This window comes from Temnothorax nylanderi, unplaced genomic scaffold (assembly GCF_030848795.1).
Source record: "Temnothorax nylanderi isolate EJ_2023f unplaced genomic scaffold, tnyl_v1.0 TNYL_tig0451_pilon, whole genome shotgun sequence".
NCBI classification, from domain to species: domain Eukaryota; kingdom Metazoa; phylum Arthropoda; class Insecta; order Hymenoptera; family Formicidae; genus Temnothorax; species Temnothorax nylanderi.
This window is the reverse complement of record NW_027249513.1, coordinates 76,259-148,347: the sequence shown is the minus strand read 5'-3', so window position 1 is coordinate 148,347 and position 72,089 is coordinate 76,259. Positions and strand designations below refer to the sequence as shown.

The 72,089-nt window shown below is 40.7% G+C and overlaps 2 protein-coding genes, 4 long non-coding RNA genes and 2 pseudogenes across 8 annotated transcripts; 5 read left to right on the top strand and 3 right to left on the bottom strand.

Annotated features, from left to right (window-relative positions):
- The first annotated feature begins 4,531 nt into the window (after nt 1–4,531).
- LOC139782922 (uncharacterized) lies at nt 4,532–5,363 on the top strand. The gene is made up of 3 exons (XR_011721058.1): nt 4,532–4,828; nt 5,020–5,185; nt 5,269–5,363. It is a non-coding gene; the product is annotated as an uncharacterized lncRNA (long non-coding RNA).
- A 4,989-nt stretch (nt 5,364–10,352) lies between these two features.
- On the top strand, nt 10,353–10,870 carry LOC139782923 (uncharacterized). The gene is made up of 3 exons (XR_011721059.1): nt 10,353–10,453; nt 10,522–10,648; nt 10,816–10,870. It is a non-coding gene; the product is annotated as an uncharacterized lncRNA (long non-coding RNA).
- A 293-nt stretch (nt 10,871–11,163) lies between these two features.
- Nucleotides 11,164–11,972, top strand: LOC139782924 (uncharacterized). Its single transcript, XR_011721060.1, has 3 exons — nt 11,164–11,263; nt 11,349–11,583; nt 11,930–11,972. It is a non-coding gene; the product is annotated as an uncharacterized lncRNA (long non-coding RNA).
- Nucleotides 11,973–16,509: 4,537 nt separating this feature from the next.
- LOC139782920 (transformation/transcription domain-associated protein-like) lies at nt 16,510–19,001 on the bottom strand. 3 transcript variants are annotated; one of them, XR_011721056.1, is made up of 3 exons: nt 18,423–18,994; nt 17,219–18,233; nt 16,510–17,129 (listed from the first exon to the last, which is right to left on the bottom strand). XR_011721056.1 is itself a non-coding variant. In XM_071722006.1 (3 exons), the coding sequence occupies exons 2-3, from the start codon at nt 18,565–18,567 to the stop codon at nt 17,893–17,895; spliced, it is 486 nt and encodes a 161-aa protein (XP_071578107.1). In that variant the 5' UTR covers nt 18,568–18,636; nt 18,886–19,001; the 3' UTR covers nt 16,510–17,892. The 3 variants fall into 3 exon arrangements, 2 of the variants coding, with proteins under 2 accessions (XP_071578107.1, XP_071578106.1); XM_071722006.1 differs by having other exon boundaries at nt 16,510–18,233; nt 18,423–18,636; nt 18,886–19,001; XM_071722005.1 differs by having other exon boundaries at nt 16,510–18,233.
- Nucleotides 19,002–19,205: 204 nt separating this feature from the next.
- Nucleotides 19,206–21,334, top strand: LOC139782921 (uncharacterized). The gene is made up of 2 exons (XR_011721057.1): nt 19,206–19,887; nt 20,135–21,334. It is a non-coding gene; the product is annotated as an uncharacterized lncRNA (long non-coding RNA).
- Nucleotides 21,335–22,877: 1,543 nt separating this feature from the next.
- On the bottom strand, nt 22,878–30,480 carry LOC139782918 (uncharacterized; annotated as a pseudogene).
- An 8,296-nt stretch (nt 30,481–38,776) lies between these two features.
- Nucleotides 38,777–40,271, top strand: LOC139782919 (uncharacterized). The gene is made up of 3 exons (XM_071722004.1): nt 38,777–38,907; nt 38,993–39,189; nt 39,277–40,271. Exons 1-3 carry the CDS (start codon nt 38,777–38,779, stop codon nt 40,269–40,271), a joined length of 1,323 nt encoding a protein of 440 aa, XP_071578105.1.
- Nucleotides 40,272–40,335: 64 nt separating this feature from the next.
- Nucleotides 40,336–42,827, bottom strand: LOC139782917 (uncharacterized; annotated as a pseudogene).
- Between the last annotated feature and the right edge of the window lie 29,262 nt (nt 42,828–72,089).

Sequence of the window (72,089 nt, the reverse complement as noted above, 5' to 3'; positions counted from 1 at the left end):
CTGATGACAGCACGATCAGTTTATTGAAACAAGTTACTGATAAAAGAAACAGTTATACTAGTTACTGATTAAAAAAACTGGGCACTAACTGGTGGATAACTGATTATTGTAACTGATGACAGCACGATCAGTATATTGAAACAAGTTACTGATAAAAGGAACAGTTGTACCAGTTACTGTTAAAAGAACTGGTCAATATTGGTCCAGTTTTATTCAGTTTTATATTGATCAGTAACTGATAGAACTTCCATGTTGTTCGGTTGATCAATTGAATCAATTGAACTTTCACCAGTTCTATAAACTTGCCTGAAGAACATAATCAGTATCTGACAAACCGTTAAAAAAAACTGAGGACCAGTCATTAGTTACTGATGGCAACACTCAGTGTCTAACCAGTTTTTTAGATTAATATAGAAACTGATTATTAAAACTGGGCGTCAACTGAAGAACATAATCAGCATCTGACAAACCGTTAAAAAAACTGAGGACCAGTCATCAGTTACTAATGGCAACACTCAGTGTCTAACCAGTTTTTAGAGTAATGTAGAAACTGATTATTAAAACTGGGTGTCAACTGAAGAATATAATCAGTATCTGACAAACCGTTAAAAAAAACTGAGGTCCAGTCATCAGTTACTGATGACAACACTCAGTGTCTAACCAGTATTGTAGAAACTGATTATTAAAACTGGACGTCAACTGAAAAGCATTACCAGTAACTGACTCTCGTATTCAGTCACTGATAGAACATCACAAGTTACTGATTCAACTTCATCAGTTACTGGTGCAACTGCTCAGTTCTTTTTCTTAAGGGTGAAACAGTTCAACGGCAAATACGGATGTTCGTATTGCTATAATAAAGGAAAGGTAGTTAAGACAAGAAGCGGGGGTTTCAAACGCGTTTATTGTGGAGATCTTTATGCTTTGCGTCAAAAACATCAACACAACAAACATGTTAAAAAAAGTATCTCAAAAAATCATTCAGTAAAAGGAGCCAAGGGTCCTTCAATAACACAACTTATACCGCTCTTTGACATAATTAAGTCTTTACCGCCAGATTATATGCACAGTGTTGCGGAAGGCGTGATTAAACAATTTGTTATGGCGTGGTTCGATTCCAGCAATCATGATAAAGAGTGGTATTTAGGGAAGTATCAACAAGTTTTTGATAATAAATTGACAAGTATACTACCTCCATCAGAAATAACACGAATACCACGATCGATAGTTCTAAGAAAATTGTTTAAGGCATCAGAGTGGAAAAATGTTTTACTTTACTATTCGTTGCCTTGTTTAACTGGATTAATGCCACAGAAATTCATTAAACATTGGCTACTTTTTGTATTTAGTATAAATATTTTTCTACAAACACACATTTCTGATAACAAATTTATCGCTGCTGAACAAGCATTACGAACATTTGTATTGCAAATAGAAGAATTGTATGGAGATGATTTCATGAATTACAATATTCATTTGTTATTGCACATACCTGAATCAGTGAAAAATTACGGTGCTCTCTGGGCTTGGTCAACTTTTCATTTTGAAGGCTTCAATCGAACATTAAAAACTTTATTCAATGGTTCACAATGCATAGCGCAACAAATATCTAAAGTTTATTCTAGATTAAGGTTTATTAACAATAACAGGTCGACTTTTACTGGCGAAAATTGTAGTTCGAAAGGCAAAGCTATTTTTGATTCGTTAATGAAAGTGTGTCATATTAAAAGATGCACAGAATACGAAAATTCTTTAAAAGCATTTGGAATAAAAAAAGAAATAGTGTTAACTGCCATACAAAAACTTGTTGTAGAAGAATTAATAGGGGAACCTGTCGAAAGCACGGCTTTCACTTTTGATCGATTTATTTTTAGAAATATTCTTTACCATACTTCAAATTATCCTAGATTATTAAAAAGATATAATAGTACAATATTAACAGAGAACGGATTGATATTGGATATATTACATTTATGTATTGTGACAAAAGCAAATGGTGGAACTGAAACTAATTTATTATTATGCAAAGAATATTGTATTTTACCGGAAGAAGTATGCAGAAATAATCGGATATCTTCCATGAATTTTAGTTTTATTACAAAAGAAACTGATAACATTAGAGGTTGCCTATTGGATATGATTAAAAGTAAATGCGTTCTTATACCATATTCCAATGGGCATAAGCAATTTATCATGCCTGTCGTTAATACAATTGAAACCGATTGATTTCTAGAGACATAGCGAGCAAGAGATACGGGTGAACAATGCGTAAACTTTTTGGATGAATGTATGTACAATATTATATTATTATTAAGTCAGTCTATATAGTTATAATGTAAATTAATGTATTTTGTAGTAAATAAAATAATATATATTAAGCAGATATGTCAGATTCTTACGTATTTATATTGCCCAATATATATATTATTGAAATTATTATTTGATCATGTAAAAATAATGTATAATAATAATTACACTATGCATGCATATCTGTATATATTTTTTAATTTTAGAAATATTTTACTGTTTTATGATGTCAAAATGGCGAATACCCTGTATACACACTGACACTTCATATTTTTTTATATTTATTTACTTATAAAACATAAAATTAAAAAATAATAAAATGTGGTTAAAAAGTGATACATTAAATCTAATAAATTTCAAACAATATTTATAGAAATAATTTATATACAGCTGCATTGAAGTAAAAGTATACTATATATATGATAATAAGACTCGCTATTTCACATGGATTACTGGTAGCATTATGTTTAATACACGCGTGTAGTAGTGTATTACACATTTTGTAGATTACATGTGTAGTCTACTACACAAGTCATTTACCATACGTGTAGTATATTACACATATAGTGGATTACACGTGTAGTCTACTACACAAGTCACTTACCACACGTGTAGTATATTACACATATAGTGGATTACACGTGTAGTGGATTACACGTGTAGTGGATTACACGTGTAGTGGATTACACGTGTAGTGGATTACACGTGTAGTGGATTTCACACTTCATGATTAGACGTGTATTCCATATTACAGGGATTTCACGCACTAAAATAATTACAGCGTGTAATAACTACAGATTATTGTGTTCCTTTCTGTGATAACTACAGGGGGTCCTGTAGTAACTACAGAAGTGTAATATTTACTGGCTGTAGTTTCTTTCCGTAAGGGAGCTGCTATACTTCGATGCGACAATAAAGCGGCAACTATTTGTGCACAGACTAGTGGCGGAAATAGATTGAGACACATGACAGACATACACCAGGACTATGTAAAAGAATGTGTTAAATACGACCGTATTGTTATTGAATGGGTTTCAACGAAAAATCAATGGGCTGACATAATGACGAAACCTTTGTGTTCTGAAATCCATGATCAATTACGAAATAAAATCTTAAATTACGATTGTTTTGAATAGACTGATTAATTATAAATTATGATTGTTCGATCAGATGAATTAAATATATGACTGTATAAATACTAAAGAAAAGGATGATATAATAACGACTGGTATTTGTAATTTTTGAAATTTTAGGAAGCCGATAAATCAAAGGTAACGACGGAATGAACGAGAAGAAGACAGTATGAACAAAGTAGTTTATAACAGCAAAATGACTGGAAATTTAAGGATAACGATAAAGTTCTAAGAAAAAGCGTAGTTTAAGTTTACTCGAATGAAACAAGTTGATATCACATTATATAATTTTATATGTTAACGCCAAAGATTATATTGTTCTGTAACCTAGATTAAGAGTTTACATATTGATATATATATCTATATAGTTTTGTAGTAAAAGACGTTATGAGACCAAGTTTGAGTTATAAAGAACATACCAGAGTCAAACTCGGGAGGGAGTGTTGGAATATTTGAATTTTACGCCATTTATTATAAGCTCGCTTGACTCCAGTATTCTTCCTCCTTCTTCTTCTTCCGCTTTCTCTGCGGGGTATCCTTCAGTTGTCTGATGGCTGACGAGGTGTACAGATCGAAGTGTGTGATCAATAAATCGAAACCTTTTCCGAAGACGAAATACCGAGTTTTGGATTTTCTACTCCTTCATCAAACAATAATGTCAACACAATCAGTTATTACTTTAAGTAATTAATAATTAATTATAAAATATATTTTGTAGCTACATCTTGTGTACATATGGCTTATTCGCGTGTATAGATTTCCTTTGTTTAATATTAATCTTACTTAATTAAAGCATTTTGATTTTTGTATTACTACTAAAGACGTCAAATTATGATTCAGGTATTGAAAATAACTCCGAGGAAATAGAAATAAAAGTAAATTGGTCTTTATATCGGAAAAGTAAAATTGGAGAAATATTAATATATTTTTCCGCTTACACAAATACCGGAAAAATATTTAGCACAAAGTTAGACGCCAGCACAATACCCGTTATTCACGGCTTAAAATTGCTAAGCATGTGTTCGATAATCATGTTCCATAGTGTATATTATACATTTAATTCTCTCGGTAAGTAATTTATAATAAATCTCTAGAATAGACATTTTTAGCTCTTTTGTTTTTTTACTCTTTACGCATAACGAAAATTGCTTTGTATTGACAGACAATAAAGTATGGCTGTGGAAGTTCATTGACAGTTATAAATACATGGGATTCATAGCAGTTGACATGGGATTCATAGCAGTTGATATATTTTTTTTTTCAAGCGCATGTTTAATGACATTGAATTATATGTATTTACAAGTTAAAAGGAACGAAGTACCAAAGCCGATTGGTTGCGGAGAAAAATTAATTGAATTCTTTGTTCACGTAATAAAAAGATATATTCGGTAAGTTTTTATTATATGATGATATGTTTGAAGAACACAAAAAACAATACAAACAATATAATAAAATTATTGTAGTAATAATTAAAATAAGAGAATATGTTACAAAGAAATTTGAATATTGATTTCAATGTAAGCTAAATACTAACTCTCTTTTTTTCACACGCGTCTGTAATAAAATTTTTCTTTTTAAGGCTGACACCGACTTACGTGACGGTGATAGGAATAGCGGATTTAAGCTCGGCTTGGTTTAATAAAACATCGCAATCTTACATGTACGAAAGGTCGCACGAAACTTGTGCGAAATATTGGTGGAGAAATCTTTTGTACATACATAATTTCTTTGGAATGGATGAAATGGTACGAACACGTTTGATTAAGATCAATTTGAAATTATACTTGGAGACGCATAAAACTTTTCTAAAATTTTTATTGCATTACAGTGCATGAGTTGGAGTTGGTATCTATCCAATGATATGCAATTCTATGTAATCGCTATGGCGTTGTTTTTCATTTTCTCGACTATAAGGTATGTTAATTAACCAACTATTATAGTTAATGTCTTCTTCGAGTGTTAGAGATTGAACAATTCGCGCCCTCGTTACTCTCTATAAACCTTTTACCAATGGCTAACAGTAGCGCTGCTGGATTGTGGTGGCGCTATCGTCTTTTTCTCTAGTTACTTTAGATGACGCTGTCTTCTACAGCGTTCCAAAAACTTTCACTTCACTTTTGTTCGTTGCTATGTGTGTACGTTAGCTTCTTCTTCTTCCGTCTCGAACATTCTTGAGTGTACACGCGTTATAATAAAAGATCCAGTTCATTAATCCTAACCGGTTAATTCTCGTCATCCCTGACCTGCCTATCCTAACAGGTTATGGGCCCAGCGGTTTCGCGAACGACGAAAATCGAACGAAGGACTTTTTCTGTGTACGCCTTTATCGGAAGTGCTTGATCGCGTACGCGCGAAACGAACTACGACGCGAAATAGTTGAGCCACGAATAGCTATCAAACATGAGTACGTTTAATTCGACGCGCATCGAACTCTTAACGAAGCACAATTACGATACGTGGTTAATCCAAGTTGAGGCGCTTTTGATAAAAAACGACTCGTGGCCGTACGTTAATGGCGACATTCCGAGGCCCGCCGTGACCGGCGAAGGCGAAGCACTCGCCGCGGCACAAACTGCGCTGAACAACTGGACCATCCAGGATCGCAAAGCGAAGAGTGATCTAGTCTTGTCCGTTAGTCCGACGGAACTTAAGCATATTCGGAACTGCAACACGTCCAAAGAGGTATGGGACAGGCTAAAATCTGTTTACGCTTCCCAGGGACCTATGAGAAAAGCCGCGCTCTTGGAACAATTACTATTGAAGAAAATGCGCGAGGACGAAGACGCGAGGGATTACTTATCCCGATACATGGATACGGTGGATAAATTGCATAATATGGATATCGAGATCAACGGCGATTTACTGTCTATAATGCTGCTTCACAGCTTGCCAAACAGTTTTGACAACTTTTGCTGCGCAATCAAATCTCGCGACAATCTGCCGGACATAGACGCATTGATGATCAAGATCATCGAAGAGCGCGATAGCAAGGTTCATAAAAACGCCGAGGCGGACACGAACGCCATGTTCTCGAAGCAACAGTCGAAGACACCGACGGATGGCGCCACCGGCCGTCAACAAGGCGGTAAGAACTCCTCGAACGAAGCAAGATACAAGTGTCACTATTGCAAGAAGAAGGGCCACAAGGCCGCGGACTGCTTCAAGAAGAAGAGGGAAGCCCAAAGTGCGAATACCGCGAGTGACGTTTTTTTACGCAAACGAAATCTCTAATGTCTCCACGAGCGGATCGTCAAATTATGTGACGAGTCAAAGGTGGTGTCTCGACAGCGGATGCACCTCGCATCTCTGTAAGGACGCCAAGTTATTCGCGAAAACGTACAAAGCTGAGAACGGTATAAAGTTAGCAAACCAGGCAACCGCGTGCGCGACGGCCAAGGGTGACGTGAACGTGACAGTCTCGAACGGTAAACGGAACAGGGAGGTTACGCTCGCGAACGCGCTATACGTACCGGACCTTCGAACGAACCTCTTATCGATCGCGAAAATAGTCGATAAAAATCATAAAGTCCTGTTTACCGAAAAACACGCATACGTGAAAGACGCTAACGGTGTTATAAAAATGGTGGCTGATCGTGAGGGTGATCTGTTTTTCTTACGTGAGGGACATGACACGGCATGCATAGCTACGAGTGCCTCGAATAGCGCGACCGAATGGCATTGCCGGCTTGGCCATTTGAACTGGAACGACATGTCTTTCATGCTACGAAACGAGATGGCATCTGGCTTAACCTTCAAGGTCAACGACGTGCTTCCTCCGTGTGATGTATGTGCCACCGGAAAACTCACGAGACTCCCCTTTCCAAAACGTCACGCAAGATCACCTGACTTGCTTGGAATAGTGCACACAGATCTGTGCGGCCCCATGCGAACACAGTCGCGGGGCGGCGCCCGATATTTTCTCACATTTACCGACGACCATAGCCGCTGGACCGTGATTTATTTTCTGAAAAACAAATCCGAGGTGGCATCCAAGTTTCTGGAGTATAAAAATTACGCAGAGACGCAAACCGGTAAGAGAATCAAAGCACTGCAGTCAGATAACGGGAGGGAATTTTGCAACGCAACTATGGATAAAATATTGGCGGAGGCTGGAATTCAACGACGGTTAACGACTCCATATACACCCGCACAAAACGGTGTAGCCGAGCGGAAGAATAGGACACTCGTCGAGTCTGCTCGCTGCATGCTGACGGAATCCGGACTCCCGACATCTTTTTGGGCCGAAGCTGTTGCAACCGCCAATCACGTGAGAAATCGGTGCCCGACAAAAATTCTCGATACGAAGACACCCTTCGAGGTGTGGACGGGCAGGCGCCCCAGCCTTAAATACCTGCAGAAATTTGGAGCCAAGGTGTACATCCTAGACAAATCTCCTGACAAGGGCAAGTTTTCGCCAAGAGGAATTGAAGGAACTCTCGTCGGATATTCCGAAACGTCCAAGGCCTATCGCGTTTGGGTGCCGTCTGAGATGAAGATTCATGTGACGCGAGATGTCAAGTTCTTCAACGAGCTCCAGACCAGGGAGGGCCAGCAAGATCCTGTCCATGGATCCTCGGGCAACCTTTTTTCTGTTTCAGATAATCAGCAGAGCCCAGGGACGATCGGCGAGACTGAAATTGGCGGAAACACACACCCTGATGCGGGGGTTCTACCGAACGATGAGGAGCCAGATCGGGGCGGTCACAATGAGAACCCGCCAATTAACGCTGCGAACGAAGCCGACCAAGGGGAACCGGATCCAGCAGACGATCAATTACGACGTGGTCCCGGTAGACCGCGCAAAATATTGACGGGCAAACCGGGTCGACCCGCCAAAGGATATAACATGGTGCCGGGCGTCGCCGAACCACGGGAAGCAGGAAATCAGGTCGAGTCAAGCGAAGATGAGACGTGGGAAGATGCCGAATTCGCATTCAATGCATGCGAAGTCCCGTTTCGCGAGGCAATATCCGGACCAGATAAGGATGAATGGCTCGACGCGATATATTCGGAAATTAGAAGCCTTGTCATCAACGATACTTTCGACATCGTGTCAAGACCCAAGAACGCGAAAGTCATTAAGTGCCGTACGGTCTTAAGAAATAAATTCGACGCCAACGGAGTCTTAAATCGAAGGAAGGCACGCGTAGTCGCGAAGGGATACGCTCAACGTCCCGGTATCGACTTCCTTGGAACTTACGCTCCGGTCGCCCGCCTAGGTTCGCTTCGACTCCTGATGGCTCTAGCCGCGAAGTTCGATCTGACGGTTTCCCAATTAGATATCGAGACTGCATATCTAAACGGAAAAATCGACACCGACATATACATGGACTTGCCGGACCTATTGCAAGCAACTCTCGAGAGGATGGCCCGTCAGGAGGAGGATCCCAAGATTCTGGAGCGAGTTCGCGCTATGCTGAAAAACATCAAGGGACCGGACAAGGTGTGCATATTACTGAAAGCCCTCTACGGCCTGCGTCAGGCCGGAAGACAGTGGCACGAGGTGCTCGATGAAGCGCTTCGCAGCATGGGATTAACTCCTACCAACGCGGACCCATGCGTTTATGTCGACGAGAAAAAACTCACCTTTGTGCTCGTCTATGTGGACGACATCCTAATCATTTCCAAGGATCGAGATATGGAAAATCGGATCAAGAGTGGGCTTGCTGGATTATTCAAGGTTAAGGACCTCGGCCACGCCAAATACTGCCTAGGCATCGAGATTCGGCGCGATGGAGAGAGGATTCATCTTGGTCAGCGAGGTTACGTCAGGGAGGTTTTGAAGCGTTTCGGCATGGGTGATTGTAAGCCCGTTAGCACCCCCATTGCCTTAGGCGTCAAGCTAACGAAGAACGCGGGCGTTGAAGAGAATAACACCGAAAATTACCCATATCAGGAACTAATTGGTGCACTGATGTATCTTGCCGTGGGAACACGCCCCGACATAGCGCATGCAGTAAGTGCACTTAGTCAGTTCAATACAAGTCACACAAGAGAACATTGGGCTGCTGCCAAACGTGTGCTCCGATACCTTCAGAGGACTTCCGATTATGAGTTAGTCTTCCACAAAAACGATCAATCGTTGCGAGGCTATACGGATGCTGATTGGGGCAATTGCGCTATCGACAGACGTTCCTACACCGGCTACATCTTCACACTCAGCGGAGCCGCCATAACATGGGAATCGCGCAAACAGAGAACGGTTGCTTTATCATCCACGGAGGCCGAATATATGGCTATCGCCGACGCTACCAAGGAGGCCATGTATCTTACCAGCTTTCTCAAGGAACTCGGACGTGCGGATCTCGCGGACGCTGTAATCTACAACGACAACCGTAGTGCTGGACTGTTGGCTGAAAACCCTGTGTTTCATTCCAGGTCCAAGCACATAGATATTAGACACCACTTCATCCGTCAGGCGATAAATGAACGCGCATTGAAGCTTGTATATCTTCCTACGGAGGAGATGATTGCCGACATCCTCACTAAAGCCTTATCTGGAGTTAGACATTTGAGATGTATATCAGGCCTGGGACTTCAACCCATCGATTGTTCCCGGGCGCAACTTGAGGGAGGGTGTTAGAGATTGAACAATTCGCGCCCTCGTTACTCTCTATAAACCTTTTACCAATGGCTAACAGTAGCGCTGCTGGATTGTGGTGGCGCTATCGTCTTTTTCTCTAGTTACTTTAGATGACGCTGTCTTCTACAGCGTTCCAAAAACTTTCACTTCACTTTTGTTCGTTGCTATGTGTGTACGTTAGCTTCTTCTTCTTCCGTCTCGAACATTCTTGAGTGTACACGCGTTATAATAAAAGATCCAGTTCATTAATCCTAACCGGTTAATTCTCGTCATCCCTGACCTGCCTATCCTAACATCGAGTATACTTGAATAAATATATTATAAATTTCAGATACTTCTATGCCGCTGTTACGATATTGAGTGCACTTTTAATTATAGGCTCGGTTATTCTTAACGGTTATATTTCACACGTTTACGAATATATCGCGACGTAAGTTACTAAAGTATTTTACTTATTGAGAAATCAAGTTAAGAGGATGCTCTTTCTTATTGTTACAGATTTGATGAACAGAACAATCTTGCAGATATCTTTTATATCCCACCATGGATGAGAATGAATCCATTTATTATTGGGATAATTACGGGTTGCATTTTACATTTAAAGAATAATTTTGTTTTGAAAAAGGTAAAGTATATTTTTTTGTTTTATATAACATATTGAAAATAAATAGTCATTAAAATATTTATGGAATATATAAACTTATTCTATAGAAACTAACTAGTTTCATATAAATTAATTATATAGTATCGCATAAATGAAAATGTATTATATTAATTTGACATACATTTCAGAAACATATAATTTTGTGTTGGTGCCTGGCTATTCTTTGCAAAGTATTCGTACTATTTTGTCTTACTATCGATACAGATCCGTTCTAGCTACTTCTATTTATGTAGCACTGAACAGAACACTTTGGGGCACATGTATTGCATGTGTTGTAATAGCATGTTCCACTAAACACGGAGGTTCGTTTATTCATTAATACATAAATACATCTTATAAAAATCGGTATATTTTAATATATTAGTGATATATTTTAAATATTGTCATAGTTTAAAAACATCATTTTTATCATTGTATGCTTGCTTTGTTATAGGCATTGTTAATCAGTTACTCTCATTCAAGGGCGGGATTCCTCTTAGCAGGCTCACATACTGCGCTTATCTTTTAAATCCGATCATCATACAAGCGATTCATTTATATGGTGAAACGTCGATTCATTTTGAATTACTGTCCTTTGTAAGTATACATATATTTGAAATTTCAGCATTAATAGAGGAATATCGTGAAAAATGCATTAATTTTTTTTAACTTATGGTTCCAGATTATTATGACTTTGGGATACATTATAATCACTTACCTTTGTTCCTATGTATTATCTTTGATGTTCGAGATGCCCTACATTTCGTTAATGAAAATGTTTATTAAGTACCGCAATAAGCCATATAGAAAGAAAATGGAATCTTGTATACAAACCACATACCTTTAATGATTTAATGTTATACAATACGTGCCAATAGTTTTAGGACGATTGAATAATATAGACTACAAGATCCGAGGTAAAGTAAAACTGATTATTAAGGATGTATATCGCTTAAGTCAAAATAGAGGGATAAAGGTGAAATTTATAGAGATTGCGCACTTATATATCCCAAAAACCTGTGTTTTTGCGATCGATTGTCTGACCCGTTTAAAAGTTATTAACTTTTAAATTTCGTATGAGTTCTTATGGAGATTGACAGATTATCAAATATATGCATTCAGAATATAAAGAAAAAATAGAGAACTATTCTTGAAAAAATTACTATGTATAGAGGATACATTGGCACAGATTCTCAATAAATTTCACGATGATTCACTGACTAGTTTCTGAGAAAAGAAATAAAAACTGCAGCACTCTCACAGATCTTGGCGTTCGACCCTAAAAACACGGCAACGTCGCACTGCGACGCACAGTGGGAAATTTCGGTGACTTTTTGGACAAAAATCTTGTTAGAGCTCAATTCTTTATGAAACTGAATGAATTTTTTTTTAAATACTCGTAAAGACTTATACTTTAGACAGGAACTGCAATAATTTAGTTATCGTTAACCTACATTTAAAAAAATTATTAATGCGAGTAAAAGTAAAACTCATGTATGTGTATGTGAAGTTGGCATATCAATTGTCAGCATATAAAAAAAAAGTGGAGTTCTCTTTGCATACAACCGAGTTCTATAGTTTCTGATAAATTTTAACAGTAGATCTGGTCATTTAACATTAATAAACGGAAGTTGAGAAATGATATGCTAACTTCCCACGAAGTCAGCATATCATATAATTTTTTCGAAAATTACTCCAATGAATTTTATAGTTTTTGACGAGTTCTATAGTTCTATAACATAGTTCTGACCATTAACTATCTCTAAATAATTATTAACAATTATTATCAGCATATCACTCGTACTACAGTGATATGCTATGCTTCTGCGATAAGTTCTCGGCTCGTTCGAGGTTTTAAACAATAGTTCTAAACCCCCTGACGATAGTTCCGTACAGTTATTACCACTCTCTACCTTTAAATAATTATTAACAATTATTATCAGCATATCACTCGTATTACAATGATATGCTATGCTTCTGCGACAAGTTCTCGGCTCGTTCGAGGTTTTAAACAATAGTTTTAAACCCCCTAACGATATTTCCGTACAGTTCTGACCACTGGCTATATTTAAATAATTATTAACAATTATTATCAGCATATCACTCGTGCTACAGTGATATGCTATGCTTCTGCGATAAGTTCTAGGCTCGTTCGAGATTTTAAACAATAGTTCTAAACTTCCTGACGATAGTTCCGTACAGTTCTTACCACTCCCTACCTTTAAATAATTATTAACAATTATTATCAGCATATCACTCGTATTACAATGATATGCTATGCTTCTGCGACAAGTTCTCGGCTCGTTCGAGGTTTTAAACCTCTGCGAAAACTTGTCGCAGAAGCATAGCATAACACTGTAGTAGGAGTGATATGCTGATAATAATTGTTAATAATTATTATTGAAAGGTAAGGAGTGGTAAGAACTGTACGGAACTATCGTCAGGAAGTTTAGAACTATTGTTTAAAATCTCGAACGAGCCTAGAACTTATCGCAGAAGCATAGCATATCACTGTAGCACGAGTGATATGCTGATAATAATTGTTAATAATTATTTAAATATAGCCAGTGGTCAGAACTGTACGGAACTATCGTCAGGGGGTTTAGAACTATTGTTTAAAACCTCGAACGAGCCGAGAACTTGTCGCAGAAGCATAGCATATCATTGTAATACGAGTGATATTCTGATAATAATTGTTAATAATTATTTAAAGGTAGAGAGTGGTAAGAACTGTACGGAACTATCGTCAGGGAGTTTAGAACTATTGTTTAAAACCTCGAACGAGCCGAGAACTTATCGCAGAAGCACAGCATATCACTGTAGTACGAGTGATATGCTGATAATAATTGTTAATAATTATTTAGAGATAGTTAATGGTCAGAACTATATTATAGAACTATAGAACTCGTCAAAAACTATAAAATTCATTAGTTCTCGCAGAGGTTTAAAACCTCGAACAAGCCGAGAACTTGTCGCAGAAGCATAGCATATCATTGTAATACGAGTGATATGCTGATAATAATTGTTAATAATTATTTAAAGGTAGGGAGTGGTAAGAACTGTACGGAACTATCGTCAGGAAGTTTAGAACTATTGTTTAAAATCTCGAACGAGCCTAGAACTTATCGCAGAAGCATAGCATATCACTGTAGCACGAGTGATATGCTGATAATAATTGTTAATAATTATTTAAATATAGCCAGTGGTCAGAACTGTACGGAACTATCGTCAGGGGTTTTAAAACTATTGTTTAAAATCTCGAACGAGCCGAGAACTTGTCGCAGAAGCATAGCATATCATTGTAATACGAGTGATATGCTGATAATAATTGTTAATAATTATTTAAAGGTAGAGAGTGGTAAGAACTGTACGGAACTATCGTCAGGGGGTTTAGAACTATTGTTTAAAACCTCGAACGAGCCAAGAACTTATCGCAGAAGCATAGCATATCACTGTAGTACGAGTAATATGCTGATAATAATTGTTAATAATTATTTAGAGATAGTTAATGGTCAGAACTATGTTATAGAACTATAGAACTCGTCAAAAACTATAAAATTCATTGGAGTAATTTTCGAAAAAATTATATGATATGCTGACTTCGCGGGAAGTTAGCATATCATTTCCCAACTTCCGTTTATTAATGTTAAATGACCAGAACTATTGTTAAAATTTATCAGGAACTATAGAACTCGGTTGTATGCAAAGAGAACTCCACTTTTTTTTTGATATGCTGACAATTGATATGCCAACTTCACATACACATATACATGAGTTTTACTTTTACTCGCATTTAATAATTTTTTAAAATGTAGGTTTAACGATAACTAAATTATTGCAGTTCCTGTCTAAAGTATAAGTCTTTACGAGTATTTCAAAAAAAAATTCACTCAGTTTCATAAAGAATTGAGCTCTAACAAGATTTTTGTCCGAAAAGTCACCGAAATTTCCCACTGTGCGACGTCTCAGTCGCACGGTGGTGTGGACCACGGTGTGGACGCACGGGGACCACGTCTCAGAGGTGGTGTGGAAAATAGTCAAAAGATGCACTGTCTGTATGTTTGAATAAATGTTATAAATAATATGAATAAATTTTTTAAAAACATTTTTCGAGTTGAAATGAGGCGACGAGTACAACGAATATAACATGTTTTTTTAATTGTTTATAATAATTTTTAAATAAACAATTTGTTAATAAATAAGTAAAAATGAGAGAATGTGTTAAAAAAACGGCTTTGCAATATGGTTCAATAATAATGCGAAAAATTACGTAAATTTTAATAAAAAATAATTATTTTAGTGTAAAACAAGCGTTATCCGACCTTTGCGCAATATTGGATAACTTTGCGCGTCAATAAAAAAATACAAGGGTCCTTTTTTGTTGCAAATTTCGTCCACAACAAGATGCATACGATAAAATTTGTCTCAAATAAATTCTAAGGCCTGAAAACAGCGAAAAACTAAGTCTATTCCAAAAAATCAAAATTTTTTGCTTACATAGCTACAAACTAAAGAAAAAGGATCTAAAAAATCGGTTACACCCTGAAAAGTATTCTTTGTAGTTCTCAGATAATGTATGATTTTTTGGGAATTTTTAATTCCATTTTAAATGACGGAAAAAAATCACCGACGCAACATCAAAAAAACGATGAAATCGAGGGTTTTCGGGATCCGAGTCTCGGACTTTGACGGCGCGTGCAAGCTAAACGACTGACTTGACGATAAATGTTGTTCAGATCATTATTGTAGACAATTTTACGCTCTACAAAAAAGGTACGTATAGTTAGTTACCCTATCTTGCTTAGTTTTCGAGATATTTGAGAAAAAATTAAAAAAGTTACGTTTTTTGTTGATAATATTGTTAATAACTTTTTAATGCGCATTGCGCATGCAAAGCAAAATAAATCCCACTTACAGCACCTCAAATCAAAGCGATTCATGGTGGTTGCAACCTGGGAAGATTAATTGGAAGGTTCGATGTCTAATATGACTGGCCTATTAACAGCTTATACAGAAATATTACTGTATGCGGCAATCTTTTGCGCCATGGTTTACATGTTTGTATGTAATAGCATAAATAAATAATTATGTTCAATAATTATTAAGCTAATCATACTTGATAAGTATTGATTTTATAAAAATACAGAAGAAGAATATTATATTTGACGCATGGCATTTGTTAAAAATTATCTTCTCGATCTAAAAATTACCTATTTCTTTACTACAAATAAAGTTAGAACAAATATTTGAACGTAGTCACTTTGAAAGTATTCTTAGAAAATGCATCTGATATATCTACATTTCAAAGCATTTGAAGAAATATAAGTTTATAAGTTCTACTTTAAACATAAAATTGTGTTTAAAATGGATTAATTATGAATTTATCATTTTCTTCCCATGAACTCTTCATTCAAGACGCCTAGTTGTCAAAGTACGTATAAAATAAATGTCAAACTTACCATATGTGCTAAAAAAAATGATAGAATAAAGTAAATCATAGATACCTAAACGTGATCACTTAAAAACATGATACAGTGTTTCATGATACGCGCATTATGTTTGCGTTTAAAGAACTAAAATTTAAATAAGTTGTATTTTTATAAATAAAGATTATTTATGTGATCATTAAGAGTATATGTTATTTTATAAGAATATAAGCTTCAACCTGATTGAATTTATATAAAATTGAAGAGAATTCTCGTATTCATACGTGAATATACGTTTCCTAGTAGAATTCTCTTGAAAAAAAAAACCTACTTCTCAAATGTATATATGCTTCCGTTTCTTACTTGAGGAAAGTGTTTTACTGTAAAAATTATAGATTTGTTTGAAGTAACAAAACATCATTTTTTTAAGAACCTTATTATTTCATACAATTTTCATATAGATCCTAATGTCCATGTCTTTTACAATAAATAAGTACTATATGTATCTCAGGTCTATATTCCACTTCTTAGCAAGAACTATTCTTACAAATTATCTGCACAAGTTTCTTAAAATATAGCTTACTTACAGCTAGGAACTCGAACTGGAGCTTTACGTTACATTGCAGTGCATTAGCAAATAGTATGTTTATATATAGTGAAAACGAATCTATAAGCAATATAATACATATACAGAGTAAGAGTTAGAGAATAGAATTAAATTCGCAGTTTACAAATAGTTTCGATTTACGCTGTACAAAATTAATGTATATAATGCATATAAACTATGTATATTCATATATCTATATGTATGTATAGATTATAAATAATACTTTTCTAGCGTCTAACTTCTCTTTATCATCTTTCATTTTTCAATAACTTCCTGAAAGCTAGCGTCAGTGTTATAAAATATAAGAACGTATATGGGCAAGAAAATAAAATGAATAATGCGATAATGATTTTTGTATTACACGTGCATGGAAAGTAGCACTTTCCGTGTGTGTTTTCTGTGCGGAAAGTAACGATTTGCCAACATCTACCTACAAAATATTCCACACGTCATATCCAAAGTCATAGTCAACGGAAAAACCGTGCGCTAAGACTCATAGCGCACGGGTTCAAGCCATACCTAACGGGTATCAACGCCATCTCGCAGCGCACACAGAAAACAACTACCGAAAATACCGCCACTTCGCCTCTTCCCAACACACACCTAACCTAACAGCTACTCATATGTCACTCTACTGTACATACTTGTACGCATAACCTTCCCAAACGGTACTAGTACGGGCGCGTTTCGTGTTCTCTTTCGTCAGCGCGGCCGAGTCGCGGAGTCGCCGAGTGCCGAGTCTGAAGCGCGAGTCTCGTATCGCGGACAACCGCGTGCAAACTCGCGCCGCTATTCGTTTTTCTCGCTCGGGCATCAGGGCATCAGGTCCGTGAGGCCCGTCAGCCCGTAGCCATCGCCGCTGCCGCCGCCGTCGTCGACGCGACGACGACGACGACGACGACAACGACGACGACAAGGCCGACCTGGCCGACGAAGGCGATTTCGACAGGTAGTGGATAAACGTGACTGTGCGCTCGCGCTCGCGCTCGCTACGAGCCTACGCGATACGTGCTATTTGCTCCTGTAATAAATGTCGGTTAAAGTATGCGGGGGGAGGGGCTCCGCCTTCGGCTCATGCGCCTACCCGCGCTCGTGACCAACAGCCAACTTTCCGCACTTGTAACACAATATACTATAATCCTTTTCTCGTTCGTTATAGCACAAATGTGTTGTTAGGCCAAACGTTCTGTATCTTACAGCCATGGGTGCCACGAGGGATCCATTCTGCAGAGATTGTCATGGCTATTGGCAGCGGCTACTAGTGTGCTGACCTTACTGTCAATGCCGTCGAAATTCGCGAGAGAATTTAGTCTACCGACAATCGCGTTGACCGCGTGGTTCACCATCTTTATCAGAAGTTCACCCTTCAGATCGGTCGGCGCTTGTGATGTGCCCTCGGCGTCTTCTTGCCGTTTATGGTCCGCAATCACTTCATCCCGCAAAATTGTGCGAAGTATAGCATGCAGCTGGAACGTGGGCTGAACCAAACAGCGCGCTGTGGCGATCGCGCTAGCGGTCAATGGTCCGCAAACTCCTGCAAAAGAATTAACATCGTGAAACCTGAAAGAATTTGGCAACCGTCTGCACAGTAACGAATATCGGATTTACTACAAGTATTTCTATATAACATTTGAATTTATCCAAGCACAAGAGATGTCTATACCAAGATATCTTTTTATTTTCACGTCGACAGACGAGAAGATTGAGATTGTGTCTGACTGACCTATAGTTGTGAGAAATTCGAAGATATTGGGCGTCAAGCGGAAGGGTACCGGTCTCTTTGCGTCTAACTCTCCGGAGATGTCATCGATGTCGAATTTGAAATACGCGATGTTGATTAGACCGGAATCCTGATGCACGTACATCATGTCGGGATTGAGTCGCGTAAAATGAAGTACGTATTCGGCAAAGCATGTCAGCGACAGCTGCAAGGTGAACTAAAAACAGAAAGATAAAGACACGATGAAAATACATATGTTGCATTGTAGTTTTTTACATCAGCAATAAAGAATATTGAGGATTTCATGATTTAACCTGTTTATACTAAACATACACTTTACGTTGGTTTGTGTACGACGGCTTTAATGTGCACTGAATGCGCACCAGCTCTGCCAGTGAAAAACGCTATTAGAAATCAAAGAACGTTCTGCTTAAAACATTAGCATATAGAATTCTACATTAATTACCTTTTAATCTCACTCGGTCTCTCGTTCAAACGATGGCTTGGCGCAAAAAGACAGGAAATACCACCATGTTTCTTGATCTTTTCGCGATTTTCTGCCGATGTTAAGGCCCGTATTCATAGCCAGTTTTATAGATTTTAGCCTTACATTTATAGAAATAAACCTTAAGTCGTAAGCAAATAAACCAATCTTCGATTACTGCAGATGCCAAGGTTGGGTAAGTTAACTTTTTTTTTTAACTAAGTTAAGTTAAAGTTAACAGCCTTGAAAATTTAACTTAGTTAAGATACAAGTTAATCCATAATAAAATTAATTGAATTAAAAGTTAAGTTAATAATAATTAGCAATTAAAAAGTTAAAAGTTAAATTTTTTTGTCGCCACGCTGGACCAGAACCGAAACGAAAACGTGATTATAACTGATCATATCATTCAACATATCGACTGATACATTTGCGACGGAAAAAGATTTCCCTCAGGCACTCAAACGTGCTTTTATACAATATAATACCTCGATACCATCTTCAGCTCATTGTTGAATGTTCAGTGCAGGAGGAAACGAGTCCTCCTGCACTGAACAACCGTTCAACATGAGCTGAAGATGGTATCGAGGTATTATATTGTATAAAAGCACGTTTGAGTGCCTGAGGGAAATCTTTTTCCGTCGCAAATGTATCAGTCGATATGTTGAATGATATGATCAGTTATAATCACGTTTTCGTTTCGGTTCTGGTCCAGCGTGTTATTAAATATAGCGTTTGTTGTAAAGAGGTGGAAGCCAGTGGCCAGATCGACTATACTGCGTTTAGTGCGTTCACGGAGATAAGTAATAGTGCTGCGACTAGCGTATACGAAATGGGGCATTCTGAGCTTTGTGATTGGTCAATTCTTCTAGAAGCATACAACCAATCACACTACACGGAATATGGCCCCCCATATAGGAGTTGCCAGATGTTACAATGAAACCAACGCTTGGCCAATGCTACGGCAGTCAATTGTCGGCCAAGGTTCTATCAGCCAGTGCTGGGCCATCACTGGCAAATAACTGGCTGCCTACCTATATAGAATAATCCGGCATTACAACGAAGACCAACACTTGGCCGATGGTTGGCAGCCGTACGTCGCCCAACATTCTGTCAGACAGTACTGGGCCATCACTGGCAAATAACTGACTGCCTACCTATATAGAATAATCTGGCATTACAATGAAGACCAACGCTTGGCCGATGCTACGGCAGTCAATTGCCGGCCAAGGTTCTATCAGCCACCCGTGTAAAAATTTGTTAGGGATGGCCTTACATAACATAAGGCGCCGATCATTAGTTATTAGGGATGCCATAAGAAAGGTTTCCTTATTTTTGTCTAGTAAGACCCTTGTAAAGATTTGATAAGGATATTTTAACTTCATAAATACTTATTTATTAGGGCTAACCGGATGAGGTCCCGATCATTATTTATTAAGGATGCCATAAGAAAGGTTTTTCTTATTTTTGTGTAATGAGGCCCTTGTAAGGATTTGATAAGGATGTTTTAACTTTATAAATATATTTACGAACACAAAATTTCGTAATAAGCCGGCACTGGTTTCTGACATTCACCCGACATTAAGAAATATTATATCATATATCCAATTCAAAATTTTATTACTCTTTTTAAACTGAATTTGTTTCTTAAGATAATTTTTGAAAAATTATATATTTGCGCTGGTTATGACATATGTAGATTGTATATAACACTTACATCAAATTAAGAAGTAGTCTACCATGTAAGGCAGTTGGCTCACGATCCAGAGGTCCCGAGGTCCCGAGTTCGAATTCCACCAAGGTAAGTGTGTTTTTCAAATACGAGAAAATATTTATAATCATAGACTGCATCTTAAGAAACAAATTTAGTTAAAAAATAGTAATACAATTTCAAAATAAATAATTTTTTTTATGTCGGGTGAATATCGGAAATCAGTGTCGGCTCGATACTGGCTCGATACTGGCACGTAGCATTGTATCAGAAATCTGGCACCTGGCAACCAGTATTGGCGCAGTACTAAACCGATCATAAATCCTGTACTGGGGCAGTACCAGTAGACAACGGCTGGGCCAGTACTGTCTGCCAGTATTGGGCCCAAGTTATCATCCGGTACTGGCGCCAGTACCGCGCCAGTAGTGTTGCCAGTACTACGCCAGTACCCGAACTGCAACAACCAGTACTGGCGCAGTATTGGGCCGTTTCGTATGTAAACAAATTCACAGTTGAGTTCGAGAATCAAGGTCCTATACTATAAATGTAGAGTTGTAGGCAGGCATCTCGCGACGCCTTTATTTATGGCATGGTTTACTTCAAGAAAGTTAAATTAAAAGTTAATAGTTACCGATAAAATGTAACTAAATTAAGTTAAAAGTTAAAAGTCTAAAATGTAACTAAGTTAAGTTAAAAATATTTAACTTTTTAACTTTTTAACTTAACTTTTATCTTTTTAACTAGACACTACCCAACCTTGCTGATAACACATAGAGATTAAGCTTTGTATTCTAGTAGCAGTAGTTTTATGATTTTTTTTATTATAATCCTCTTTAATATTGTAGAATTTATGTAGATATAACATCAAGAGACACGAAAGTGTCTCGCGTCAAGTGTAAGCGCCAGCGGCACGGGCAGCGAGACCGAAAGTGTCTCTATACCTCAAGCATCGAGTTGAGTGGAGACACGATGGTCATATCTAAAAAACGACTAAACAAATAAAATTTTTAATAGGCTTAATCGATTATTTGAGGTCTTATTATATAATAAAAGTGTCATTATTTTTTTTCTACATCGAATATTAATATGTAATTATGTGATTAAAAATAAAAAGAGAAGTGGTATCTGTATAAAAATACCTATTTTAAAAATGTTAAAAAAACGCCAAGTGTTTGCGCCCGTCAACATAGCATTGTGCATTGTGCGAAACAATGTTCTAATCAATTTTTGCTACATTCTATCATACATAAAATTTTTAGAAAAAACTATTGTATACATATATTTTTAATCGGTAATTAGTGCATATTAAGACCCCACCTGCCAATGACCTTGACCTTGACATATGTTGTCAAGGTCACCCTCCTGAGTGACCTTCAGAAGTTTTTAGCCGGCGGTCGTTATTCGTTAAAAAGTTATTAACAAAAAAAGTTTTGAAAATATAGCAGCTATTTTGAGTATTGAGAGGCATAAACGACCAATATTACGTCTTTTTTTTTTAAGTAGAGAATATCTCGTTTCGCGTGAAAGTTGCTGCTTTACCAAAACACAACATTTAAAGCAGTAAATTGTATATTGAATATATGTGAGTATTCGAAGGCATAAATGACTAATATATATGTCGAAATAGTTCACGCATATACTTTCCACGCGAGACGAGTTGTCACATGGGTTCGTGGCGCGCTTTACACAAGCTTGTTTATATATATATATATACATAATGAATTAGACAGTGCTCGTAATTAATTAGTGTTTATTATGTGTATTAATTTTACAGCGGATACATTCTACGCATAATACGAAAGAAAGCACCAATTCTTTCGTTAAAAGTGTTTTTTTTTTTAAACAAATTCCGCCAAGTAGTGAATATAATGTGTTTACACAATGCCAAATCGAGGTATTGCTCCTCGATATATATATTAGTCATTTATGCCTTCCAATACTCACATATATTCAATATACAATTTATCAACAATTTACTGCTTTAAATGTTGTGTTTTGGTAAAGCAGCGACTTTTTCGCGAAATAAAGTATTCTCTGCTTTAACAAAAAGACTTCAATTTATCAACAATTTACTGCTTTAAGGGGGCATATACCTTTCTCGGCCCAAAAAATAGGCATATTTCGTGATTTTTTTTAACATTAAAAAAAATGTTTGAAGGTAAGGGTTTTTTGTACAACAAAGTACATCTATTGTAGTTATAAAAAAAAATTTTCTTTATTATTTGTAATAAATCATCCCCCCTCTTTCGCCTCTTGAAGTACGTCCCGCACAAAATGTTTGAAATTGCGGTACCATGGATATCTCCGCAGGATCATCTGAAACAAAAAAAAGAGTTACAGAATATTAAAGTTTGATAATTTTTCTAGTCCTTGACCCATCCTTTTTTGAAAATTCAAATTTTCAATAAAATGGCAGACTGTCAAAATTTAGGTATCGATTTTCGACAAAAATTTCAATCTTTTTTGTTTTAAAAAAAATATATAAAATCAAAATTTTTCAAAAAGCATGGGTCAAGGACTGGTAAATTTTATGAACTTTTATTTAAAAAAAAAATTAAATAGATCGGTTGACCCATTACCGAGATATTTATGGTACCGACTTGAAAAACATGGTTTCGAGAAAAACGCGTTTAAAGTTTCAGAACAAGTTTACACTATGATAAAACTGTTTTCTCACGACTTACATGTAATCATCTATTCCGGGGCCATACAGGGAATCCTCCAGGGCAAGGTGCTCATCATTTTGATGGTTTTTTTCAAGGCGGCGCTTTAGTCGGGCCTCCCGTGTTGCATGCTGCTCTCGGACGTCTGCTTGATCGCAGCGGCGAGTGTCACTCAACGCAGCAAATTGTACTGCGTTTCGTCCAACTGCTATTCCCATTGTACTCATTACTTTCAAAAGAGCTAAGGTTCCTTCATTAAATAAACAAACAGCGAGAAAAGTCGCAATTTTGACGACTCGAGCGCTACTGTTTGTATTTTTCGGAGCTATCCTCCAGATCAAGTTATTATAACTTTCGTTCGTGTTTTGAGTATATCCGCCGAGGCAACGTTTCAATAACGACTCATTTGAAAGATCTTCGTATATAGGGCGAATTGCATTCAAAACGTCGTCAGGTTAGGTATTGTTTCTTTGCTCGTACTTGTCCAAAGATCCGTTCGCTTTTGCTAGTTGCCACTCACACCATGAATCCGAGCCTTCAGGACAAAGATGATGTTGCGGTTTTATTGTCGTCGAACTATAATGATAAAAAGTAGCCCACACAGCATTCCGCATTCCTTCTACCGAGTCGAAATTGCGCCGAATAGCAAGACCATAATACACGGAGAGTTTGTCTATCATCTTCGCAGTTAATTTATTCTTTCCGCCAATACCTTTGTGATCTTTCTTACATTTCCGGAGTCGAGCGCCCATGCGTTTCTGTACGTGTCCGATGCACTCTTTTTTTTGTATTTCTTTATCTTTGTATGGTTTAGATTCAACGATACCCTTATACGTTTTTGAATCGCCATCACCAATGTAGTGCGTATACTTTACTGTACTGCGTACTGTTCTTCTGATCTATGGAACATTTCTTTGATGGAATCTACTTCCATTTTTCCGGCGGAGCCTTCATGATTCGCTTGGAAATTGCTTTCATGCTCGATTTTCCACTCATTATACTCTTCGGTGTTTTTCTTTTTGTCCCAAACTTCGCATTGTTTACAGTAAGAAGATTTTACATTGACATCGACAACTTTCTTCGAATGTGCACCGATGAGACTGCATACGCCATACAAAGAAGAAAATCCGCGTTTTTGCCAAGTCCCGTCTCCAGAAACACATAAATCCGTAACATTTTCGACTTCTTGCTCCAAACTCATCCTCAGCTGCTCTTCTTGTACCGCGTCCTTCATGCTCATTTCCGCAACGGCCTTGGATGCAATATGAATGTTTTTTTGGATTTCATCGTGAGATTTTTGAGCAACAGGAGGAGGTAAGTCCATCAATCCACAAAATTTTTTCTCACCTGATGCTCCATGTCCTAAACAACGCATAGCAAAACTAAATCGACGGTTTATTTCGTACGATAAACCGATTTTTGGACAAGAAGAAATGTCAGTTGGCCTGCACTCGTCACAAAGTATCAAAATTTTAAAACCAAGGCCTCGAGAACTTTCTGTTTGAAATTTCACGTCGCCTCCGCACGTTTTACATTTCACAACCTGTGAAATTTCGTTGAAAACTGAATTGAAATTTAAAATTCTGTAATTCAAACTGTCATTCTCCGGCACGAGCATACTATTCTCCGATTTCAATTTCTTCGCAGCTTTAGTGGTCGTCTCGATTTCACTTTCTAATGCCCATCTATTGGGCGGCTTCGGACGTTTTGGTATCGAATCCTTGCGAAATTTATTGCTTCGGTGCGATTCCCGAGAACTTTTTGATCTCTTTATTGTAACATGTGCGTACAACAGAACTGACACCAAGCAACTAAATACGTGGACTAAAGATTATTCTAGAAAAAATTTGAAGTGCCATCTATTAAAAGACTTATGTACCTACTACCCAGAAACGAACTTTTATTTAAATTACAATGGGGGGTCAGCTACCAGCGGGGGGTACAAGAGTCAAACGCTGTTACCTGCGCGTTGCTCCGAAACGGCCTAACAGACGCTCGGACGGCGCTCAGTACAAAGTGCTGTAACTTCTTCAATTTTTCGAATTTCTTTAAATGGCTTTGGATTTACATTCCTGAAATGTTGTTCTTTCGAAATATGCAATAAAAAAAAATCGATTTTTTGAAGCCGAGAAAGGTATATGCCCCCTTAAATGTTGTGTTTTGGTAAAGCAGCGACTTTTTCGCGAAATAAAGTATTCTCTGCTTTAACAAAAAGACTTCAATTTATCAACAATTTACTGCTTTAAATGTTGTGTTTTGATAAAACAGCGACTTTCTCGCGAAATAAAATATTCTCTGCTTTAACAAAAAGACTTCAATTTATCAACAATTTACTGCTTTAAATGTTGTGTTTTGGTAAAGCAGCAACTTTCACGCGAAACAAGATATTCTCTACTTAAAAAAAAAAGACGTAATATTGGTCGTTTATGCCTCTCAATACTCAAAATAGCTGCTATATTTTCGAAACTTTTTTTGTTAATAACTTTTTAACGAATAACGACCGCCGGCTAAAAACTTCTGAAGGTCACTCAGAAGAGTGACCTTGACAACATATGTCAAGGTCAAGGTCATTGGCAGGTGGGGTCTTAATATGCATAATTACTTTTTAATCTTTGGAAAATGCTATTGTATATTTTAAATAGTAAATATTTCGATTTATACAGTCAACCCCGATGATCTTGACCTTGACATATGTTGTCAAGGACATGACCCTGAGTAACTTTTCCTTATAATTTAATCGTCGCTCATTGGTTATTTAAAAGTTATAAGCAAAAAAAGTTTGAAAAATATACGAATTTGTGTCAATACATTTTGTACAATAAGGGAAGTAATTTGCTGATATGTAAGCTGATGTGTGTGTGTGTGTGTAGACAGTACACATGTAAGCGGGGGAGGGGCTACCGTCCTTCCCCTGCTGGCAGGGATGGGTAGGGGTAGACCTCGGTTTGCGTGGAAAGTTGAAAACCCGAACCGTACAATAATAGACCTTGTTTCGCCCTATAAGCAGAGGTAGGATGGGGTAGATTGAAGCAAAAGTCACCCTACTCCATCTCGGCCTGCATATAAGGCAAAACAAGGTCTATCATTGTATAGTTCGGGTTTTCAACTTTCCACGCAAACCGAGGTCCACCCCCACCAACCCCTACCTGCAGGGGAGGGACGGTAGCCCCTCCTTCGCTTACATGTGTACTGTCTAGGTACATATATCAGCAAATTCTTTTAGCACTGACACAAATTTGTAAATTTCTCAACCTTTTTTTGTTCATAACTTTTAAATAAGCAATGGTCGATGATTAAGTTATAAGGAAAAGTTACTCAGGATCATGTCCTTGACAATATGTCAAGGCCATGGAAATCACTGAAGTCACCCTTAATCTCATTGTGATATCATAGTGATATATCAGATAACATGCCAAGTGAGCATGAATTTATACATATTATAAAATGTATTTTTTTATTACATAAATAATTTAATTCTTCTATCATACTTAATAGAATAATAAAATATTTAATGTAAAAGAACTTGTTAATAAGCATGAAAAATTGTGTTTACCATAATATTTAATTTTTTTATTATTATGCCTATTAAAATAACAGAATGTTTCGTCCAAAAAACTTGGCGTTGTTAAACAAATATTTATACGAATGTACTTTATAAAATCGACATACGGGATTAATCGAATCATCTTCTTCGGGGTGATTCGGATCATGAAATTTTCCGACATTTTATAGCTATTACAACAAAAGTGTGTTCTTTTTCGATTCCTAGATTGTTTGCACGTACAATCGTAAATCAACTAATGAGTCATGGTCTCAAGAAACAATGAACGAGACTATGCAGAAAGTAAAGTCTAGAAAAATGACTTTGCGTTGATTTGTTGATTGCCATAACGTTTTAAGGACTGGCATTGTATGTATTAGAATGAAAAATTCATCCATCCACCTGTCGAAGGCTCGTATTTATAGTCCGTTTTTATTTTAAGAATAAAATGTATGTATTTTATAACAAATCTAGTTTCTTAATTAATGGTAATTTTGTATAAAATTTTTATTTTTATAATTCTCTTATTAAAACGTCATTAAAAGGCTAAAAAGATTATAAAGGTCACGTTTTTAACGCCTTGAAATTTCGTCATCGGTCTGTGACTTATTCCTATCAAGAGACACGGTAGTGTCTCGTGCCAAGTACACGCGGAGCGAGACCGACCGTGACTCTTTTACGCGACGCGACGGGTTGCGAGTACCCAAGATGTTGAGATCTCGATAACGAGTGAACGGATCAAGTTCTAAGTAGGCTTGATCGATAGCTTGGGGTCGACTTTGGGGGGGTATCTCCTATAATATTTTCCGCTACGTGCCCTACGAGCGGAGATATTGTGACGCAAAGTCCAAATGTGAAAATTTTTAATTAAGATACGTAAGATACGTAAGATACGTCGACCGTCTCTCATCATCTCTCATGTCATTGGCTGGAATCGCGTCACTTTCACTTTTTCGACGCTGGCGGCGCAGGTATCGCCAGTTTCGATATCGCGCGCGTATTTCGATCGATCTAGTAGGTAAATTAAATAAGGTCGATAGACTTATCGGTCAGGAGGAAGATTTCTATTTAGGTAAATTAGGTATATATATAATACATATTGAGTCAATTACTTCATGTTTATCTGGAGAGATTTCGTATCCTTACATCGTATTACCACCGCTGCCGGAAAAGAAGGTTCTCTACGCTTGGCAGAAAGTGCCGCTAGGGAATTTTTAAGTCGATTCTTATGAATCAAGCTTGAATTCGACGTCTAGGTATCCCAGGTTGCCGATGACGAGGTCCAGATAGTGCGCTTCATAGTTTTCGGTGTCCAGGTGTAATAATACGTTGAATTCGATGTCTACGTGTCCCAGGTTGCCGATGACGAGGTCCACATAGTGCGCTTCGTAGTTTTCGGTGTCCAGGTGTAATAATACGTTGAATGCGATGTCTAGGTGTCCCAGGTTGCCGATGACGATGTCTAGATAGTGAGCTCCGTAGTTTTCGGTGTCTACGTGTATTAATACGTTGAATTCGATGTCTAGGTGTCCCAGGTTGCCGATGACGAGGTCCACATAGTGCGCTCCGTAGTTTTCGGTGTCTACGTGTATTAATACCTTGAAATTGATGTCTAGGTGTCCCAGGTTGCTGATGACGAGGTCCAGATAGCGCGCTCCGTAGTTTTCGGTGTCTAGGTGTAATAATACCTCGAATTCAATGTCTACGTGTCCCAGGTTGCCGATGACGAGGTTCACATAGTGTGCTTTGTAGTTTTTGGTGTCTAGGTGTATTAATAACTTTAAATCTGAATGTAGGACACGTAGATATCGAATTCGAGGTATTAATACACGTAGACACCGAAAACTACGGAGCGCACTATGTGGACCTCGTCATCGGCAACGTGAGACACCTAGACATCGAATTCAACGTATTATTACACCTGGACACCGAAAACTATGGAGCGCACTATCTGGAACCCGTCATCGGCAACCTGGAACACGTGGACATTGAATTCAAGGTATTAATACACCTGGACACCGAAAACTATGGAGCGCACTATGTGGACCTCGTTATCGGCAACCTGGGACACCTAGACATCAAATTCAAGCTTGATTTATAAGAATCGACTTAAAAATTCCCTAGCGGCAGAATTAAAATTATGTCATGACATAATAAAAATTCGCTGAATTAAAATTATGTCTAGACATAATAAAAATTGGACGAATAATAGTAACCTTTCGGAAGTAGAGGTTTTAAGCTTGAAATTTAAATTTTATTCATTTTTAAAGATAAATTTAGTGTTCCTTCAATTTTTGTGAGAAATGTATAATTGACTTTTACTTAAATATTATTAATTTTTATGTATTTGTTGGTATTGCTAATTTTGTGAATAATTAAAAAATAAAAAATAAAAATGTTTTGCAGATCCTTGCTTAACACTACAAAATAGGTGATATCATTTTTACGTCATTATTACATGATTATAAAAGGATAATTGACGTAACAATTGACCAAAAACTGACGTGAAAATCACGAGACGCTGCTGCCTGGGAAGTTGCCCTCAAATTGCAATCAATATGCTGTTAATCTTAGATGACAACGAGTTGTCGTCAAGTTGCTGTCACAAATCATCTCTTCACGGATAACAAATCCGTGTGAACATGTTGCTTTCAATTTGCCGTGAATAGAATTAGAATTTATGTGAGTTCAGCCCGACAGACATAATGCTGTCTCACCTTGTCCCAAGTTTGTCAAAATTAGTTGCATCAACGATTGTTGGCAACATGATAGCAAACTCACAGCATTTGGCTATCTGGGTAGTTGTAATAAGCATGCTCTTAATCCTTTACTAGATGCATCCATCTGAATAGTGAATTCTTTGTTAACGTAAAAATTTGTCAACACTGGTGCTTCCGTTATTTTTTTAATTTTATTGAATACTTGTTCATGTATTGTTGCTCATGAAGACTCTATATCTTTTTTCAATAGATTTCTTAACGGTAATTGAACATTCCCAATACTCTCTGTAGCTCTTTCTTATTTTGTAGACTTTTCAGATTCAATACCACTTTTATTTTTTCTTTGTCTGGTTCCATACCTGCTTTCGAAAATCTGTGTCCTAAATAACTTACTTCATTTACTCTAAATTGTACTTTATCTGGATTAAACCTAATACTTCGTTCTCTCGCTCTATTCAACACCTTACCTAAAATTAAATCATGCATTTCTTTTGTTTTCGCAGCAATTAAAACGTCATTGAAACATACCGTAACGCCTTCTATATCTCTAAACTTTTTGTTATTTATTTTCTGAAAAAGTTCTGGAGCCAGAATTAATCCAAACGGTACTCTTGTAAATCTATAATTACCAAAAGGTGAATTAAATGTGCATAATCTACTTGAACTTTTATCCAGTTCCACATGATAAAATCCATCCTTTAAATCTAGAACAGCAAACCACTTTTTGTCTGACAAGGTTGCCCTCACATCATTTAAAATTGGTAATAACCATAATTCCCGCTTAACACTTTTATTAAGGTCTACTAGATCCAAGCAAATTCTTAGTGTTCCATTTGGCTTTTCCACTATAACTAGATTTTTCGCCCATTCAACTAGCCTATCAGTCTTAACAATTATTCCTTTCTGCTCTAGATCATCTAACGTAGCTTTTAACTTATCCATTATAGAATATGGTATGCGTCTTGGTGGACTCACAATTGAACAACAATCTGGTTTCAGAACAATTTTACATTTTCCTTCTTTCCTATTCCTGTGAACAAGTCTTTATTCCTTTTAATAAATTCCTGCTTATCTTCTATAGCTTTAATTGTTTCCACTTTCTTTACTAGTCCTAAATCTATGCAAGACTTTAAACCTAATAAGGGCAATCTTTCATTTCTAACTACAACAAATTTTTGTATTTTTACGCAATCTTTTACTTTACGCTGTAACTTAATCTTACCTGTTGCAAACTTTATCAGGTAGGACTTTGGGCCGCAAAATAAGCACACGTGTCTTTTACCTTATGCTCAAAAGTTTTTATTCAAAAAAGGTCTGTTGCTGCGTTGAGAGTTATCTAGAGACAGAGAGTATATATAGAGAGAAATGTATGTACGCGTGATGAGCCTCTACCACGCGTGCGTGTTGTGAGAAAGGAATCGACAATCGAAATCGATAATCGTTGTACACGCGATATATTCGAATAATCTCAATATTACCTAATGGCTTAAATTTGTGTCGCCTACGCTTCTAATATTACAATTTGTTTTCTCTAGTTGTTTATTCCTTAAGTTATTTAATACTTTTTTTGGCAAAACATTTACCTGCGCACCTGTATCAAGTTTGAATTTAACAATTTTATTATCTATTTCTATAATTTCAAACCGGCCGAAATACACATTTGATGTACCTTTTCTTTGACTATATTTACTGACTCTATTGCTAGACAGTCCTCTTGTTCGCTATCCTCTTCTAGCTCCTGAACTTCTTTCACCCTGCATGCTATCTCGAAATGATTTAGTTTTCCACATCGGTTGCATTTCTTTCCAAATGCTGGGCATTCTCTTGATCCGTGCTTCCTATTGCATCTTGTGCACTGAAATTCCGTTTCAGCTCTTGTTCCTTCTTTCCCTTCCTGTTTTGTCTGGCTATTTTGTTTCTTCCATTTTGTTTTTATTATTGGTTTTCTATCAATTTTTTCAACTACTTTCTCCTCCTGCACCGTCTTGACTCTTTCTTTCAGCATTTCTTTGGCCCTGCATATTTCAAGCGCTTTATCCAGTTTTAAATCTGTTATATTTAACAACTTCTCTTGTACCGTTAAATCAATACCTAGCACCAGCCTGTCACGAATCATATCTTGTTCATCTACAAACTCACAGTTCTGTGCTATTTTTTTGAGCTCCTTTACAAAGTTGTCAACTGGTTCATTTGGTTCTTGAATCCTTTTATTGAATAAAAACCTTTCATTTATTATGTTTTTCTTTGGAAGTAGGTACTCGTCCCTAACTACTAGATCATAGTTCTTCTGATCATCCTCATTGAGTCCAAAATTATTAAATATGTCAATTCCTACTTTACCTATTGTATTTAGGAATATAGAAACTTTAACTTCACTACTCTTCTGATGCAATCCATTTGCCGTCATAAAAATATTGACTCGCTGTTTAAACCTTCTGTAATTTTCTGTAATATTACCGCTGAAGTCAGTGGTGATGGGATTTTTGCCTCCATCCTGGTCTAATATTAAACTTTTTACTCAAGCTGTGCCTATCTTCAGTGAGCCTTCCGTGACTTTCTTCTAACCTCGAATCTCAACGATCACTTCTTGTTCGGTTTTCAAACTGCCATCCACTCTCCATTTCTTCTCTACGACTGCGCCATGTTACGTGGATGCAGGTATGATATTATACGCCATCAAATACTTTATATATATATATATATATATATATATATACATATACATAACAGTTCATCCTAATTATATTGATATACAAATATATATATATATATATATATATATATATATATATATATATATATTGTATATATATTATATATATATATATATACAAATATATATATATATATATATATATATATATATATATGTATATCAATATAATTAGGATGAACTGTTATGTATCGATGTATCTCTGATTCTGCTGAGTAAAGGCCCGCGCTCCTTTACGCTACTTGGCGCCATCTACACCCGGGAAAAAAGGATTAGATCCGACCAGATCAAATTATACCTCAGCAGATCAAATTTTATCGGATCAGATATGCTCAGATATGACTTCTCATGTCTGCGCAGATCTGGTCATATATGTTCATATATAACTATATATAACTATATATGGCGTGTAATCTGATTTTCGACGGCTCAGATCGAACCATATCTGCTCAAATTGGACCATATCTGCTCAGATCGAACCGTATCTGTGATTGAATTTCATCGAAACAGTCTAGATCTGACTGTATCTGTTTAGATATAACCATATCTATATATATAAAGACAAATGTCCTGACTGACTGACTGACTGACTCATCAACGCCCAGCCCGAAACCCTGAACCTAGGAACATGAAATTCGGGTAGTGTATTCCTCTCATGACGTAAGCACCCACTAAGAAGGGATTTTTAGAAATTCGACCCCTAACGGGATGAAAAGTGGTAAAACGTGTTTCACGGGTACCGTAGCGAAGCACGGGTGTATCAAGCTAGTCTATACTAAAATGCGATCCAAAATACATTACATCTGTCCAGATATAAGTCGAACTGATTGTGAGTGATTGTGTTTGACCGAAAACTGTTCAGGTCTGACGATATCTGGCCATGTTTAACTATAATAAATTAAATGTTCGATGATCGATATTCGACTAATGTGATATTTGAATATATAAATATGATTTTATTTATATACATAGCAAATTAAAGATATTCAATTAAATATCTCTGATATAATTATTGTCGTGCCGCGCCGCGAATGGAGGTTCGGGGGCCGGCACAGGGTATCGAGGATCCTCCGGGACGGGGAAATGACACTAACCCTTTATAGATTATGCCCGTGGCGGTGTTTAATAAAAATATTTCAGTACACCTTTGTTTTACTTTTACTTACAATTAGTTACACTGATGAAAATACGCGGTCGACACGTAACCTGCGCGTTGGTCGTAGACTGCCCGCCGCTTCTCGGAAGGGCGGGCTTTTATCATGCCTAGGCTCGTTTCCACGTTGCCGACTCAGCTGTCAGCGCTTTTGCTTCCGCGATTGGGTCAGTAGTGACCTGGTGGTGTCTGGAATGCCAGCTCGGGTGTATTTGGCAATTGTCTGGAATGCCCTCTCAGGTGTATGTGGCAATTATCGGTGCTTGCGCTGACAGCTCGATGTTGCAACTAGGGAACGTTGACTTCCGTTTCACAACATCCCTTCCCCCATGGAAAAAGAAAAACTGAGGTATGAGGTTTTTCGTTAACATTTGTTTTATACAGGGTATTCTTTTCTTTTTCCATAGAGGTCACATTCTTTTATAATCTATTTTCCCAGTTGCATGCGAAAATCGCGTCGCGTTTCCTTATTCGTTTTCCTTCTTACTAGCCATATGATCGTAAGTACGATCCCTATTATAATTACACCTATGGACACGGAGCCCACGGGATATATTACATATTTGTTAGATAGGAGGCTGACTTGGTTGTTTTCTAGTTCGTCGTTTATTTCTTCTAGGTTCAAGCTCAATTTCGTTAGCTCCGCGGGATCATTAATCCAATCGTAGTTCTGTTCCTGGTTTTTCGTTATTTCCAATATTTTTAGTTATTGTTTTGAAGGTTAAGTTAAACTGTGGTAAATGCATTTGTACGTATTTGATGTATTCTCGTTTTTTTGTTTGTAGTGTTAAGTCCGTCGTAGTCAGTCTACAGTTTTCATTTAGCTTAATTTTTCCTGTTCTATGTATTTCGATTTTATTTTCAGTCTGATCATTGCATTGTATGGTTACTTGTTGTTTATACGGGGTAGAAAACAGCCATGTCTGCGGTTCCGCTAGAGTTATCTAAAACGTCACGTTCGAGAGAATGTGACGTCGCTCGCAACTATCTCTTTGTGCTCTTATATAGATCTGCACATCGCATGGTGCGTGCGCTGTTACAAAATACACGGGGTAGTTTACATCGCATACAAATGTCGTGTCAGAATGCGTACATTTGTCTAGATCGTTTTTGCTTACATGCGGAGGATGTTGTTACATGCGTCTCGGTTATTGTCATCTGCGTTATTGCATAGTCAGCCCTTTGATCTGTTCGAGGTAATTTTGGAGTAAGTGATATCTCACTTGGAATGCCGCGACATCAATTCTGATAGCTAGTTTCCATGTTGCCTCCTTTAGTTGCATGGTTCCGATCTTCTCGAAGTAGATTCCAGGTTTGTCGCTAAACGATGTTACCTCGTACGGTGGTACAGGTTCCGATCTCGCTTTCTCTGCGAGGTGTACGATGACGATGATTATCCTGCAATATTCGCGTTTAAGATAGGACCTTTTTTTGTTTACTTATTAATATATATATTTTGCTTTACTCCTTGATAAATGCTTTTAACCGATTTACATGCACGCGTATCGTATTTCGTTTTATTTTAATGGTGTAGTTTACGTTGCTATGTTTCTCAAGGATCACGTATGGTCCGATCCATTGAGACTCGAGCTTTTTCGCTCGTCCGCGTCGTACTGTCTTGTCATGCAGTAACACGTTATCGCCTACCTTAAATGTCTCTTTGTTTATTTTCTTATCGAACTGCTGTTTCGCCTTGCTTCATTTTCTGCTGGCGTAGATGTTCGGTCAAACTTAGCCTACTGGCCTCTGAGTACGTACGGCTCCGGTGGCGAAATCTTATGCGTTCGTCACCGCGCTCAAATGGTCGGTCTGTAATTGCTCGCGTAATCTTTCGCGTCGCGCTGAAATAGATTCGTGTTTTTCGGTCGCGTGTAACGTGAGTACGTCAGTTGTGTCACTTACCGGCTTCTCTTTTAGAGTTACACGCGGTGTGGGAGTCCCTACTGATTTTTCCACGCCGTTTGACATGCTTATTGGGCATTCAACATCTGTCGGCTCCATCAAACAGTGTCCGATGAATACTCTTGGTGTAGGTTCTTTACCTTTTACGATACCTACTCTGTTGCGGGGTGGTAAATCTACCTTCTTATATGTTCGGAGTTTAAATGTAACTTTTTCGATGTGTATCTGCTTTGTGGCGTGTGAGATAACGGCCTTGCGCTTTGTGAGGAAATCATTCCCCAGTATTCCCTCATAATCGGTCGGGAAATCATCTTCTACCACGTACACAGTATGGCGTATTTTCTGGTTTCCGAGGTCTACGGTTGCTTTTATCTTTCCGAGAGTGTGGATCTTGTGTCCCGTCACTCCGGTCAATTTCAGGCGTTTTTCTCGCACCATAGTATCGCCTTTTAAATTTCCTACTTTTATTAGCGTCAGGATCGCTCCTGAGTCTAATAAAAAATTCGTTTTGCCTTTCTTAGCCTCTTGAATCGGCAGTGTTATCAGGTTTAAAGTGTGTATGTTATGCTTTCCCGTTATCTGCGACACTTGATACTCCTCGGCGGCTCGTGCCTTATTCTTCCTGGGTCTCTCGTCTTCTTCGCTGCCGCTGCTGGAGGAAGATTCAACGCTCGTTTCTCGCGATTTCTTTTTTCTTACCTTTAAACCGTTTACTGGCGCCTTTTTGGGGGCGTCCGTTTTCGATCGGCTTGATCGTTCCGTGTTGGGTCGTCCATTCAGCGACCAACACTCTTCTCGCTTATGCCCGGTCCCTTTGCAATAGGTGCACTCGATCGTATTTATTCCACCGGGCTTGTCCGCTTTCGGCAACGAGAATCTATTCGCATGTCGGCTCGTACGGCAATCTCGCCCATAATGGCCGGTTTCTCCACATTTGTGGCACTGTATTGCTGCGTTCTGTGAATATCGCGCGTTTTCCGTATTGAATTTATGTTTGTTTATCGGCTGTCCGCTCCGCGGGGAGGGGCCTCTCACCTTTTCCTCCGCGCTGGCACCGGTTATTGCCTCCTGTAGGCAATTTGATATCTTTGCGCTCGGACTAGCATCTTGATATCGTCGTGCAACTCTATTTGAAAGTTATGTAGGGCTTGCATCTTAACGCTGTCGAGAATCGCTTTCTGCTGTTCTTGCGAGTGCCCTTGGCCTTCCTCCATGGCCTCGTACAATTCTCGCATTAACTTTTCGACGCGTCGCCCGAATTCCTGCGCGCTTTCTCCCGGTTTTTGTTTCAGGGAGTTAAATTCCAATTGCAGATGAGTCATGCCGCGCTTTCCCAGATATTCCGTTTCGAGCTCGCGCTTTAGCTGCTCAAAATCACGAATATCTCGCGTGTCAAAGTCTGTCATGGCCTTTCCTTTAAATTTTGTGCATAAAATGGCCTCTAAGAGCATCGATTCGTCCGCGGGCTGAATGTTTTTCATTGCGTAGGTACTCGCGCTTAGAAATTCGCGGACGCGCTCTCGGGACTCTCCGTTTATTTCGGGTATCATATTTCGGGCTTCCTTTAAGATAAGGAACCCGATGTGGTGTCCCGGTTGATTACGGACGTCGCTATGCGTTCGCCCGTATGTGACGTCTAAGGGGCCGTGGCTGCGTACGCGGCGGACCCTTTCCTCGGAGTGATCGTACATCGCGATTTCTACTCGGCTTATGCGCTCCTGCATGTCGCGAATCGCGCGTAGAATTTCGTCTAACGCGGCGTCTTGTGCGCCTTGGTATGCTCTAGGCGGCTCTGGGGCTCGGTTTCGGTTAGTCGCGGGCGGTCGTCTGTTTATAGAGGACCTGAGTCTCGTTATCTCGGCGTCGACCTGCTCGGGAATCACCGGCTGTTCCTGAGTTTCGTCGCGGGGCGTATTTGCCTGAGCCGCTCTTCCTTGCTGGCTCATATTTTCGTCCGCGGAGTCTCCTTCGGGATCGAATACGCTGCTGTCGTATAACGTGAGAGAGAAGTCCCTTCGGTGAGAGACTCTGCTTGGCGTACGGTCTGAGACGTCTGAATTTGCGTCTGTTTGTGTCGGGGTCAGTCTATCGTCGCCGTTACCGCGATTATTATCGTTATTTTCGCCCGCTACACTTTCGTCTATTTCGTCGAAAGCAAATTCGCGTTCTATCACGACGTTAGGGTGCAGTTCTAGCACCGGCCTGTCGTCGTCTGAGAATCGCGAGTCTAAATTTCGTCGCACGAGGTCTAATGCGTCGCCTTCCGGGTGTCTCGCGGCGCGAACGGGGGTTTGGCGGCTATGTTGCTGATGGGGGGATGTCGGGGTAATTCGTCCGACATCTATCGGCGCTTGCGCTTGTAAGTTCGGCACTCGCGAATTTTATGTTCGGCGTTGGCGATCCGTTTTCTTTCTGCGCTCGCGAGTATAATTAAAACGGACTTACAGTATCGCCGCGCTGCGCATGGTGTCCGCTTTCCGCTGAGTAGTCGTCCGCTGCTGCGCTGACCCGCTGGGCTGCTTCGCTGCCTCGCTGCTTCGTTGCCACGCTGCTTCGCTGCTCGGGCTGGCGAGTCCGTGCGGTAGGTCGGGGCCTTCTCCGGTGTCGCTGATAACACTCGGCGGCTGCTACCATGGCTTCTCTCGCTCTGGATCTGGCTGGCTGTTCCTTTCGGGGATGCTTTTACTGCCTTTTGATGATCCGCTCCTTTTGCAGGCGTGAACCTCTGGAGTTGGCTGTCCTTTCGCCCGGTTGTCGGAGATCCCACCGCTGCCACCAGTTTTGTCGTGCCGCGCCGCGAATGGAGGTTCGGGGGCCGTCACAGGGTATCGAGGATTCTCCGGGACGGGGAAATGACACTAACCTTTTATAGATTATGCCTGTGGCGGTTTTTAATAAAGATATTTCAGTACACCTTTGTTTTACTTTTACTTAGTTACACTGATAAAAATACGCCGACACGTAACCCGCGCGTTGGTCGTAGACTGCTCGCCGCTTCTCGGAAGGGCGGGCTTTTATCATGCCTAGGCTCGTTTCCGCGTTGCCGACTCAGCTGTCAGCGCTTTTTCTTCCGCGATTGGGTCAGTAGTGACCCGGTGGTGTCTGGAATGCCAGCTCGGGTGTATTTGGCAATTGTCTGGAATGCCCTCTCAGGTGTATGTGGCTATTGGGTTGTTGAAAAAAAATTATATATATACTTTTTTATATGTAAACGTGTATTAATAACACCAAAGCACAAAAATATAAAAAAAATTTTTTGTGTAAACCTGTAAATTATTATTAATAATTTTATCGACGTAAAAATTCAAGTTTTATCACGTGATTATGAAACGCCACGCGATTGGCATACGGGCTCGTGACGTCACGATGTTACATGGTCACGCCGCGAAGACTGGATACGATGTGTATAAAATAAGCTCTCCGAAACGACTTATAATAAATTCGATTATTTAGCCGAATTTCGACGCAGAATGTGTGAACAAGGCTTCGTGAAAGCAAATAGCAATAATTTGCCGCAAATTAACATGTTTGCGGTGTTAGAATTTCTTAAAGATAATGATCGTTTCAATGCTCCAGAAATACGTTGTGCCAAAGCTTCATTGTAAGTAAAATAATTACGTTTCAATGTGTAACTGCTCATTAACAAATAACATTACTACGAGATTTTTATCGTAAATTATTTAAAGGAACTGTCGTGAGAGCTACGGAGATGCAGCTGTAGGTTATGTCCAAGTAAAACATGAAGGAGACCTCTGCATTGTGAAATGTCGAGTATGTCCTGAACATAAGGTTCGGAGCAAAGCATATTCAACAACATTAATCATTAATGAAGCAACAGAGAAAATTATAGACGTTCAGTATCATGATTGCGCAGCAGCAACAGGTATCTATGAATATATGCAGTAAAAAGTGATGCGTTTTTACCTGTTCTCATTGCCATGCGTTCCTTAAAATTTGTCTTACACTACAGGTGGATGTAAACATGCTTCAGCAGTTCTCATGTGGGTACATCGAAGGAGCGAAGACCCTGCGCCTACAGAAATAGCATGGTATTGGAAAAAATCTCGTTTGTCAGGTGTAGGAACGGCACTCAAATATGTCGAAGTCAAAGATTTAGGCATTCAGAAAGTACATAGACTAAAAAAAACATCCATTCCCGATAATAGCACTTTCTTACACGACGTTCTAGAACTGGCAGAAAGTAAACAAATTGACTGTCAAATTTCACGACTAGAGGTTGACTTGAAATGTCTGAAAACAAATGATTTATCGTTGCACAAACTCCTTTTAAAATTTCACTTAAATGCAGGTTTGATGTCAGGAGATTTTCTTACTTTTGCCAGTTCTGAGATGACTCAAGTCTTATGCGAAGCTGAACAATTGACACGAAACCAGAGTGATTGCCCACTGTGGTACGAACTCCGATACGGGAGGATTACAGCTTCTAAGCTGTACGAAGCAGCACATTGTACAACAGATAGTGGGTCGTTTGTTAAACAGGTAACAGGGGCGAGTAAGGTGCATGAAACAAGTGCAATGTTACGAGGAAAGGACTTGGAAAAACTGGTGCTGATAGAAGTAGAGCGCGAACTAGATACACGAATTAAGAGTGCTGGACTGTATCTATCACCAAATTATCCAGCTCTTGGTGCACCTGATGGTATGACCAACAAATACATTGTAGAAATAAAATGTCCTTTGAATAAAAAAGCGTTGGAAAGATTCTTGTCGAAAGATAAAATTATCAATCCTAAGTGCGTAGCACAAATGCAATTACAAATGTTAGCTACAGGAAAGAAAAGAGGATTATTTTGTGTGGCTGATTCGGCTTTTGAAAGTACAAAAAAAGTGCACATGCAGTGGCTTGCATACGATATAGCAGTAGCACAGGATTTAGTTAAAAAGGCAATGCTGTTTTGGGAAAGAAATATATTTCCATTGTTATTATCTTCTGTACAGAAGTAAGGTGTCAATGTATAAAACTATATGTAACAAAATATATAATATATTCAGAATTATTACCCACTTGTCATACTATTTTTTTTATTATTGGTGAGTGTAAATTTATCAACGCCGAGGCAATCACGATAATGTCATCAGTGTAAGATAACATACTATGATTTATAACAGCATGTGGCTTTAGAAAATCGAATTCACGCAATCTCCCAATGACACGTTCTACGTGGATCCGTAAGCTAGCAATGCGCTTGGTTTCCAAAACCTCAGATTTCGTAGGTTTATGTGTAGGTGTAGACGATACGCTTGGTGGTTTTATTAACTCGCAATGTTTTTCTGCTAATAAAGATTTGATATTTTTAAAACCTCGGTCCGCCATAACAGCACATTTTTCAGGAAGCTGATCTAGTATACCACACTTCTCAAACAATAATACATCTGATATTCTATCTCCATATCCAGTAGAAATGAAATTGATAAAGCCATCCGGTCCACAAGATATCAAATACTTTATCGTGTTACACTTTTTATATTCAGACCAAGTCAAGGCTTGATTTACGGGATCACTCGGTTTTTCGATTTGTATTTCCAGAGCATCTACTATGAACTGGACATGACTGTATGAGCTCCGAAAAGGAATAGGCAAAGTTTTTTTTAACTAAGTTAGGATTTGGGAAGAAAATCAAAGTTTTTAGTAAGTGACTGACAATGAGTATTGGAACAGTTTTGTTGAAAACTATACTTGCATTACTAGGACTCATACAAAATTGTTCAGCCAGTCGTTCTAACGTATCTTGTCTTCTGATCTTCATTAAACATAACTGTATATTTTGGATACTTACATTACCTTTTGTGCTCAAAAGATGCAACAGTGATTTCCATTCGTTCGAAATCCGTACGCTTTCATGTTGGTACTTATAAAATAGTTTGTTACATTTAATATGTCACGTTTATATTTATTTGGGCTACTAGGATCATCGAGACTCGTTTGGTCGCTAAACACATAATAATCATGAGAACTACTTATATCTATCGACGTAGTTGTAGTGCTTGTCGATATGGTGTCATTTGCATAGGACATCTTAGAAATAATAGGTTTTGTCGGAGAAGTTGCAACATTCGTACAAATGGGTAATTTAATCGGGGAAGAACATTCATTGACAGTCGATACTGGAATGTTGCACGTTGTATAAACGCTACGATAATGTGGTCGGATCTTGATCTGTACGCCAACACTGTGCTGCATCATGGAAGTCTGTATTCCGACGTCTCTTCTTGTATCCGCAACTTCTTGTATTTCACACACAGTGAAAGTTTGTTCAGCTCGAGATTTGAGACCGAGTTCATTTATCGCAGGCTTATTTAGGGCAGCAGTTATATTCTATTCCGATGCATCTGCAGAATTTGTCGAAGAAGACTCGAATGCTTCTGTAAGGATCTCGTTTATTTCCGCTCGTCTTTGTCGTTTTTCTGCTACTATACGTGGAGTTGAGCATGTTCTACGTTTACGGTCGGGCTGGCATTCGAATTTATGTGGAATAACGTTTTTTCTAATTTTTACTGGACCTCCCATCATCATGTCATACTGATAATTTTCCATATCCTCTCGCAGCTATAAATATAAAACATTTTTGATGCAGTTACGAAATTAGATTAAGTTATTAATAGATGAAATTCTATCAAAAAAATAATAATTTAACAATTTAACATACGTATACTTAGGCAAAAACTTACTTTGAAATGGTCTTCACAGCAAAAGAAGTTCGATTTGCTGTTTTGCTTCCTCATAGAGGAAGCTTTGTGATGGTAAAAAATTTTTTTCGAGATTTTAAAGGAAATAGGTTTAGAATGTTTTAAAATGTCGAGAAATCATATTAGTAGAAAATGTCCGGAAGTATGTGTGTGTGTGTGTGTGTGTGTGTGTGTGTGTGTGTGTGTGTGTGTGTGTGTGTGTGTGTGTGTGTGTGTGTATTTGTACACGCATCTACTCTCTCTCTCTCTCTCTCTTTCTCTCTCTCTCTCTCATAGAGGAAGCTTTGTGAGCGAAGATTTCTACTTGCACACTTAAAAACTATAAGGAAGTAATGTGCAGGTTTCTACTTGCACACTTAAAAACTATAAGGAAGTAATGTGCAGGTTTCTACTTGCACACTTAAAAATAATTTGCATACTTAAAAATTGTGAGGAAGTAATGTGCAAGTTTTTACTTGCTCACTTAAAAATTGAAGCAATATGCAGGTTTCTACTTGCCCACTTAAAAACTAAAGCAATATGCAGGTTTCTACTTGCCCACTTAAAAACTAAAGCAATATGCAGGTTTCTACTTGCACATTTAAAAACTATAAGGAAGCAATGTGCAAGTTTTTACTTGCACACTTAAGAACTATGAGGAAGCAATGTGCAAGTTTCTACTTGTTTTAGGTTGTCTTTCCGAACGGCATTAAACCATTTTTTACGAAGTTTCACGTCTTGTGGCACTGTCGCGAACACTTTATTTGGTGTACTTTTTGTTGTACTACCACAGAGAGGGACGAAACATGTTCTATACGTTTTTATTGTTGCCATTTCTATTAAAAACTCAAAATCTCAACAGATATCGTATACGGCATATAACATTGTGACGTCACAGACCGCTCGGGTAACTTCGGGCGTGATCGGCGCGTCATCGGCTATGAGTTTGAAGTAATATTTTATAAAATCTATATCTCCGTTAATATTACGAAAAAAAGAAGCACTTTTTTTCTATAAAACATGCATATAAACTTTCTAAATATTAAAAAAAAAATTAAGTTCAAAAACCCAATTATCGGTGCTTGCGCTGACAGCTCGATGTTGCAACTAGGGAACGTTGACTTCCGTTTCACAACATTATATTAAAATAAATTATGATATAGATATAATTTGCAGAAGACAAGTATCATAAACAAAGAATATTAGTTATTTGTTATAAAAAGGCATTTTCATAAATTTGCCTTATATATAAAATACAAAAGATAATCACAGAAATATAAGTTATTTCGTACATTGTAAGCTTATAGATGATGGATAAACAAAAGTGAAAAAAATTCTCAATTTGATTATTATTTAATAGCTAGATTACATTAAAAATTTTTGTTGAAGTTATTTGGAGACTTGCATAAATAATTACCAACTCGAATAAGAATTATTAGAGACTTTACATTTTTTTACTTTAATTAATAAGAATTATTTACTGGTTATACATACAAATGTCGGATCATCCGATAGATGGCATTCGATGAGATCCGTTTCTTGTATTTAAAATATGACAAACGATGGTATAAAAACGGACTATAAATCAAGTGTACGGCACAACTTATATCGTTGTATCGGGGAGTCCACGTTTATAATAAAATAGCACACAATTTTTAATTAAATCGATATATTTATGGTTTTATAGCATTTTACATTCCTTCATAATTTTTAATTATATCTGAGCAGATCTGGATACATTCGGTAAATAATTATATCTCGGCAGATCAAATTATATCTGTTCAGATCTGCAGATTATATCTGTTCAGATCTGGCCAGATAGAGACAATTTGCAGCTCCAATTATATCTGGCCAGATCCGATAAACCAGATCTGGTCATATCTCGGCAGATCTAATATTTTTTTCCCGGGCAACTACTGCAACAGTTGTATCTGCAGAAAAATGACAGACAATAAAAGACAGACCCGCAAAAAAGATGTATAATTGCGCGTTTATTGGGTTATGCAATCCGGCTGGACTGATGTTGTTGCGGAGAAACTGTGGCAACAACATAAACTTGATTGTGCAGTTTTTACATTTAAAGAGCACAATGTCCACCTCAATAATAAAGCGCGGTAATTTTTCGAGATAATTGTATCGAATGTGCAGCAATTATCAAAGGCTCAGAATGCCAAGCGAAAATACAAATATTATTTTTAAGTATGTAACAAAAAGTATATGTTTCACGAGACATAGCACAAAAAGACATTTCAAGGGAAAACGATGTGCGATAGCAGCGGATGCGATGAACAAACAACGTAAAGAAGCTGTAATTTATCGCCGAGAAGAGGCTAAACGTTTAAAGGAATTCGGAGACAAAAGTCCTCCGATACTTCCTTCCTTCTCAGTTTTACGTAAAAAGCCAAAGAAGAAAGATTGTTAAATCAACACGGTTTAATATTTAACAATCTTGTGTTAAATTTATTAAACAAAATGCAAAATATGGGAAATACACAGGATAAAATGTCGATTTATAAAGGAATAACGACGATGACAACAACATTGATGACGTTTCTTAAATCCAAATTATCCGATTATATATATTAAAAAATCTTCCTTAATATATTTAATGTAAAAAAAAAATAAGGATACTTTTATTATATAATAAGAGCCCAAGCAATCGATTGAGCCTATTAAAAATTTTATCCGCTTAACCGGTTTCTAGATATGACGTACCTCCGTTCAACTCGATGCGTGAGGTATAGAGACACTGTACAAGACCGAGCATATGTGACCGCAGGGCGCCTGCAGGCGCGGCAACCCAGCGCGATTCGAATACGCGGTTGCGGCATTGCAGAATCCTGCACCACTCGATAGTTCGACCCGCGCCGCCGGCCTGCTGTGACTTCGCGTGGCGACTGCCCTTTCTCGCACTTAGTAATTTTACGCTAGCCAGCTTAAAAGAAACGAGTTTGCGACAAGAGGGCGGCTTCTTGCAGTAGAACTCCTACTCCGCTTAGGCGTTGAGTTAGTGACCCGGAAAAAAGAATTAGATCTGACCAGATCAAATTATATCTCAGCAGATCAAATTTTATCTCGTCAGATATGCTCAGATATGACTTCTCATGTCTGCGCAGATCTGGTCATATATGTTCTGTGACGTTGCAGTTCCGCTGCATCGTGGCAGCGTCACAAGGCGCGGGTTTCGCGCCCGAGGACGGTCCAGGGAGGCGATTACAAAATCTCCAGGGGCCTAATTAAGTTGCGTTTCCGATTTCTGATCCCTTTCTTTTTTGTTGTATTATAATTGGCACCTCGCCGAGACCAAACCAGGACGTTCCCGTCGGAATGCGGAAGATCCGGGAATTTGGCGTAATCAGAGAGGACCAGGGACGAGGAATCGATCGACAGAGGCGATTGGTGTCAGAGCTCGCGGGCAGCCGAACAAGAAGGGGCGCAGAAAGCACGCCCACGGCGCGTGGTGCGACAGCGGACGGAGCTTGCTACGGCAGTGCCCCGGCGCCGGGAGAGAACGAGTTTCCCCGGCTAACCTCCGCTGCAATGACCGGATTCCGAGGAGGCTGGCCACCACATTCCCGGGCCGCAAGAGAGGATCACGAAGGAATCAGCGTGTCTCGACCGCTGCCTAAGAATTCCGAGAGGCCGCTGCGAAAGCGAGGGGCCTTAAGACGCTCCCGCAGGATCTGCTGCCGACAGCACTGTGCAGGGATCTGTCGCGCACCCGCGAACCTGTCCCTAATTGGCCCGCGCTATCGCGCCGAAGGCCCGCGCAAGCCCTGGGTGGGGCGCGTCATCGATTCCGCTATCGAGCGAATTCTTGCGATCACTTCCTGTCGTCTTCCGGCATAGTCACACACTTTTGATTACGCCCGGCTATCGAGCCGGCTATCGACCGGATTTCCTCTCGGTGGCGACGTCCCGACAGAACCCTTTCGCGATTTCGACCATTGCGTCCTTGCGCGCCAAGCGTGACGTCGCATTTCTCTCATCTAATTATATCTCATGTTTAGTATTAAGTTCTATTCGACAGTGCTTCGTACTCTTATTGCTTCATATGTAATTCGCGTTTACGTTTTTCTCTGTGATTGTTTGAGATCGCGATTACATTCGTAGATTGCATCGATTTTATCGTACGAAAAAGCACAATGCGTGTACCATCGTTATATTATAAGTTCATCGTTTCAATAAAATGATTATTCCTATATGTAAGTTCCTTGTGTTTGCGTTATAACATGGGTTTTTCCAAGAACATTCCTAATCGATAACTTTCTAGACGTTTTCCGAACGCTGTTTTTATGTTCTTGTGCGATAGAAAAACCCACGTTATAAACAATGTTCGGCGTGACAAACAACAACAATTGTCAACGGCCCGTCAACTATATTTCGTCTCGAGACGGCACATTGCGATGACGTAGGCAGCCGATTGCCAATCGCTCGTTACAATACGTGTCTCGCGCATGTCAGGTGCGAATCAATGCGTGTCGGGCCCTTTGGCCACCAATCGCGCGCTTCGACCTGAGGTCACCTACAACACTTAAACTTAATTGGTGATTGCCGAGAAGAAGCTCCCTTATAAAAGAGCTTGCTTCGTCGGAGACCCGCTCTTGCTCGCAGTTCACCCGCAAGTATACACTAAACCGCTTATTTCGTACACCGCCTAGAATCACGCGCTTAGCTTTCGCACGAATACGAAGAACTTCGCTATCTCGCTTCGCGAACACGCTTTCGCTGCTTCTTACACGCCGTACTCGCTTCTGTGCGCGCTATCTCACGGCTTATTCCGTTGCACAAAGTAGAACGAACACTGTATATATTGTACATATAGACTTTGTAATATACGTATTTTATTGTACTTATTCGTTTTGACTTTTCTGTGAACTGCTCTTCCTCGTGCTTGTCCTTCTCGCGCTATCAATCGCGTATCCGCGCACTTTCGCACAGTGATGTTAATTCGAGTCAGTATCTAATTGTATTTTGTTCCGTTATGTCAGAACAATTTCGATTCAGTTGTATTACATATGTGATTTCATACAGAGTTTTTTCGATTTTACCTTAATTTATTGATGTAATTCTACGAATTTTAGTATTCAGTTATTCAATTTAAATTGTTATTTAATTTCCGCTACTCAATCATTTAATTCACTAAAGTTTTGCTCGACATATAATTTCACTATGTTTCTTAATTATAATAAAAATTGTTACTGATTACTATGAAATATCTAAATGTTGTTTAACCGCCGCCCCGCCGAATTTTTGCGCTGCCCATTATCAACCCCGCCCTTCGTTGTTAGGTCGAGCTGGCTGATCTCTCGCACGTCTGACTGACTAAGCTATCGTGTTTATTTCCGAGTTTTCGCGATTTTGGAATGAATTCGTGGACGCGAGCCTACGCGTCTGGCGCCCAACTTTTATTTTGAGTATAATTGTCGGACCGTGCGAGAGACCAGTTGGAGAGGCCCGTCATCTTTCTCTCCTCACCTCCCCTTTTGATCCGACTTGCGCCTCGTGCACGATTCTCGAAAAAAAAAAGACGGTTCATATATAACTATATATGGCGTGTAATCTGATTTTCGACGGCTAGGATCGAACCATATCTGCTCAAATTGGACAATATCTGCTCAGATCGAACTATATATGTGATTGAATTACATCGAAACAGTCTAGATCTGACTGTATCTGTTTAGATATAATCATATCTATACAAAAATGCGATCCAAAATACATTACATCTGTCCATATCTGTCTAGATATAAGTCGAACTGAGGTTGTGTTTGACCGAAAACTGTTCAGGTTTGACGATATCTGGCCATGTTTAACTATAATAAATTAAATGTTTGATGATCGATATTCGTCTAATGTGATATTTGAATATATAAATATGATTTTATTTATATACATAGTAAATTAAAGATATTCAATTAAATATCTTTGATATAATTATATTAAAATAAATTATGATAAAGATATAATTTGCAGAAGACAAGTATCATAAACCAAAAAGTATTAGTTATTTGTTATAAAAAGGCATTTTCATCAATTTGCCTTATATATAATGTTACGTCCTGCGAACTAAACGATTTACCTTTTTCGCGGAAGTTCTTATGCGCCTAGGATAGGCCTTAAGATTAAGATAAGTAAACTGAGCACGGACGGTTATCGATCGGCGAGTGAGCCTTGATCCCCTCACATTCCTTTTTTTACGATCAAACTGCCTATTTGCTTGAGGAACTAAAAACGACCTCCCAGACGAATTCTATCAGTTGTCTGGCCCACCCGGCGACATGACGCGCGAAAGGGGCCTTAGTCGCAGATAAAATTGGTAAAGATCTTTATTGCATCGAGCGAGGTTTGCTCGTACGATGTTTCCGACAAACAGAAACAAAGCCTAACACGTGTTCTAAAATACACATGGTGGAAGTTTCTGTTTGCACTTAAGATCGAAAGGTATGGATCGTCTGCTAACATAAGAACAGGGTCGCGAGATAAATAAGGACCCCTAATAAAAGGAAAATCGGCGATAGTCGAAAACAAATGCGTCATGCGACACTGGGAGAAGCGATGAGTTGCACCCCCAATAAGGCAGTGGGGGCCTTACTCACCAATAAACGGCCGTGAAAACCGATAACCGTCTCTAGCTCTCTAGGATAGGTAAAAAACTTAAAATTTACCTCTTGGGCGAGAAACATCTCGCCCAATAAGAAATTTTCTAAACAGAATTAGAAGAATCCCACCAACCAAAAATCCCAAAAATGAAAACCAGACACACCCCACATGAAATCCACCCTTTCCATTCCTTACATTTTCCTATATAAACCCTGACATTGCGGCACTCCCCCTCAAAATCTTCCGAGTCTCCTCAAGCCTCCCAAGTTTAGTCTCGTGGTTTCTCGGCATTATAATTGTGATCTACTCCGTTTTGAGTCACGATTCAGCATTTATTGTAAAGTCAGTGCCGGACATCAAACCGCACACGATCTACTCCGTCTCATCCCTCAACCAAGGCTCATCGACGAGGAGGCCCCCTCCAAATTCACCAAGTAGTAAGTCGTATACACACTTCTTCTTATTTCCCCTTAATTTTTGTGTTCGGAAAGTCTCTCGGGTACATGATCCTTTAAATCCTCTAGCCCCTTTTGGTTCTTTTTTTTATATATTATTCCCGAGTTAGCTGATTCATCGGCGGGCTCGGAGTAATCCTTTTTTTTTTATATTATTCCTGAGTTAGCTGATTCATCGGCGGGCTCGGAGTAATCCCCTTTTTATATTATTCCTGAGTTAGCTGATTCATCGGCGGGCTCGGAGTAATCCTTTTTTTTTTAATATTATTCCTGAGTTAGCTGATTCATCCGCGGGCTCGGAGTAATCCCCTTTTTATATTATTCCTGAGTTAGCTGATTCATCGGCGGGCTCGGAGTAATCTTTTTCTATATTATTCCTGAGTTAGCTGATTCATCGGCGGGCTCGGAGTAATCTTTTTCTGTATTATTCCTGAGTTAGCTGATACATCGGCGGGCTCGGAGTAATCTCCTTTCCTTTCGCTGCTGGGAACCTCACCAGATCCCCTCTTTTTAATTCTAATCCCTCCAAACCGAGTCGACTTCCCCGCGGTTAACGGTTTTAAAACAATTAACAAGCTATTAACTTGTAGTGGATTCCCGCGGTCTCCCCTTTAAAAAATCTCGAAGGGCCGTAAAACACGAGCATGATCGTCGGAAGCACCAAGAGCGAAGGAAATTAGAAAAACAACAAATTAGCCCCGGTCCCTCGTGTCGCGCCACTCCACCGCCTCTACCAGCCTTTTTGGAAGAACCCTGTTCCTCACAGGAGGATCGCCCCGTCGTCCCACCTCGCCCTATCATCCTACCATCTCGCCATGTTCCCGCACTTTCTCGCCCAGTTTGTCGGGTCCCCCCTTATCGCGTGGTTCCCGTCAACCCCGGCCCAGCCTCTTTGTTAGAACCTCCCGATTCCCCCTCCTCTTCCTGAACCTCGTCCCCGACCCCCCCGACCGCATCCACGGTTGACATTCCCGACCAAGGAGACGATCCCGTAGTAGTTACCCTCGATTAGTAATTAACACCCTCATACCATAAAATTATAATTACATATATACATCACACACACACACACACACACACACACACACACACACACACACACACACACACACACACACACACACACACACACACACACACACACACACACACACACACACACACACACACACACACACACACACGCACACACGCACACACGCACGCACGCACGCACACACGCACACACGCACACACGCACACACGCACACACGCACACACGCACACACGCACACACGCACACACGCACACACGCACACACAGTTAGATTCATGTAATCTTAATCAGTAACAAACATCATTTAATTGTAACAAATGTCAGTTAGTTCTATGTCAGCAACACGTACTATTTATTTGTAATAAATGTTAATTTGTTTTAAGATTTAATTAAATGTTCCTTTTATTTTAAATAAGACCTAACCCTGTACCATCATCCTCTCGAGATCACACGAGGTCCGATCCTGAGTTAAAGGGATTAAATTCCCTGACTCGAAAGAGGACCAACGATCGCACCGCTCACGGAAGGCGTCCTACCGTCCTTACGGACGTTGACCCTTCCTGAGCCATCGAAAGTGCGTTCGGGCTCGCGCCACGCGCCTCAGAGCGTGTACCTGCGAGCGATATTCTTAAGCTTTTAGTTGCGTCCTTCCTTACCCCGACCACCCTGGTTGGCCTTTCCTTTGCCTCACAGTTTTTCTTACCCTAATCCTGGGGTTGGACGTAACAATAAAATACAAAAGATAATCACAGAAATATAAGTTATTTCGTACATTGTAAGCTTATAGATGATGGATAAACAAAAGTGAAAAAAATTTTCAATTTGATTATTATTTAATAGCTAGATTACATTAAAAATTTTTGTTGAAGTTATTTGGAGACTTGCATAAATAATTACCAACTCGAATAAGAATTATTAGAGACTTTACATTTTTTACTTTAATTAATAAGAGTTATTTACTGGTTATACATGCAAAAGTCGGATTATGCAATAGATGGCATTCGATGAGATCTGTTTCTCGTATTTAAAATATGACAAACGATGGTATAAAGAACGGTACATAAATCAAGTGTACGGTACAATTATTATCAGTTGTATCGGAGTCTAAGCTTATAATAAAGTGGCACACTTTTGAATTGAATCAATATATTTATGATTTTATAGCATTTTATATCCCTTCATAATTTTTAATTATATCTGGGCAGATCTGGATACTTTTGGTAAATAATTATATCTTGGCAGATCAAATTATATCTGATCAGATCTGGTTATATCTGTTCAGATCTAACCAGATAGAGACAATTTGCAGATCTGACCAGATCTGATGAACCAGATCTGGTCATATCTCGGCAGATCTAATTCTTTTTTCCCGGGGAGTTTATCTCAATTGAGAACACACGTAACCGAATCTCCATCAGACATCCGCTGCTCGGTGTCGAGAGGATAAGAATTTTTAGCCAAGTGGAGCAAAGTAAAGGAAGCTCCTTTGGAGCGAACCGTCCGCTTCGGCCCTCCAAGAGTGGAGGAGCGAGACCGCTCTACTGTAACAGGCACAAGCGCAGCACCCACTTGAAGTTTCCGCCACGGCAGAAACCGGAGAAGAGGCAGGAGAGAGCGAGGAAGATCAGACGACAACCAGACGACTCGCCAAACGATCAGGTGGATGCTCATATACCCATTGATCTGTCTCTACCAAGACAAGTGAAAATCTTGTGCCCGGGGATCCGCGACGCACTCACTTCGCAGTGTCACCACGCAGACATCTCCACGGAAGGAACCATGGAGGGACAGACGAAAATTAGCCACACAAACTGAGCCGCAGTAGCTCTCCCGAGCCTGCAGAATGCCTCTTGACAAACCTTCATCGACGTCTGGGACCAAGCTTGACCCGAACACCTGTTTCTTCGACGAGGACCTGCCCGGACAAAGACTCACCGCCAAGCAAGCAGCGAAGCTGCGATTATTATTGTGAGCGAGATTCAGTCTCGTGCGCCGTTAGGTGCCCTTAATTTAATTTAAATACAAGCAATGTACTCTTTGAAGGATTAAATATAATTACGATTTATTTTTTGTTATGAAATAGATTGTTCGACTCAAATTGATTGGCAATTCTTACACCATTGCGCATCCCGAACAGGCACTTTTGATCTCGCAGCCCGTGTTGCAGACTTACACTTGGCGCGAGACACTGTTGTGATTGCTCTTGATTAATAAATGTGGTTAGGTGGAGAAAAAATCATTTTTGTTAGTTTATTATTTTGTACCAATGTTTGCTATCATATATTTTCTTTTCCAATATATGTAGGAATTTTTTTATATATCAAAATTCACTCTATTATAAATCGAACTGTTTCTTATAGATAGGACTGTTGGAAAATATGCAAAAAGCAAATATACTGATGGAAAAGATTAATGCAGGTGTGCTGAATTACCTCGAGAAGAAAAGATTATTTTTTCCACGTTTCTTTTTTCTTAGCAATGACGACATGCTTGAGATTCTTTCTGAAACTAAAGAACCACTTCGTGTTCAACCACATTTGAAAAAATGCTTTGAGGGAATCAATAAATTAGGGTACTTTATCCATCTAACAATAATTACATATTTTTATTACATTTATTATTTCTTATTGTATTTTTATGATTATACTGATACTTATTTTACTATAAATTTTTACTATTTTTATTATTCTTTATTATTTATTAATTAATTATTATTATTATACTTATTGTTATTATTTACTAAATATTTATAGATTCAACGAAAATCTAGAAATTTACTCTATGTTCAGTGATGATAAAGAGGAAGTAACAATGAAGAATACTATTTCAACAGTAGCGGCACGCGGATGTGTTGAACGATGGCTCATTCAAGTATTAATTCGTAGTTAGAAATTCTAATTAATGATATGGATAATTAAGGTAGTTAGTCTGTAAATCGCAATTCATAAGAAAAATTTGAAAATTTTACTATATGTTAATAAATGTGGTATCTACATGTCTGTACAAATTAAAAGTAATTGACCGTTCCAAGCGCGAGATAATCACTATCAAAAATTGCATTTTTTCTATGTATTGCATGCACAAAGCATACGATAACCTCGTATTTTAAATTTTAAAAATTAGGACGAATCTTAAGAAAGTGATGAAAAACGGATATATAGTAGGACACTTTAGGAATACTAGTAAAAAAAACCGAAATTATTAACCGTTTAGATTTAGAAATATAATAATAAATAGACCTCGATTTTTGCGATTATTTGACGTAAAGAAGCGACTGGAGGAGAAAAATGAGTAAAATTGCGTAAAAGGTTACACCTCACCGATTTTATCGTCACTTAAATATGTTACAGGGGAGGTCTTTCTGAGTAATTCTACGCAAGAAAAAAGTGGGGGACGGCGTTGGTTCAGAAGAAATAGCAAATTAAAGTTTCACAATTTTAATACCTTTTTTGGTTGTTACGTCCTGCGAACTCCACGATTTCCCTTTTTCGCGGAAATTCCTATGCGCCTAAGATAGCCCTTAAGATTAGGATAAGTAAACTGAGCACGGACGGTTATCGATCGGCGAGTGAGCTTTGATCCTTGCACATTTCTTTTTTTTATAACCAAACTACCTATTTGCTTAAGCGACTAAAAGCGACCTTCCAGATGACGAATTACTGACAGACGGGGCATACGTGACCAGATTTTCATCAACTTTGTCGGGCCCATAACTATAAACCCGGCGACACAACGCGACGCGGCAAAGGGGCCTTAATCCCAGACAGGGTTGATGAAGATCTTTATTGCATCGAGTGAGCTTTCTGAAATTGCTCGTACGATGTTTCCGACAAACAGAAACAAAGCCTTAGACGTGTCTGTAAATACACGTAGCGGAAATTTCTGTTTGCATTTAAGATTGAAGGGTATGCATCGTCTGTCAACATAAAAACAGGGTCGCGAGATAAATAAGGAACCCTAATAAAAGAGAAATCAGCGATAGTCGAAAAACAAAATGAGTCACTGGAAGAAGCGATGGGTTGCACCCCCAATAAGACAGTGGGGGCCTTACAAGAAGACTCACCAATGAACAGCCGTAAAAATCGATAACCGTCTCTAGTTCCCCAGAATAGGCGAAAAATCAAAAACCTACTTCTTGGGTTAGAAACATCCCGCCAATAAGATATCCTCGAAACGAAAACCAGACGCATCCCACAACAAAATCCACCCCTCCCATTCCTTAAATCTTTCTATATAAACCCCGACATTGCGGCACTCACTCTCTTAATTCAGCTCCTCCGTCTACGAACAATATCACCTTCAAATCTTGAGTTTAAAGTTAAAATCTGTGCGCGGACTTAAACTCGACGAGAGCCTACCCACCGGGCCCAAAGCATCCAGCTAGATCGAACGCAACGAGAAGGAACCCAATCCAACGTTTCGAAACTCACCAAGTAGTAAGTCGTATATACACCTCTTTTTATTACCTTTATCTTCTTGTGTTCGGAAAGTCTCTCGGGTTACACGTTCCCTCAAATCCTCTAGCCCCTTTTGATTTCTCTATTACTCCTGAGTTAGCTGATTTATCGGCGGACTCGGAGTAATCTCTTATCCCTATTACTCCCGAGTTAGCTGATTTATCGGCGGACTCGGAGTAATCTCTTTTTCTATTACTTCTAAGTTAGCTTATTTTATCGGCGGACTCGGAGTAATCTCCTTTTCTATTACTTCTGGGTTGGGTGATTTATCAGCGGACTCGGAGTAATCTCCTTTTTTCTATTACCTCGGGTTAGCCGACTCGTCGGCGGACTTGGAGTACTTCACTATTCCGAGTTAGCTGATTTTTCGACGGACTCGGGATATTCCTTTTTTCTCTATTACTTAGAGTTAGCTGATTTATCGGCGGACTCGGAGTAATCTCTTTTTCACTCACTGCTGGCAAGGTCAGCAGATCCTCTCCATTTAAATTAAATCCTTCAAACCCGAGTCGACTTCCCCGCGATTAACGAATTACGATAATTAACCCCCGCTAACTTATAGTGGATTCGCGCGGTTCCGCTGAAACCCTTGTGAAGTCCCAAAACGCCGCGAAACACGGACGGAATTGTCGGAACAAGCAGGCGCGAAGGAGACTTAAAAAAATAACACTAGAATTACTCCGACACGAACGGGAGAACGCCGGTCCTCTGCGACTCGCCACTCCGCCACCTCCACCCGCTCAGCCGGAGGAACCACCGTCGCCGCCTTCCCTTAATTCGCCCTCTCGTCTTCTTTCTTATCGGGTAATTCCTGACACCCCCGATTCCTCGCCTTTCCTGGAACCTTCGTATTCCCCGGTTCGCCCCGGGGAACTTCCCGATTCCCCCTCCCCTGCACCTTCCTCCTACCTAAGTCCCGAATACGAGAGATCGTATTCCTCGGTTGCTCGCGAGGAGCTTTCCTCTCCAGCGGTCTCGGATACCTCGACCGTGGAATTTATCGAAGAGGTACCGCATTTCCCTTCCCCGCGGAGCCAGGACCGTCTGGGCGAGGACTTGGAGTCTCCGAGAACTCCGTCCCCCTCATATTCCTCGGTTTCCGAGGAGCCCACTCGAAAGCTCCCTTTCCACCATTTTTTTCTGAACCCCTCAGCTCATTTCCGCCAATACACCAATCCTCTTCCTCCTAATTGTTTTACACTCGGTCCCTACGACTTCGATCTGGTCGGACTCCGTTCCCTCGTAGAGACAGCAGAATCCCACGACGCCATTCCCGTTTATTTCCCGCAATATAAATTCCCGTACCTGATTCCTATAAACCTTTTTTGTTACATATTCCACCGTTCCACAGTCATCCTTGAGGAAATAGTCGATCCCGAGGTGATCACCCTAGATTAACTATAGCTATTAACGCATCCTATAGTATACATTTTATTTATTATAAATTTTATGTTTTAATTTAATACACATATACACCACACACACCGTACACATACTTAGCTAAATTTATGTAATCCCATTTCTGATTTCAATTGTAATAATAGCGGGCAGGATGTCCATTTCAAAATAGGTCTCCCTTCAAAAATCCTGCCCGATCAAACTCGCACTCTTGTAACACCCGCGATGAATACACACATTCACCTCACACATACATTCTACACTTAAATTTATCTTAAATGTTTCAATCCCGCCTGGTTCTTACTTATTGTATTATCGATAGTTCACCACATTTTATAATAAATGTTTTATTTATGTTAAATATAAATGTTTATCTCATTTATTTATAACTTAAGACCTCACCCACTACTCATCTCCCTCTCGAAATCGCACGAGGTCCAATCCTGAGTTAAAGGGATTAAATTCCCTGACTCAAAAGAGGACCGACGATCGCACCGCTCACGGAAGGCGTCCTAGCGTCCCTACGGACGTTGACCCTTCCTGAGCCATCGAAAGTGCGTTTGGCTCGCGCCACGCGCCTTAGAGCGTGTACCTGCGGGCAACATTTGTAAGTATCTGGTTGCGTCTTTCCTTACCCCTACCCCTCTGGTTAGCATTTCCTTCGCTTCCCAGTTTTTCTTATCCTAAAGGCCATCTCACACAAAATTGCATAGGCTCCATAAGCATAGCATAAGACCGCTGGACCAATGAGCATCTTATGTAAATCAATATGGTGACTTTATGCTGGATGCTCATTGGTTTAGCGATCTTGTGCTATGCTTATGCTAAGCTACGCATTTTGTGTGCGACGGCCTTAATCCTGGGGTTGGACGTAACAGGTATTATAAAGTCACATTAGTTATAAAAGAAGTAATTTGCTGATATATATGTATAGACAGTACACGTGTAAGCGGGGGAAGGGCGATAGGCCCCCGCAAGCAGGGATGGGTGGGGGTGGACCTTGGTACGCGTGGAAAGTTAAAAACCGTTTCTTCTTCTTTCCTCTTGCATCGTGCGGAAATGCTTAATATCTGTAACAGAAACAATTTGTTAAAGCAGAGAATAGTTAATATATTGAAAAGTATATATACAGATCGAATTGACCGATTTTGCACAATTCGTTAGAAGATTTCACCATGCAACTATACGAATTTCTCAGCCTTGCTAACGCTAATAATAAGTCAGTCAAATCGATTGTTTACAAAATATCCCTGACTTTTCACGCAAACCGAGGTCTACCCCTACTCACCCCTGCTTGCGGGGGAGGGGCAGTAGCCCTTCCCCCGCCTACATATATGTACTGTCTATACACACATATCAGCAAATTACTTCTCTTAGTACTAAAAAAAATAGTACTAAAAAAAATAGTACTGAAAAAACATTATTACAGCATATACAATGTCAAACTTCAATTTATTGTATCTTCTAAACTAATACCGTCCCCCACTTTTTTTGCGTAGAATTACTCAGAAAGATCTCTCCTACAATATATTTAAGTGGCGATAAAATCGGTGAGATGTAACTATTTATGCAATTTTACCGAAAAATGAAAAAATAGTCTTTTGTTTTTTGTGGGAAGGACAGAACTATCCAAAAGTTTTCACCCTGTAACCGCAAATAGTCAGATGTTTTCACGTCGATTTAGAGTATGAAATTTTGTGTGTGTGGATTATATTGTCAAGGACTAACTACCTTAAGTGTCCATTGAAACATTATTAAAAAAAGATTTGAAAAAGATAAAAACAAAGAAGTTCTGAATTATGAATCCATTAAGATATTTTTAAATTATTTTATTATTATTTTATTTTATTACTTTAAGTAGGTATAGTAGGCCGATTCTAACCCGGGAGCTCCGAGGGGGGGTGAGGGAGGGGGGTATCGGATTGCGCGGGGGTAAGCGGGGGAGGGGGGGGTATCGGATAACGCGGTGGGGTAAGCGGGGAGAGGGGGGTATCGGATTACAGGGGGGTATCGGATTACGCGGGGGAAGGGGGCGGGATGACCTTGACATACCACGTGTATGACTCACCGGGATGACTCACGTGTATGACTCACCCGCGCAAGTAGGGCCGCGGGAGGGGAAGTCCACGTTTGCGTTTGCGGTCGTGCCGAGGGGCCCCCGTTGGGAGTCCGCGTTTGCGTTCGCGGTCGCGTTCGCGTTCACGTTCGCGTTCGCGTGGAAGTCCGCGGTCTCGCCGCGGGGTCCGCATGGAGGGTCCGCGGTCGCGCCGCGGACGAGTGGGAAATCCTACCTTAGTTTCGACGAAGAGGGGCCCGATGGCCGCGGCCCTCCCTTCGTCTTAGCGCAACCAGCAATGATTTTTGCGGATCTTGGGGAGGTATTATCGCGTAGACCTATCTATTACGCACTATTTTTTACGACACAGTACGCATAACAAAGGAAGAAATGACGTCATCGACGATGATGACGCATCGAACCTGTCGGGACATGTTTCGCGGACGCCGTAAACAAATTTTTTCTAGGAAAAGGGGGTGTTATCGCGTAGACTAAACTATTTCGCACTATTTTTTTACGACGCAGTACGTAAAACAAAGGAAGAAATGATCTTTCAACATTTAGTTGGAGCGAGAGAGAGAGCAAAGGGTATATAACGAGGGATGAAGCGCATCAAGCCGCAGTAGTATGATTTGAAAGCATATGTGCAGCGATACATCGGTCGAAAAGTATTGCGGTTTCTTCATTATTTTATGGTTGAACATTATCACGTGCAAGTGCTCTGTAAAAGAGACTCTGTGAAGCGATTTAATAAAAAAATAGTGCGAAATAGATAAAACATGGAGCAATCCGAGAAAACCGAAAGCGATCTATTGGAGCTGTCCCACCAAGTCGCTACCTTGGGTGAATTTTTTGATCAGCGACGCGTATCGTTAAATTCGTAACGCTGCGCGCGATGATCGGCGGGTAAATGATCTGCGCCGGCGTTTCCGATATCTTATATCCCGGTGGTACGCTCGGTGAAAATTCATGTATCGTATGAACGCGTTTGCCGTTGCTGTACGCACCCGCGGTCACGTTACACTCCACGCGGATAATGTTTACGTTGATAATATTAATCGGTGCGTCCGATTCGTGCCACTGTCCCGGCTGCAATATACGTCTCGACAAGAATCCCAGCAGCGATCCAACGTTGTTCGGTTTGTTAATGTTCACTCTGAAAGCGCACTTGATCTCGCTCTTCATCGTATTGTAATTTGCGCAGAGCACTATCGGGTATTCCGCAGCCTCGTCTTTGTAGCCGTTCGCGCGAACGGTCTCCTCTCGCGCGATATCCGCGACCGACGTACGATCGTCGTTGGAACAAACTACGCGTCGCGGACGTTTCCGTGAAATTTCGCGTTTCAAAAACTCGTGTATGGCCCGTATCTCGTACGATCCCTCGGCAATCGTAATTTCCGTGTCATTTTCGTCGAAATAAAATTTATTATTTGAGTTCACGTTCGGAATCGTGTGATAAGTCTCAAAACACGTTAGACCGAGCTCGTAGTCACCGTCGCTCAGATCCACGGCGGGAAAATAGTGCACCACGAGGATGCTGCTCTTCCTGGTCAGCGTGAACGTTATAGACATATCGACGGAAACTGTTCGACGAACACTGACAATGAGTCTCCACACGGCGCGTCGTCAGGTTTTAAATTAGCGCCGATCGTCGTCGATCGTCTGGAGAAATTGCAGGCACAATTGTCCACAGATGCTCTGATCGTAGCGCTGATAAGACGTGCGATTGTACTCAATCTTCGTCACGCGCGGTCCGAAATATCGTACCAGTTCTTTCGGTGGTCGAAGATTGCCGAAACTGTCGAAATATACGACTCGATCTCCCCTCTTGGCGTACACTACCCAATGAGTACCGCTGCATCGTCCAAATTCACGATACCGCTCTCGTTTCGACGTACGCCGTCGACGATCGGTAACGAATCACGCATGAAAACACCTCTGAAGAGCGGTACGCGCATTCGCCTTGCCAGTCGATTCAATTGTACGTTAGTCGTAATACCCGTGGGCATATTTAACGACTTTTTGATGTTTTTTTTAAATCTTTAACGCTACTTCTCGCCCGCGTTTGTACGAGCCGAGACACAGTCCTTGTCTATATTTGTACGGAGCGAGATAAATTCCGCGATCTTCCATGGCGCGATTGTAACGTTACATCTCTTCCAGCTGACGCCGCGCGGCTTTGCTAGCGTTCACCGCCGTTGTAATTCCGGTCGCTCCGCCGGCCAGAGAACCGATAACTCCCAACAACGGTAGAATCGGCAATACGCCGCCTCGTTTCGCTGTCGGAAGTATTCGTTTTTTCGTCGGCCTTTTCCTCGTTCGTGTTTTCTCTGTTCTCAAGCCCATTCCGAGCTTCTTAGCCTTTATGGCCGCCCAGACGGCTGTAGCGGTAACTCTCTCTCCGAGAGCCGAATCTCTCGCGATGACGCGTCCTAGCGCTCTCTCGGCGAGTATCTTGTCCGCCGCGTGTCTCTCGATGAGGCCTTTGCTACGCGAATAGGCTATGTCGTGCTTGCGACACGCCGCGTCCAATGGATTTACACCCGGATCACCTCTAGCCAATCGTTCTCGTAAATGAGTAGCCGGACCGCAAAACTGATAGCCGGGAATGTGCAATTCGATCGGAAGTGCGCCTATCGCGCGATTAAACAGGCCTTTACCGGTTTTTTTCGTTGACATTCGCCGCAATTCTTAATCAACGGGGCGGGACCGTCGATGTGCGTTTGCTGCCACGGTTGATTGTAATGTTCGTCACAGCGACGATAGGTCTGAACCTCCAAATCCGCCTTTATATGCTTCGGAAGCTTGTCCCACACGTAGTGGACGTGATCGCCACACATTTGCAACAGAACGGCTTTCGGCACAAATTGCAGCTGTTCGGCGCTCAAATCGCGAATACCCGAAGGCCTCGACAGCAGGACGAACATCTTTGCGACTGAGCGATTTGCGGTGCCGCGCACCTATAAATAGACGTTCGAAAGAAAGCCCGATTCAGTCGGCAATGCCAAGAAAAAGAAATAAGATTCATGCGACAACCGTTGGCGATTCGCGTGACGAATTGCGACGACAGATCACGGTCGATGGAGGGCAACGCGGAGAAGCGCAAACACGGTACGATGCTACCGACTACTATACGCGCGATCATTTGCGGGCCCTCGAATTGCGGTAAAACCAACGTTCTGATAAGTTTGCTGGAAAGGTGTACGTTTCGAAAACATGTACGTGTACTTGAAATCGCTGCAACAGCCGAAATACCGATATCTGGAGAATTTATTGACATCGAAATCGGCTACTACACCTTCTCCAATAACAGTGACGTCATTCCACCGAGCGACGCGTGTCCAAACTCGATCTTCGTCTTCGATGACGTGGCGTGCGATAAGCAAGACACTGTGAGAGAGTATTTCTCAATGGGCAGGCACTCGAGCGTCGACTGCTTTTATCTCTGTCAGACGTACGCGAGAATACCTAAATATCTGATACGTGACAACGCGAATCTGCTGATCTTGTTCAAACAGGATGGCACTAATTTGAAACACGTGTACAACGATCACGTAAATACCGACTTGTCGTACGATGAATTTTGCTCGTTGTGCCACGATTGTTAGCAATGCAAGTATGGATTCGTAGTGATAACCAAGGACAGCGCGCTTTCGAACGGCCGATACAGAAAAGGATTTAACGTGTTCGCGATACCGCAAAAGCGGTCAGTCGTCGCCGATACGTAGTCGAGGGTGAAACGTTAGCGTTATAGAGATTGACATTCTGCTTTGTTTTCCCGCTATGGCTGCGATCGACGGGAGCGAGAATATTCGCGAACGCGAGAAGATCGTGAAAGAGATTGCGAAAACAAGTGATTCGATTCGCAAGAAACTTCGCGCTTTGAAGACCAGTAAGATCGAGAAGGACATTGAGTTGGTCACGCACTTTAGACCTCTCATCGAACCGCTGAAAAAGGTCGCCGACAACTCGAGCTTGATCGCGGTGAAGAAAGAGGAACCGACGGAGAGCGACGCTGACGCGGGAATCGATACGTTATCCGTTCAACAGCGCGGGGAGGAGGAGGAGGAGGAGGATGCTACACCGAAGAGAAAGAGGGAACGATTAGACTTTTGGTTGGATCTCTCATCGACACCGCGTAAATCTAATCAATCGAAACAATCGAAAGTATACCGATAACCTCTACCGATAACCTCTACACCGTCCGCAGCGACGCGAACCGTGCAACGTACAAGTCCCGAATTACTCACAAACGTGGATGTTTTCGAAACCACGGACGACTCGATCGCGACGACCGTTCGAAAGCACTTGCAAACGTCGGAGGGTCGAGAAATGTTTATAGAAACGTTGCAAGATCACTTGGGTCCACTGAGCCAAGTGTACATCGGGTCTTTTTTGAGCGCCGATCCACTGATAGACACCGTGTACGGCGTTTATATCGGCATGAATGAAATGATGCTCGGTAATAAACGTTTTGACGTGGACAACGCGGATAATATTTATATCGACGGCGTACGATACGCCGGCACACCCGGTATTTACGAGTTGATCTTCAAGAGAGTACCCGATGACAAGATCTACGGAGGACGATAAGCAAATGTACAAGAGCCTGCTGTTGGCAAAGAATGCTCATAAATTCAAGCACGATCCTCGCGAGCGAGTACTGGGCAACAGGGGATACAAGTAGAGACATGTAATCTTACCGTTGTTATCGACCGAATCCAAGAAGAAAAATCCGGAGAGGGATTATTCGCGCCTCGCGCGATGACGCTAACCGACAATAAGATCGACTACGTGCACTGGGACGACCCCAACGAGCTGGTGGATCGTCGACGCTTCGCGTCAAGCTGGCAACAATACCCATGACAACGAGATCATGTCGATCATCGAGGAACTTCGCGAGGCTGGGCTTATTATAAATTAAACGGGGCGACAGCGATCCGTTCAATCAGCGCCGAAATGCCGATCAATAAATTTGGATTATTCGAGCAGAGCGAAGACGCGACGAATGCCATTTCGTACCATCGTGGAGCGGATTAGTGAGAAATTTCGTGCGCAATAACGCTCTGTGTCGCACCGCTACGAACTTTGACGCAAGGTCGCGTAAGATTCGTCGCGTAGCGCAACCTGAAACTGACGGTGACGCGGTTAACAAACTATACGTGGATCAGTGCGTTAAAAGTTTGAGAGATCAACGGAAAGAGTCAGACGAGAAGCTTACCGCGTTCGAGAAGGACGTGCGAGCGTTACAGACTGCGATAAACAAGCTTCGGCGTGCGAATATCGTTAGATTAGAAACGACTAACGAACGGTTAAGAAACGGCTCAGAAACGACTACCGAACGACAATGAGTGACAAGAAACAGTTAAGTTACGATGACGAACGACAACAAACGGTTCAAGAACGGTTGTCGGACGGCTGTCGAACGGTTCACGAATGGCTCAGAAACGGTTACGAACTGTTCAGAAACTGCTACGAACAATGCACTAGAAACAGAAACGGCGACAACGAAACATGAGACCGTTAAAATCCGATGTAGATAAAAATATTGAAAAGCGACGGTTGGTGGACGAATTGCACGCACCGGCGAGAAGAAATTTTCCTCGCAGACACGTCATAGTGCGAGGGTACGATGACCTGTGGTAAGTTGATATCGTCGAGATGCGCCCGTACTCGCGTTTCAACGGAGGCTACCACTACATACTCACCGTCATTGATGTGCTGAGCAAGCACGCGTGGGCCGTGCCGCTCAAGGGTAAAGGTGGCAGCGAGACAGCCGACGCTATCGCTGAGATAATTTGAGATAGCGGGAGGTGCCCTGGTAACCTACAAACCGATATGGGGGAGGAATTTTACAACACCTACGTGCAACATCTCGTGAGAAAACACGGCATCAATCATTATTCCACGTATTCGGTGATGAAGGCATCGATCGTCGAGCGATTCAATCGCACGTTAAAGAACGACATGTGGAAGATGTTTACGCTCAACGGAAATTACAAGTGGGTCGACGCGTTATCGCGACTCGTGTCGGATTACAACGCGCGCAAGCATCGAACGATTGGCATGCGGCCCGTCGACGTTACCCCCGCGATCGCCGAAAGACTCTTGGCTACGGTGTACAGCGCGATAAAGATCGCGGGTCCGGCAAAGTTCAAAGCGGGCGACTCTGTACGCGTTAGCAAATACAAGACAATTTTCGAGAAGAGTTACACGCCAAATTGGACCACCGAGGTGTTTAAGATCGTTAAAGTGCAGCGTACCAATCCCGTAACCTATCTACTCGAGGACTATCGTGGAAAATCCGTCGCTGGAGCGTTCTACGAGCACGAGTTGCATCGCGCGACTTATCCTGACGTGTATCTCGTGGAGAAAGTACTGCGCAGAAGGGGCGACGTGGTTTACGTGAAATGGCTGGGATTCGATGGATCACACAACTCTTGGATACACAAGGACAATGTTATTTAATTCGTGCAAACTGTATTTTATTCTTAACATAATAAATACATGTAAAGTGTTTGAAATATAAAATACATATAAAGTATGTAAAAAATATAAAATACAAAATATCCAATATATAAAAATATATAAAAATATAAAATACAAAATATATATAAAAATATATAATAAAAATATATAATAAAAATATATAAAAATATATAATAAAAATATATAAAAAAATAAAATACAAAATATGCGTAATTAATATTCCTTTCATTAATATTATACATACGTTACATTACATACATACATACATATATTATATTACATACATAAATTATATTACATATATTGCATACATTGCATACATTACCATTACATACATTGCATACATTGCATACATTGCATACATTAATCTTCACTGTTCCTTATCATATAAAGGTATTCGATAATGTCCCCACGGCAACGTATCGGTCGAATACGGTACGATATATCGCTTATCGTCATACGGACTCAGAGCGATTTTTGTCTCGCGAATAGTGTACACTTCGTGCAATTTCGATCTTATGCATGACTGGGTTCGAGTCATTTTGATCTTATCGTTCAAACACCGTGTGTAGTCGTCGAACGTAATGGTACGCGCGATGACGTTGCTTTTGACACCTTTCGCTTTTTTAGTGTCTTTCTTACCATCGACTCGCAAGGCGTACATTTTCGGCCTAAGTCCAACGAATTCGGTCATAATGGCACCGTTGTTTTCGTCCCACATCAGGCCCGGCACTTTTTTATTGACGAGAGGCATACCATACGCATTATCTACCGCGTAATCACTCGTGTCGAACCTGGCTATATCACGTTTCATGTTCTCGTACGCATCGTCGCACTCGATATGATAAATCAGACTGTCCGTGTCGGTGTACATAATTCTACACATGTCGCGGTACAGGGAAGACATGTACTCGTGGTGAAATTCGTATAGGCACACCTTCGACAAGTCGAGGATGCACATGCCGACGTAGATCGGTTTGTCGAATTTCACCTCGAGTTTGCGCAGTTCAACGGCTACCAGATTTTCCGAAAACACGCTCCTGCTGTGGAAAGGTCGCGCGATCATTGTTTCCTCGCCGTATCGTCCGTCCCACTTTGTAAGTAATTTTACGTCGACGTGATACCGTACATTTTCCATCGTTTTCCCGAAAACTGCGTTATTCATCAATTTATATAAATTTTTCTCGAACTCATTTTTGGCCAGTGTTCTAAATTTTGTATTGAGTTTGAGGTAAGCGCGGAGCCACGCAGATTGAGCGAATTGCAATACGCGATGTATTTTTGTGACGCGAAGGCCGTGGTGCGTGCACTGCTGCAGGTTGCGATAATGGATGACATAACGCTTTTTATCGTACATCGTGGCGAGAAGTTTGTCCTGCCGTTTGCCGGGCGGTTTATCGCGCGTCGGACAGAACGGTAGGTCAGCTTGCGCGTCGTGTTTATTCTGCGGATACTCTAGATCGACCTCGAGAATATAACCCGTGGGCGAATCCGAAGCGATAGCGCTAAAGTCGAAATTCGAAACGTCTTCGACCCATCGAAAATCTGCGTAGGGCAGTGGCTGACACATCGCCCCGCCGTACAAGTTGTTTACATCGAAGTACATCAGGTACGACGACGGTTTCGATGGATCGTACGACTGCATGTACTTGTTGTTGGCCCGCGCGTATCTGTTTGAACATTGACTCAGGCCACCGCGAATACCGCGTTCGATAAACATGACCACGTCAATGTCGGTGAGCAGTTCGAAATTGACACGCGTATGTTTCAACATGGCGTCCCACGTAAAGCCCGGTAAAGTGTAGTAGTACGCGGGATCAAGTCCATAACTCGCGATACAACTGTCGCGGAAATTTTTAAAAACGTCGGCCAACAGCAAGACATCGGTTTTGAGGTATAGATCGCTGTATTCGCCTAGGGTTCGAACGGAGAATCGCTGCCAAACGTTCGCGGCGTGCGTGTAATCGCTCTCGGATACGGTGTCACCGGTCAAGGAATTGTAAAATAAATCGCGCGGCGGTAAACACGAGTCCTCCAACTTTTCGACGCAATCCACGTATTCGTATGGAAAGACCTTTTCGTGTCAATAATTCGAAATCATGGTCGGATAACGCGGAAAATTTGGAACGTATAATTTTTAACTTATCCTTATCGAGGAAGGATGCCAATTTTGTGAGACTCGTGCTGAGAAATTTGTACGAATCGATGAATCTTAACTTTATGTCGCTTCGCGAATCTGATCTTTCGGCGGTATCTTTAACATGTTTCGTGAATGAGATGTACTTTTCTTTTGTTATCGGTAGTACATCAATCGAGCCTTCGAACGCGGCAGCTATCTCCGTGATAATAAAATGCGCGTCGTAGCCCGATAAATTGTGGAAAATTACGGGAATAAAGTGAGAATCTTTACAATTCAGGTTGCAGTTCGAATGTGCGGAACCTCTATAACGACCGGTCAAGTGGCAATGATAGCGTACGCGATTATCATCCGACGCGAACGGTTTTTCGAAAATGTGACATTGCGCCGCGCTGTGACATGTCTCCCACTCGTCTCGCGTTAAATCTACCATGCGAACATTATCGGACAAGATACCCTTTACGCGATGTGCCAATCTTTTGAGTTCCTCGCGACGCAATCATTATCGCAACAAAATCGATACGCTGATAACGTTTCATCATACGAGCACTGTACGTATTATCCTATACTACATACCCGATGATGTTGATAGGCGTATGACGTGGTTCCGTCTCCGGTTGTGTCTTCTTCAGCACGCACTCCAAGTCGGCGTATACGACATATGGAAGCCGCTCTTTCACCTGCTGTGGTTCTTGAAGCTGAGCCACTTGTCGTCCTCGCTCGGTAGTCGGATGACACAGTTGTTTACCTCTCGGCAGTCTGCCGTGTGAGACTGCAACTTGTTGCTCGAACTAAAATAATGTAGACATCTGCAAAAAAAAACACAAATATTATAAATTTTTATACAAAAAATATAAAATGATATATATATTATCAAAAAAAGTATAGGTACTTACCGATCGCAAAAGTACTTTGTGTGTCCATTCTTATTAATTTGCGAGCTAACGAGACGCGATACATGCTTGATCCACGCGAAATGTCCCACATTGTTGTCTCGGGTCCTGCACATATAGCAAATTCACGTGTTTATCACTCTTCCGGTCGGTAAGCCGTATTGGAAGAACGTTTGACGTCTTCTGTCCCTCGATGGTATACAAATTGATCGACACGTCGTTGAGTCGTTCGAACTTTTTAATTTGACTCAACGTCATTGGAAATTCAATGTCTCGTAATTTCAATATTGCTGTATAATGTGGGTATGAGGATACCCGTTCTAAATGTTTTTCGACCGGATGTAAGGCGGCGACCACTGACCACGCAAAACACGCATTGTCCATAGATTGAACGTTGATCACCGCTCTTCTCGTTTTAATGTCTTGAGGCAATTTCAAGTGATATCCCGCGCGCAAAGGATTGTACCTGTTGACGTTCACCGTCAAATTGAGGATTTGCGACAACGCCCACCCACTGTCGCGTTCCTGGAACTCCTCGAGGGACGCTAATGTGGGTTTGATAACGTGTCGCTCGTACCATTCGTGCAAGTTCGATGTACGACAGAGTTCTTTATTTTTTGTGTTCAGACTCTTATTGGCACGTTTATCGCCCGCCACAAACTCCCCGTTGAACGCAGTGTTCTCTTTTACACAGTTATGTGTTTTTATAATGTCTCGTACTCGCTCGAGCACTACGCTGCCGGCGTCTTCCAAAAACTGTCGCGGTTCTATGTAGTCTGCATTAATTACCGCGCCGGTCATTATACGCGTTTCGAACGCGGCATCGATCTCTCGCCAAATGAGTTTTGCACGCGCGTGTCGCCACTGCTACCGGTGTCCGCATAATCACCACCGCTATGAATAAAATGTCTTTCTAATCGTGTCTTCGCACCCTCGAATCGCGCAATTCTGGCCACCAACGATTGCCTATGCCCGATCGAGAGCCCCCGTTTGGCACTACTGCGTGCCTCGAGCTGCTCGACGAATTCAGCGCATTTCAGCGCCCATGTGAAAAATTCACCCAAGGTAGCGACTTGGTGGGACAGCTCCAATAGATCGCGTTCGGTTTTCTCGGATTGCTACATGTTTTATCTATTTCGCACTATTTTTTTATTAAATCGCTTCACAGAGTCTCTTTTACAGAGCACTTGCATGTGATAATGTTCAACCATAAAATAATGAAGAAACCGCAATACTTTTCGACCGATGTATCGCTGCACATATGCTTCCAAATCATACTACTGCGGCTTGATGCGCTTCATCCCTTGTTATATACCCTTTGCTCTCTCTCTCGCTCCAACTGAATGTTGAAAGATCATTTCTTCCTTTGTTTTACGTACTGCGTCGTAAAAAAATAATGCAAAATAGTTTAGTCTACGCGATAACACCCCCTTTTCCTAGAAAAAATTTGTTGACGGCGTCCGCGAAACATGTCCCGACAGGTTCGATGCGTCATCATCGTCGATGACTTCATTTCTTCCTTTGTTATGCATACTGCGTCGTAAAAAATAGTGCGTAATAGATACGTCCCCGATAACACCTCCCCAAGATCCGCAAGAGTCATTGCTGGCTGCGCTAAGACAAAGGGAGGGCCGCGGTCATGGGGCCCCCCCTCGTCGAAACTAAGGTAGGATTTCCCACGCGCCCGCGGCGCGACCGCGGACCCTTCACGCGGACCCCGCGGCGAGACCGCGTACTCCCCCTCCCGCGGACTTCCACGCGAACGCGAACGTGAACGCGAACGCGACCGCGAACGCGACCGCGAACGCAAACGCGGACTCCCAACGGGGGCCCCTCGGCACGACCGCAAACGCAAACGTGGACTTCCCCTCCCGCGGCCCTACTTGCGCGGGTGAGTCATACACGTGAGTCATCCCGGTAAGTCATACACGTGGTATGTCAAGGTCATCCCGCCCCCTTCCCTCGCGTAATCCGATACCTCCCTGTAATCCGATACCCTTGTGTAATCCGATACCCCCCCTCCCCCGTTCACCCCCCGCGTTATCCGATACCCTCTCCCCTCCCCCGCTTACCACCCCATGCAAACCAATACCTCCCCTTCCTCACCCTCCCTCGGAGTTCCCGGGTTAGAATCGGCCTACTATACCTACTACTTTATGATAAATTTCATAAATATAATGCTTGCTAGGTTGAGGAACAGATGGTGAGATCAGTAAGAGAAGAAATTTATTTAAGTTATTTAGACTATGAGACAAATGAGCGAGAGATATGGGTACTTGTTTGGCCTGGCATGGTTGTTCTCTGCGTTTCACAAGTCTATTGGAGTCTTGAGGTGCAAAATTATTTGATTGGTCGAACACCTTTTGCAATGGAATTGTTTTATGATAAATTAAAATCTCAGATCTTGAAATTGGTTCAGTTAGTAAGAGGTTTGTATATTAATATAATTTATATTAATTTTATTTATATTAAAACAAGACGTGTGAATCGGCGTCTTATCAAGTTAATTTAACAATGCTGGAACAACATAAATTACCGGTAATCAACGCATGCTACAATGCAAATTAATAAAATTTGATACAAAGTAACAATAAATATCAAACTTACATAGAACATTGTGCGTCAAAAGTTACAGAAATATTTGAGTCATAGTTAAAAATTGTGTAAGCGGTCGGTGAACAGAAATAAAACAAGAATATAAACTTGGTTGAGACATGACCGTCTTTTGTAAAGCCCGAGAAGCGAATGATACAAGCGTCATAAATAATCACCGAACACAGTAAATAATATAGAAGGAGACGTTTAAAGGGAAAATAATATACGATCGTAGACCAATGGCAAATTTTCAGTGTCTTTCTGCGAATTAATAGCATCTTTATGCTTCTTAATAAAAAACATTTCCGAGATTTCGCGTTTTTTTGAGTTTTTGTTCTGTAACAATGCGCCCTTTAAAAGCATCGTTCCCGGCCACCACCCGCCGGATGCCGCCCGACCGATCCTCCGTCGGGCGATGACAGGGCGCGGTGCGCCCACATTTTTTAAACGTCTCAAACAGCACCGTGTGCGGGACCAAAAACGCGGCACCGGTGCCATCCCCGCACGGCGCCGACAAGCGCCGAAGGGAGCCGATCCGCGCCGAAGGCGAGCGCGCGTAAGCGTACCCCCGCGCGGCTCGCTTGAAGATCGGCCTCCCTCCCACCGGACCCGCCGCGCCGGAATATATAAGCTGGCACTCCGGCGAGAGACTTCACTTCGTCTCCATACGAGCTTTCCGCTATCCGACGAAGCCTACCGCACCTAACTCCTAGGGCGACACACCAACGGGGTCCAGAGCTCTGTGCCTCGACCGAGAACTCTCGGGTGTCCCCGACCTCTAGCAACCGAACTCCCGACGGCGACGGCGAAACGGGGTCGAGCACGCTCGGCCTCGTAACGAGCCCTCTCGTTACCGAAGCCCCGGGCCCCGAATCCTACTACCGCGTACACCTGCCGGTTAAACCGCGTCTAACACCTTAATGCACCGCGGGCATCCGCCCGACCGTCTGTAAGATACTGCGTTCCGTTTGCTATAATACGGCGTTCCGTTCCAACCGCGTCTAATACGGTAATGCACCGCGTGCAGCCGCCCGACCGTCTGTAAATACCGCGTTCCGTTTACTGTAATACTGCGTTCCGTTCCACCCACGGCTAATACGGTAATGCACCGCGCGCATCCGACCGACCGTCTGTAAATACCGCGTCCGTTTACTGTAATACCGCGTTCCGTTTCCCGTAATACTGCGTTCCGTCTAAACCGCGCATAATACTGTACCGCACCGCGTGCACCTGCACGATCGTCTGTAAATACCGCGTGCCGCTCCATGCAATACCGCGTCCGTTAAAACCAGCGTACCCTAGCGCACGTTATTCTGTAAATCTTCGGCGTGAGCCATAAATGAATAAACTCTTGAGTGTGCATTAACCCTGATTATTGTCTCTGGGCCTCCTATCGAACTCCTGATCCGGCGAGCTAGTCCAAGTTTGATCCTAAAGGCAGGCCGTTACAGTTCCTTGTGTAAAATTTGGGCATCTTGCCATTTGAAGTTGTGATTAAATTCCGTTCTATGTTTGCTGACCACATAGTGATATTGAAGTGTTTGTTAATGTCAGCGCAATGTTCTTTTATGCGAGTTTCCATATGTCTCTTCGTCTCACCAATATAGCAAGCATTACAGTCGGAACAATCAAAACGACCCCTGTGCATTTATTATTATCTAATCTGTCCTTCCCTTTTTAAATTAAAACATCCAGTTTCTTAGGCACAGTATATAAGGTGTTTAAGCCATAATTACTAAAAATCCGCCGTAAGTCCTCGCTAATAGTTTTTACATAGGGAATGGTCACATAACTTTTTAGATCGAGGACATTGCGATCCCCATCATCATTATTAATATCATCATCATTATTATTATTTGACCGTTTATTGATTTCGACAAGTCTATTTTGTATATGTTTATTATCATCAAAATTTTAGATCAATATTGTTTAAAATTATCATCAAAATTTTAAGGATTGCAATCCTTTTGTCCGATGA

Bases quoted from the DNA above. Each gene is read 5' to 3' on its own strand.
- LOC139782920 (XM_071722006.1), bottom strand. From the start codon at position 18,567: ATGATGTACGTGCATCAGGATTCCGGTCTAATCAACATCGCGTATTTC. The intron at 18,234-18,422 runs GTCAGTCAGACA...ATTCTTTTGCAG, and splicing joins CGAATTTCTCACAACTATAG to GAGTTTGCGGACCATTGACC.
- LOC139782919 (XM_071722004.1), top strand. From the start codon at position 38,777: ATGTGTGAACAAGGCTTCGTGAAAGCAAATAGCAATAATTTGCCGCAA. The intron at 38,908-38,992 runs GTAAGTAAAATA...AATTATTTAAAG, and splicing joins CGTTGTGCCAAAGCTTCATT to GAACTGTCGTGAGAGCTACG. The intron at 39,190-39,276 runs GTATCTATGAAT...CTTACACTACAG, and splicing joins TGATTGCGCAGCAGCAACAG to GTGGATGTAAACATGCTTCA.